At 40.5% G+C, this 72,089-nt stretch overlaps 2 protein-coding genes across 2 annotated transcripts; one reads left to right on the top strand and one right to left on the bottom strand.

Moving 5' to 3' along the window:
- Positions 1-832: 832 nt before the first annotated feature.
- Positions 833-17,061, top strand: LOC143000221 (steroidogenic factor 1-like). Its single transcript, XM_076149473.1, has 7 exons — positions 833-854; positions 2,549-2,667; positions 3,433-3,574; positions 4,736-5,391; positions 13,356-13,475; positions 14,394-14,541; positions 16,808-17,061. The coding sequence occupies exons 1-7, from the start codon at positions 833-835 to the stop codon at positions 17,059-17,061; spliced, it is 1,461 nt and encodes a 486-aa protein (XP_076005588.1).
- A 6,667-nt stretch (positions 17,062-23,728) lies between these two features.
- adgrd2 (adhesion G protein-coupled receptor D2) lies at positions 23,729-47,027 on the bottom strand. The gene is made up of 24 exons (XM_076149357.1): positions 46,983-47,027; positions 46,747-46,804; positions 46,374-46,613; positions 44,319-44,948; positions 41,633-41,758; positions 41,195-41,289; positions 40,318-40,608; positions 39,318-39,429; positions 37,488-37,622; positions 37,027-37,135; positions 36,349-36,454; positions 36,210-36,265; positions 35,885-36,011; positions 35,300-35,403; positions 34,972-35,074; positions 33,712-33,865; positions 30,764-30,897; positions 30,136-30,251; positions 28,264-28,384; positions 25,366-25,407; positions 25,179-25,232; positions 24,887-25,034; positions 23,898-23,956; positions 23,729-23,812 (listed from the first exon to the last, which is right to left on the bottom strand). The coding sequence occupies exons 1-24, from the start codon at positions 47,025-47,027 to the stop codon at positions 23,729-23,731; spliced, it is 3,249 nt and encodes a 1,082-aa protein (XP_076005472.1).
- Positions 47,028-72,089: the final 25,062 nt, after the last annotated feature.

The raw sequence follows: 72,089 nt of genomic DNA, 5'->3' as shown, positions 1-72,089 counted from the left end.
CAAATTGTCTATAAGAGCAACAAATCTAAACTACATTCCAGTTATTATTATAATTATTATTATTGTTATAGTTTTATTGTATTATCACCTTAAAATAATATGTTTATACGTTGTTATTGATGTTTAGAACATATCTCTTAAACATTTAAAAATAAATGTGTCTCCTTAAAGGAAAATAACAAATCTATTCTATTGTATTCTCTTTTATCTTCGTTATTTCCGTATCCCAAACCAGCCATGTGGAGTGAAAGATGAGTGCTCATGCGTATCTGTGAGTGTATCTGTGTGTTTGTGTATTTGTGAGCTTGTGTTTGTGTATGTGTGAGTGTATCTGTGTATTTGTGAGTGTGTGTTGGTGTATGTCTGAGTGTATCTGTGTATTTGTGTATCTGTAAGTGTGTGTGGGTGTATGTGTGAGTGTGTGTGAGTGCATATGTGACTGTATCTGTGAGTGTGTGTGGGTGTATGTGTGTGTGTATCTGTGAGTGCATGTGTGTGAGTGTGTACTCTGGGTTGTGGGACTCTTGCTTGCTCTGCTGTCCACTCATTAACATGCTGGAGCTGGAGGAGGCAGCGAGCATCCGTCACGTGACTCAGCGCCATCCAATAGCAGCGCCGTATCCTAACTTGAGCGATAAGGAAGGCGCAGTAAAGAGCGAGCGTACTGCAGGAGTTTCACTGTGGACTCCTCGCAGCCCACGCACAGCCTCCACCCGGACTTGTCTTTTTCTTTGCAAACCTTCTCCCAGAGAGCACATGCGAGGCTGCGACAACACCTGCACTCAGCGTTTATCAGACAATCACCACTGACAGGCTGCGACCTGGGGTTCCGATGTTGGGAGACAAGGCTCACGGTAAGTGTGTCCACTTTTATATCTGCCCACTCACCTCCAGTGTGGAAAGGGGAAAAAACACTTTAAACACAAAAAAATCCAGATGAAAACTGTCCAAAGGTTGTGTGACCTCACATGTGTACAATAACTAAAGAACACAAACAGATTTATTACATATTCTTTCAGAATAATCAGTGACTGATGAAGGGATTGTAGATTTTCATATGGCAAAACTCATTTTAGTCCGTTAAGAAATACAAACTTTTTTGATCCAGGACCATTGTATATATTTTTACTATACCAAAAACCATTCGAGATCATTTATTATGTTTTCCACAATACACAGGCGGAAGGGGAACCAAAGACCAAAGTAATTAGTCCAGAAACAGAACAATCAAGGTGACAGCTAATTACGTTAATTCAGAAAATATAAGTAATGCATTATTATTATTTTAGAATATTAAATAAAACGTATATCGAATCGGTATGATAAAATATTAATAGTTGCTGTTGAATTGAATAGAGTAAAATAATGTATGTTTGTAATTTTACTCTATATGAAACAATTCTTATTACACAAATGGAGATATGCAAATATAGCAACGACAATGTATAGCTACTTTAAAATAACCAGTCAATAATAATAATAATAATAATAATAATAATAATAATAATAATAATAATGAGTGTACTCAGCAGGCGAAGGCGCGCGGCGAGCTCACCTACATTGCACGGGGCCGCGCTGCACGTGCCGCTGTTCGTCACGTTTTGGTCGTTCGCTGATTCGGTTCGGGTGTTTCCGGTTGAGCGCAGTGATCCGTGGCGCGCGCTCAGTCAAACATCGCGTTTATTTGTGTTCATCTTTTCATCGAGTGTTTTAATATTTGCGTTCTTGGAGACTGGAGCCATATTTAATGCCGAGAAAAAAAATAAGGAGCCGCTGAGGGGAAAGAGGATGATGACTGAATATTTTGTAAAGAAGGAAATGGCAGAATATGTCGAACGAACATTTTCCCAATTTAAATTTGTGGCTTGAATCAATTGTGTGGCGTCAAACTGGACGAAGGCTTTGATTTACGGGCCTATTTATGGCGTAGACAAGTGTGTTCCAAGTAAAATTGACAAACTGTGGCGGCCGTAATTTACTTTCCCCTCCTTTTTTACAAATGACACTCTCATCTCTCTTTTTCTTTAATATCTCCTCATATAACAACAAAACACTTCTGCATGAACGTGACGCTCTAACGTTTTATAATACAAACTGGTCTGTTTTTAAATATTACATAAATAAATATGATTTGTACAAATAAATTATATTGAACGCAAAACTCCTTTTCCATTTTTTTCTCTTTACTTTCATTCATTTTTATTACTGGCAAAATTCCACACACGTTAATATCACTTGATAAGGCGTTATTAAGTTCCGTAAATTAAATTAACAGACAGTTTTGACATTTCATCCCGTTAAAACTGAGTTTAGTGGCCAAAAGCATTAAAGTAAATGGACGCTATCGAGTTATAACTCACATTGAAGCTCATTATGCAGTAGTTTATTATCGGATTTCCCTCGTAAGTCACGCGCGTGCCTTAGTGCACGTTTTCGCGCTTTATTTGCCTCGTCACGTCATTTCTTTGGTGTTGCGTTTATGTGCGTACGTGCATCTACATGTACATATTTATTTGTGTGTGTGTGTGTATGCGTGTGTGTCATTCAGGTGTGACGCTGAAGGTTATGGAATACACATATGATGATGACCTGGAAGAGCTGTGTCCTGTGTGTGGAGACAAAGTGTCGGGATACCACTACGGTCTGCTTACCTGCGAGAGCTGCAAGGTAACGGCAGCCGTCACGTCACTGTTTCACAAACACACGCACGCACACACACACGCGCGTGTGTTCTTATAGAGTTCACACTGGAGGAGGCCGCAGCGCTCTGGCCTTTATTAACCCTTACATATCCACGCGGATATTGAATCATAATAGATTTGCTTCCATAAATTTCCCGTCAGTCATAATTAAATGGGTGATTCATTCTTAATCGGTGTTTCAGAGAGCAATGTGGTCTTTACACCCGTTTAAAAAAAATCACTTCATGTCATTGTTTAAGCGAAAACAACTCAATGAAGTCTATTGAATGTCGGAGTGTTTGCTTGATTCTATTTATTATATTAATCAGTCGTCACTCGGCTCAATTTGGAGCAGAACACTTTGTACTGGTTAAAAATCTGATTACTTGACGATGATGATGATGATGATGATGATATCCATTTCATGAATATTAACACCACGCAGTCAGAAATAGTCAATCATATTTTAATGTTTTTTTTTCTTATCAGTGTTTTCGCCTACTCTGCCCCTCCAAAAACAAAACAAAACCAATAAACATAATTCTGATTGTGCAACATTTAATTTATTTCAGATTGAAAACAAATCAAAAAGTTCTGTACTTTAAAACACGGATAACCCGACCCTCCCTCATTTTTTATTTTATATTTATGACTTAACGCGCTAATGTCTGCGTCCTCACAAGCAACATCTCTGTAATTGATGTATTTCTCCGTCGTGTTGTTGTCTGTGGTGTGTGTGATGTGTGCGCAGGGCTTCTTCAAGAGGACAGTGCAGAATAACAAGCGGTACACATGCGCCGAGAGCCAGGAGTGTAAAATAGACAAGACCCAGAGAAAGAGGTGTCCTTTCTGTCGCTTCCAGAAATGCCTCAACGTCGGGATGCGCCTGGAAGGTACACACACACGCACACACGCGCAAGCACGCGCACGCACACACACGACATCTTCCTCTTTTCGCTGATCAGGAAAAGGAACCAAGATTAACGGAAATTGTTGCACATTATTGAATCTACTTAAATAACAATGAATAATTATATATACAGTAAATATTACATTAATTTGAACTGCGTCACACTAATGGTGTTGTGTTTACTTGTACTATTACCTGAGAAAAGATCATGATGGCAGGATGCAGAGCTTATGGGCTGAGTTATGTATTGCATGTAATCAGCTGCTGTGTACTGAACAGTGATCAGCTGGACATGATCTCATGTGATGATCACGTGATGACTTTTGCACGTTATGAGTTATAATGCATTACGTAATGTATTAATGTCTTTTTACATCAAGAGTAAAAATAATGATCAGATGTATGTAACCTTGCTATTTGGCTTTTACAGTTTATGAGTTATTATAATTTATGTAATGGCAAAAACATTAAGGTTTAACTGATAATGAATGGATGAATTACAATTAGTTCATAAATTCAAATACTGCAATAGGAGTGAAGCTGCTCAGTGTGACAGCTGATTGAACTCACACACACACACACACACACACACACACACCCCTTCACTTGCTTCTGTGTTTATTATTCACCTTAATTTAGGAAGTTGTTGCAATTTTGTTTATTTATTTATTTGACGTTTTGCAGATCTGAAATGAACCGTCTCAACCAAAGCTCAACGCGTCTCGGTTTGTTGGCGTATGGTAGCTCTCAGCGTTGCTTCTTACACACATGGGATGGAATTAATTCCCAGACAGCCATGCAGAAAAGCACCTGCTTCCGTAGCAGAAAAAGGACACATTCTTGTCTTACTGATAAAACCCTCGAGACTCCCCTGTTTTAAATCAAAAGCTCTATTTAGGCTACAAGGAGGAGGAGAACTGCACAGGCACAGGGATTTTTTTTTTCAGCTCCGGAAGCTTTAAACAATTTACTATTCATGATGTGTTCAGCAGTTGTAAAGTGTGAGTAATGCTTTTAGGGGTGATATTGCTTTTGTGACTGTCAAGGAGTTTGGGGAAAGTGTTTGTTTCAGTACAGGACACTCCAGTGGATCTATATATTTCATCTATAAAATAGTTTCCACCTCTTATCTTTTGTGTAACAGCGGTGCGTGCAGATCGCATGCGTGGGGGCAGGAATAAGTTTGGGCCCATGTACAAGAGAGACAGGGCCTTGAAGCAGCAGAAGAAGGCTTTGATACGATCCAATGGATTCAAGTTGGAGGGCACGGCTCCTCCACCGGCCTCTCCTCTGCAGACTGACTACAGCTTCACCAGCTCTCTGCACAGCCTACCCAATATCTCCAAAAGCCTCCTGGCCTCAACCCCGAGCTCCATCACCCCCACAGACTACGAGGCCAACCTTTACGGACCCCCCTCCCTGGGCATGGCCATGCAGTCCCACGTGCCCCTCACCACCCAGTACCAGTACACGGCCTTCCCCGGCAGGGCAATTAAGGCCGAGTGCCCAGACTACAACAGCTCCCCCGAGTCTCTGACAGGATACCCGTACCCAGACATGTACCCCTCCGCCTCGCCACAACCGCCCAGTCTGCCCCCGCTGGTGCTCGAGCTGCTCCGCTGCGATCCCGACGAGCTGGTGGTGCAGAATAAAATCATTGCTCATTTGCAGCAGGACCAGAGCGGTCGAGGCCGCTTGGACAAGACCAGCACCTTCAGCCTCATGTGTCGTATGGCAGACCAGACACTCTTCTCCATCGTGGAGTGGGCTCGCAGCTGCATCTTCTTTAAGGAGTTGAGAGTGAGTACCTCTGTTACCTTATAGACGTTTTAAAGCTCGACTCTGCAAGAAACATATCAGCCATGTTAACATCTTCAACAGACATTTATTTTTGACAGATAATTCCCTTGACCTTTAGTTTTGGGTTTCTTCATGTCCAACAAAAAAAGTCATATCCCACTGTGAGTTTAAAGTTAGTTAGGGCTTTAGTGTCTCCAATTAGGATTTACGAATGAAAGCTTGATGACCAATGATCTAAACATTTCTCATTTCATGGACTTTGATCTTTTACTTTGTAGGCATTTTATGTATTTTCTATTCACTGCGTCAAACTACATAAACATGTCCTATTTATCAGCTCTAATAATGTGATTTGTAAAAAAATGTGTGCCAAATCTTCAAAGTAGCTACTTATGAACACATCTGATGTATAGATTGTCATCATGGATTTATTTCTCAGATAAATGATTCTAGCAGTGACTCATCAGCATACAAACTCTACATGTTTCTGTTGTTGTGGTAATGTAGTGGTTAGTGCAAAATGCTCATTATTGTTTATTTTAGTAGTGGTTTGTTAGTAGACTTTTTTGACCCAGTGAACATCTTGTCTACTGCTGTTGTCGCACGTTAATGCAGTTATAATTTTGGATTTATTGAAGGAATTGGTGAATTTTTTTTTGTCGGTAAAGTAGCTTGACCTTCAATTGTGCCAGCGGTTTGTAGAAGTGATAAATATTGTGCAACCTAGCCTCGGTTTATGCATCTGTTTGCAATGACTGGCACACATCCAAGCATGGAAGGAGGAACCTATGAACCAGAGGATACTTAACCAGTTGTTAGAGCATATTCACTCATCTAACAGAAGCATTTTCCGTGATCCCCTGTCTCTCTAACCCTTGTAGATATGGTTTATTTCACACAGCAGCTTTCCTCCATATCTGTCTCACAATGACGTACGATTGGGAAAATCCCCACATGATTGATGTGTTTTCTAGCCTATTACAGCTTGGCTTTACCAGAAAAAAATAGTCATCTGGGCTGGAAGTGTGGTTCTAGTTGTGGTTCCAGTTCTACACAGACATTGTGACTGTACAGGCCTGTTCCCACAAAAGTGGCTATACGACCTTAAGGCAATCTAAAATCTGCATCTGCACAAATACGTGACCGTCCCTGCTTCTAACATAAACTCAATACTAAACATAATGTCCTCTGTGATGGATTATGCAACAAATACAAGTTTCAAGTTTCAGCCAATTGATGCAAACAGCTGTGAGACCAGTGAGGAATGGGCAATTAGAAATCAATGGTTGATGAATTCTGTTTGCATTGTACAGAAAGACATATGTACTTATATTTTATTTCTAAATGCCACAGCACTCAGAACCTGCTACTGCTGTTGCTTAAAATACATTACAAACTGAGACGCATTACAGCACATTTAATGTAGTGATGATGCCGTGCTGAAGAGACGATACTAAGTGTAAAAGCTTTTAGCCTTGTACGGTTAATTATTACCAATGCTGTGGTGCTTCCTCTGTGGTTCCTCGTGCTGATGAGAAGATTAAATGGGCCACACACACACACACACACACACACACACACACACACACCACACACACACACACACACACACACACACACACACACACACACGAACGCACACACACACACACACACACACGCACACACACACAGGATAATGAAATACATCATCGATCATCTCCAACATAATTGTCCAGAGGGTGTAACTGAGCCCCGACATAGACGAGCTGTAGTAAAGAATGATTTAGTAGCACAGTCAAATTGTCCCATGCTGGAAGATCAAAACAGTTATTATGATTAGCTGAGGTACTAGGAGGGTGGCATCCCCGCTATCTCTGAATACACCCACTGCTCCATTCAACCAATTAAACGGTTTAAGTATCACCAGAAGGCTGATTTTAGCTGTGGGTAAAATTCTTGTTCATCCCTCTTATCAACTTGAAAGAGCTGGTTGGCTTCCCTTGCTGCGTTGCATTGGTTGTGTCACCTGGTCTCTGGATGTGGTCACTACTACGTTCACAACAAGGATTCAGTGTTCCAAATCTGATGAGGTTATCTACCTACCTATCACCTTTATTACCTTTATCTCAGATTAAGGCTTGGAGATCTGAATCATCTGAGTCATACCTTGTTTTTTCTCATTTCTCAAATAACAATGTTGTCGTCATTCAGTGTGCACACCTCTGCCTGGTGAAAATCGGCATTTTGGACCATTTTCAAAGAAAGTGCCCGAGAAATGGTCCAGCTGGGTTCCATTTTCACTTTTTGCCTAATCTCTTCACACAGTCATCATCTCAGTCGTGGTTGTTAAGTTACTGTTTTTCGAAATTATTACATTTCACAACCAAATGTAAAACATAATTACACAGCAAATCGCATTATTTGCCACCTTTCACATAGAAATCCAACACTGAAATACATGACATAACAAAAACAAATTGACAGCCGCTTTCCCATTTTAACAGGAAGCGTTCGCAGGTGTTTTGTTTTCAATTCCACACAAAAGGGGACACGTTGAGTGATGTTTTTGTAACTCACAGCATGAGGAGAGAATTATTTGTCAGGGATGGATGGATGGAAACCTTTTGGCAGTTTTAGTGCATTTTGGATGTTGGATTATCCGCAGACCTTCTTGGTATGGAGGCTGTGTGTAAAAGGATACACAGAGATGCATGTTTGACTGATGGAGCTTGACTAACTTAAAATGTAGAGAGATTAACCCCTTAAGGTTTCAATGTCTTCAATTGCCATAATGTATTTACTGTCAGTGTGTTTTTTTCCCCTGCGAAAGTAAAAAAGCACTCAATTTAGTTGTGTTAGTCAGATTTTTTGTCTGGGTGGTTCACATTCCTGTCTCATTACTTTTGTACCTTCCTTGTCTCAGAAACAATAAATGTGTTGTGATGATGATGAGATTTGTCGCACTCCCTCAGAATGATAACAACAAGGTGTCTTTATACTGCTTCATTTAGGATTCGTAGCCAAGATGCTCATCTGTCGTCCTGTACTTCAGAGTTGTCGAGCTATGAAATGAGAATCAAAAGGCAGTTGTAGTCATTTCTACAGTTCCCACTAAAAGTGCTGCTAGGGACAGAATCACAGAAACCATTAACTGATGCACCAAATGCTTTAACAAAGTCGGCAGAATTACGAGCGCATTCTCACTTTGCACCCAAAGCTAAATTTGTTTTGTTTCATTTTGAAAACACTACCTTTCAAAAAGCTTTGCTCCATTACCAATTAGCTAAACTCAGTCTTCAAGTATAAAAACACTTACATCAGGGCAATCGCTCCAAACACAGTCCTCCATCAAGATGCCACTGTAGGACGATACTGTCCACACACTGTCCCCTAGTAGACCAGGTTTCCTCTGATCTGGAACAACGGAAGTTCCCACTGCATCATCAACCATCCACATGTTTTTGTCCTCCATTTGCCACCATATTCTGCATATACGAACCCCTACGGGACGATAGATGAGGTGGCATGCCAGGGCTGCATAAGCAACTCAACTGAATATTCCCATCTCTGTCTTGCCTGAGAGAACATTACTTGCGGAGAAGACAGGATATTTTCCCTTTCTAGTTCTGTTTGTTTTTCATAGTTATTTTCACACGTTTTCTGCATCTTTGGCTCATATCCTCAAAACCACAAACACAAAACTCTACAAATCTCGAGGAAACACAAACATTGAGAAACTGTTGTATCTCTTTCCATCATATGAATCGATCTTCTACCAAACAATAACACACTGAGATGCTCAACACAAAACACTACGATGAATATCACAGCAGTGGGCATTTTGCATTGTCAGTGTTGTACTGTGTGTTGTAGGGATCAAGGGTGGATGCAGGATGTCTAGCTGACTAATGGCTGCACACACGGTGCTGTTGAGGGATAGAATAGAACAGAATAAAAACTTTCTTCGGTCAAATCACATGCAAAAACGTCATCTGAAATTTGTCTTGAGCCCCTCCTCTTACATATCACAACGCACACACACATGCATTACAGAGGGGTCATCGCAGTAGCGGTCAATCAAGTTCCGTCCCTGTCCGTCTTTTGGCGAGGTTTTAAGCAAAAGTTCCTATCTTATCTTATCAATGTTCTTTTACCTTCTGAGTTTCACTCAAATGGCAGCCCGGACACCAGTTTGATCCGGATTTGGTTGCGCTGTAAAACACAACTGCAATTATGTGGTTCTTGATTCTCACAGTCTAACAGCATGTTTGCCACCATTTTCACTGAGTAACAGGCTTACTGACATGTGGGACTGCAGTATACTACAGTATGCACACATAAAGAGCAGCAGCATAGTGCAGGTTACTTACCTGTTCGCATTTTTGAATGTATGCATGATGGATGCAACCATGCAGTGGCTCAGGTTGGGCTGAACTCTTTGCCCCCTCCCTCATACTCAATCAATGGTCAACCACTGTGGCCCTGATCTCATCTGAGACAACTGTCCTCGTCCTCGTCCTCGTCCTTGTCCTCTCACTCCTCTAACTGTTGCTTCCCCATTGACCTCCATTTTCCTCCAAAACAGAGAGAGCTCACTTGTGGCCTTTTTATTGTACTAAAGCTCTCATTTGTTAGGGGAAATTAATCTACTGGTGTTTACACCTGTAAGGAGTGGGTGTGGCCATTGAAGCTTGATATTTTGATTGAAAGATTTAGATTTTAATGTTGAGAACTTTGTGTAGTGTTTTGCAAAATGTAATTGGAATTGGAATTGTTCAATTCTGCAGTTAGTTTAGTGTGTAAACAATTGAAACAATATGCAGTATATTTTATACACGGGCTGAACTGAAGATCATAGTGTTTTGCATTTATCACATCAGTGTGTAGTTGGAACTCTTGATAGTCTGTGTGTGGAATTTTGATGAATGAATTTTGAGAAGGATTTAAATAGTTTGGTTTGTTTTTGCAAGAAGAGTGTAATATTTTGCATGTTTTGTGAGTATATTTGGGTTTGAGTCTTGTGTTTTTGTAAAATTAGCCATAGTTTTCCAAATTGTGCTCGAGGAATGTTAAAAACCTCATTTAAAGCTGTGATAACACAAGAATAACATAAAGCACAAAGGAGCTCCTTAGCTTTCAGCTCACTGGTTTATACAGACTAACTAAGGCGTAACTGCTTTTTTTATTTTTTCAGGGCCCTTTAATAATTATTAACATTCCACCAAGTATCATTTGTATTAATTATATTGTTTTGAAAAGGCTTTCACATTTTTAGATAGGAGCCTTTTTTTTTCCTTTGAAAAAATCTGAAGCTGTCAGTTTGTCCTGCTGCAGCCCGGTTATAACTGGAATGGATTGCTTCAATTTAGGATGACAAATGAATAATGAGCAGTGACAGTTACGTTTATTGACAGATCCAGTGATTCTTCATTCTATACACACAGGATGAATGGAGTGCATGCTTGGTGTACATTTCAATAATAGCCGATGTGTGTTTTAATTTGTTTTGACTCTTTCATTTTCTATTCCTCCACGGTGACGACAAACTTCAGTCTTTGTGAAATTGTTATGTTTGAATTTGCCAATCCTTCTCCTGATGGAAACACTGGTGTGGAACAGCAGCACTCACACTGTGAAGAAAGGTCACAGTTTCAGTTTCTGATAGAATGTTCTGGTAAGAAGAGCTCCACTGATGCATTTCAGGCTGATTCCTGGTGCAGTCTTCAGAGCCTCATGCTAGCTGGACCATGTTAGGATGTATTTGTGGTGACACGCAAGCCTGTTGTTGCTTTAGTTGCCAACATGGACAGTATGAGAACAAAGCTGTGCATATTTGCCTCTGGCAGAGAGAGCTTTTTCCCTGGGCTGGATAATTGCATTCCATACAGACGATAACGAGGGAATGTCAGCTCCATGCTGCAGCTTCGCACTCAGCTTGTCTACATTGTTATTAAATTCTGAGCAGAATGGAAGCCATTGATTGCTGTAGTTCCCCAGAGGTGGCCTTTGTCATGTCTTGTATTTGACCTTCCATGCACCTGTTGAATGTGAAAGATGTCGCTGAGGAAGAACACACAACGGACATCATAAATATTCAGCTACCAGAGCAAATACGCAGTAAATAAGCAATATAAAGATAATCCGTGCAAAAATACACACACTGAGTTTGAAAGCGGCCAAATCAACGTTATTGGTGCACGGGATAGGAATAGTTCCCTTCTGTGATAGATGGCGGCTTGTGAATACTGGGTTTGACAGGATTCGTGAGTGTAGAGAGGTATGGATGGATGAATTTCTTATTGTTAGTTCATTGATCAGCATAAATCTAAGGAGTGTAAACTGAATGCAAAGGTTGTGCTTCTGATTGATCTTCTTCATGGTTTGTGCGGTCTTGTTCCGTGTATTTCAGTGATTCCACTACACAGGTTGAGGTTTGCTGCACAGGTTTTTCTTTGTTACTCCACCAAGGAGGTTCTGTTTGACCCGTGTCTGTTTCTTAGCAGCGTTACTCTTAACAGTCCTGAAATGATTTGGACTAAACTCAGTGGAAGGATGGTGCATTGTTAATTTTGTCAAAAGTATCACCAATGAAAATAAGGCTTACTTTTTTCCACGCGATCAATAGGTGCAACACCACTCATGTCATGACAAATAAAGCAACTCTGGAGCCAATGGTTCCTTCAAAAGGGCGATGACGCACTACACACTCACATTACAAGCACTCCTCTCACAAACAACCATGCAATTGTAAATGCATCAGTCAGAAAAGAGGGGACTCAGCTATTGGCATTGCTGTACAACACATCGATACAACACATCTATACAATACACTCTATAAAAGCCCTTCAATTTAGCCAACAAATGGTAAAATTCCTCTACCTTCGAGCAACTGCTTTGAACAATTCACCTCCACATTATTAGACCTAACCCACAGTTTTCTTTAGATAGATAGATAGATAGATAGATAGATAAGAGGGTTTGTACTGCATTGAACTGTAATGTCTTTACTAGAATTAAGCTTAACCAAGGTCCCTGCAGAGACAAAAAAAAGAGAGAGCCCAGTTATGCAAGAAAGAATGAAAGATTTGTACTCCTGCTTGGCACATTTGCCATGTTTTTCTGAGAGTTTCTGTGGCTGCAGCTGAGTGTCTGATTCCTCTTGGAGAGGAAGCGCAGTAGGTCAGCAAGACCTCTTGCTTCCTTAACCCCTTCCTTTATCACTGAATGCTCTGACCCCCACCACTATGATGAATCCAGATGAGTGTGTGGCCAATGAGATTGGACGTCTCCTCTTGGACTGATATATAGTTTGGTTCAGAGGGACAGTAATTCTGTCAGGTCTGTGTCAGATGAATGTGTGTCTGGGTCTATTAGCAACAGAATTACTGACTGCTGTGTCCTTCGGCTTTTAAGGACGATATTGCAGCTCAATCTGAAAACACCCACACACACACACCCACATGCCCATCCCCCATAGCAGAGCAGATGTACTGTATGGGGAGGGGGGGGGGGCAAGGGAGAGGTGAACCGGTTGACGAGTTCTTCAGCGATGCTCGCAAAGAGCTACAGCATGTCAGCATGAGAGATGCACACAACATATCACACACAATCACACACACAGACATAATTTGCATTCTCTCCTTATTTTTATGGTTATCTAATTTTTCAGTCCCAGTGTTTTTATCAGATGATTTCTTTTGAGGCTGAATGAAAGTGACAATATGACAGATTGACAAGTAGACTGTTTTGTCAGATTTTGTAATGAATCAGATTTTGTGGTTGATTGAGACGCAGAATTTAGCTGTGTTTGATACAACCATAGAACACAGGACAATATTATACAAAATATAGTTTTATTTGCTCGAATAGGGCAAGTGAAATATCAATTTGGTTGTTATTTGCTTGAAGTAGTTAAGCTCATCTTGCCTCTTTGTCTCTTTCTTTCTTTCTTCTCTCTGTCTTTCTGTCCCTGTTTCCTGGAGGTGGGAGATCAAATGAAGCTGCTCCACAACTGCTGGTCGGAACTTCTGGTCCTGGATCACATTTTTAGACAAGTGCAGCATGGGAAGGAAGACAGCATCCTGCTGGTGACTGGCCAGGAGGTAAATACTCCCTCACACAGCTTCCATGAGCACAATACAAAGCCTGCATCATTCATTTCCACATTGGGAATCATATGTTACATGTTGAATATAAAACTGGGAAACCTCTCTATTTGGTTGTTCTATGAAATGAGCCACAAAGGATGAACAGCATTTTTGAAATCAAGGCTCTTAGTTGGTTGTAGGTTAGTCTGAAGTCCCTGCATATTTCACTTTAAACTCAAAGGGGTTAATTTAGAAATCAGTCTGACAATTGGTCTGTGTGTGTTTGGGTGCATTGCAGTGAGGTGAGCATCAGTTCAGCTGCTCTGTTAGTGTGGCGCTCTGTAGTTAATGTTTATATTTACAATTTAATCTTGAATTTGTACAAAAACCACACAATGTTTGCCCCTGAATAGTGGGCTTGTCTTTGACGTATAGAGTCGAACTTGCCACTCAAATAGGATAGTGAATTTATTTTCAGATAGGTACCCTAACCCAAACAAATCCTAATGCATTCTGGGGAATCTGGAGGATGCATCACATTACCTTTACATTAGTTAGAGATTTAAATTTCATGTGAATGTGAAGAAATCTTTTTCACTTTGCCAATTTTCTGTTTAAAACCTATGAGGAGGTTAATGTCTCACACAATTAGGACATTAATGTGATGTGATGAATTGTTTTCTGTCTGAAATATTGAGCAATGAACATTATGTCATATTTTCCAATAAAAAAAATCACAAGGATTTTTCTTCTCATATACTCTCTGTATATATATATATATTTTTTAATATATTATATATTATATCCGGGCCACACACACAGACACACACACACACACACAGACACACACACACATTTGTGTTTGTGCCCCAGTGCAACTCATCAATACGACTTTTGGGCCAATTACAGAATAATCAGGAGCCTTCTTTTCAGGTGGAGCTGTCGTCTATCCTGTCCCAAGCTGAAGCGACTCTGTCCAGCCTGGTCCAGAGAGGCCAGGAGCTGGCGGCAAGGCTGCGGGTGTTGCAGGTCGACCGCAGAGAAATCGCGTGTCTTAAATTCCTCCTCCTGTTCAACCCAAGTGAGTGAACAAACAACCTTCATTTGGTTTGCGTGTGTTTACAGCAGAACATCATTGGCCAAAAAATTCAAACCAATAAGAAAGCCATTAGCAAGCAAGGTCATGAGTAAGGATTAAAAGGAAGTTTTGTCGGGTTAAAATAGTGAGTAAACTCAAATGAGTGGTTTTCCTTCTGTCTTTGGTGGAATGTCATCCAATAATACATACAGTATAGGTAAAGTCTAAAGTATTAAGCTCAAACCAAAAGCTGTCATGAGAGTTTTACACAGAGGCCTTTCTTTGATCTTTTGTATATTATCTGCGCAAAAGCTTACATTAATGTCCTGCATGTTAGATATATTCCAAATCCATTCCAAATCCATTTCATGAGGCTGCAGGGTAATCGTGATGCTGTCTTCTGACAGAATATGAGTAGCAATGCTAACATTTTAATGGAAAAATGTCACAATCCCAGATTATCTGCAGTACCTATTTATAAGGTTACAAGTGTTTTCCAAACTGGCCTTTTTTCCTCCAATAAATTCACTTAATTGAATTTCTAGGGTTGACAAAAGCCACTATTAACAAAGACATGCTCTCTCATTGTCCACTAATGGCATTCAAAAGAAGCGTAATGGATGGGTCTATCATTCGATGGCAGGACCGACATTCATGTAGCGGCTTGTGCAGATGGAGAGAGCATAGACGTGGTTTGCCCAGATTCCCAGAAGTGTTTGCTGTTAGCGCTGGCAAAGCAGGAACAAAGGGCCTTTGAATGGGGAGAGCACTTGTCACAGGCAGAAAATATTTGCCGACTTTGGCGTAGGCTTCTTTGCTCTCGCTCTCGCTCACTCGTCTTCAGAGTCAGGTTTGTCGGGGGTAATTTAATTGCCCTTAAGCAGTTTGAAAAGATGATTCAGAACATTGATTCAAAACATTTAATTACTGCATGAATGGATTCTCCAAGATGGGCTCAGCTGATCTTGAATGCTAGTCCAACTGAAGGGCTTTGCTATTGTCTCACACACAAACACACACACACGTACACACGCGCATGTGCACACGCGCATGTGCACGCACACACACACAGCAGACACACAGACACAGACACACACACACACACGCACACACACAGACACACACATTTCACAGATTTAGATTCTATAACCTAGTCCATGTATTTGTAGTATTGATATCTCAAATGAATAAACCGTGTCTGGCCAATAAAACATTCCCTTTTCTGATTTAATGAAACTGTAATTTTAATTTTGGAGTATTTTGTCTGTATACAGTACAAGGTTTTGAAGACCTATAGTCCTCAAAGTCTCATTCGCTCATAATTCATCACATATAGTATGATACTATAGACCAGTGTTTCCCAACGTGTGGGTCGCGTCCCCCCGGTGGGCTGCGAAGGTACTGCAGGTGGGCTGGAGAGGTCATTTACCATAAATAAATAAATAAATAAGTAAATAAAACGTGTTTAATTCTAAATTTTGAAGTTTGAAATAATAAATATTTACTTGTCAATGTCATCAGAAATCAAACAAAGCAATGGGATTTAAATTAGTTGTTATTTATGATCAGGAAGGTATCTTTTACCTCATCATTGGCAAGGAAAGAGTTAAAATGGAGCTGTGGCTATCAGGTGGCCAAAGGAAAGCTAAGTTAATGGAGAATCCATATCAACAAGCTTCATCTTAGTCTGGTGTGTTGAAAGGTTTGGGTGGGCCGCAGCATTCTGAAGTTTGGGAATGGCTGCAATAGACTTAGTAATGTTTCAATTATTTATTTCATGCTGTGATTTTTGTTGGTTTGTGCATCTGTATGTCTGATTATTTGTGAGATTACTCACAAGGTTAAGAACCAAATCCAATTTTTATTTAATCTAAATGTTGGTATTGGTCAAATTAGCTGCTGTACCAGGCTGCATGGCTCTATTCTATAACCAAGCTTAGTCAACATGTGTACTATGCAAAAATAAACGTCAGTGGACCTGATGGTGGAGCTATGACAACAACAGTCACATTTTGGACGTAGGACAGCTTTGGAAGCGGATGTGGCACAATGGAAAAGTGTTGGTTTGGTTCATGACATGAGCTCGAACAAGTGCCACTCTCATGAGCAATACTTTGGAATTTCTGGTCTTTTCCATTGAGGTGTTTTTGAGGCAGAAAATTTGAAGCATGCATTAAAATGTGAATAATGACTCATACTGTTGACCTTTATCAGTGGACTGTTTTCCCACACTAAGTTATGACAAATGTGTTTGTGTTTGTGTGTGTAGATGTGAAGTTGCTGGAAAACCAGGCATTTGTGGAGGGCGTGCAGGAGCAGGTGAACGGGGCTCTGCTGGAGTATGCGCTCTCCACCTACCCCCAGTTCCAAGAGAAGTTCAGCCAACTGGTGGTGCGTCTGCCGGAGCTGCGCTCCCTCAGCACGCAGGCCGAGGACTACCTGTGCTACATGCATCTGAGCGGAGAGGTGCCCTGCAACAACCTGCTGATCGAGATGTTGCACGCCAAGCGAGCGTGTGTGTGAGTGACACAAACAGGACTCTTTGCCATCATGTGTTTTTTTGCTGTTATGTTTGTGCGTATGTGGGGAAGTAAGCAGAGAAAGTGTATGTATGTAATGAAAAAAATTGAAGGCGTGACGATTGTAGGCTTGCCCGCAATCCTGAGTCATATTTGTGAAAGGTTTAATTGGAGTCCGATTAGAAAAAAAACATTTGGAATGATGAATCTCAATCTGTTCAGGGTAGTTCTGAGATTTAGAATGTTTGTGTTTTCATATCCTGCAGAGCTCATGGGACCTTTTTAAACTGCATTTTATACCCTGTTTTCAAAAGCCACATTTAAAACTTCAAGTAGTATAACATGATGTTCTTTTAAACTGAATAACAAATGATTCTATCACCAACTTTTATCTCTGGACTTTCTGGATGCAGACCTCACACAGAGCTACCCAGCAAACATTCACACACAGAGGGTGAGACTTCCTCTGCCAGTGTTGAAACCCCCCCAAAACATAGATTTTCACCATAATAAAAGACAGACACTGCGTAATGTTCTTAAATAAATACTGAACTATTAGGCTCGGTGTATATATACTCTAACCAGCATTCACAGAGGTCAACTGCTGAGTGGATTTTATCTCAAGAAATTGTCCCAGCTGCACAGATTGCATTTCCACCTGGGCTGGATGGTGACTGAGATCCAGTCCCAATGTGGCCTGGTGGCTTTAAAAGCATTTGAAAGATCGCTTTGCGTGCATTGACATCCTTTTTCTTTCTTATCTGGATCCAGATTTTAATGCCAGATGTAAATGAGGCCTATCGCTGATATTACTGCTATGGTGTTTCCATCACCACTATTATAGGAATTTTATTAGTGAGCTGTAGTGCTGCTGTTTGAGGTGACTTTGACCTTTCCCATCGTGGGCTCATAGGTAGCTGTGTTCTGTCACATGCTTGCTGGGTGAGCTAATGTGGCCTTTTTCAAAAATAGATTTTGTACCACCCATCCAGAATCCAAACCATCAGTACGTCTTCTATGATTTCCCAGCACAACACAACACACTGTTCCTACATTTGTTTTCAGACGGCACCTTGCCCCTTGTTAAACTCGGCTATACTGCTCATATCGCTGCACTTGTGTTCGTCATCGACCTTTTATCTATTGTTAATATATTGTTAATATATCGATATATCAAAGCTACAATTATAATTATAGCGATATATCAAAGCTACAATTCTCATTCAGTTTATCACCCAAAAAATGAAAGTAGAGTGAGAAAAAGAGAGAAACATGAAAAGAGAGGTGAAAGAGTGAAACGTTGCACAAAGCAGTGATGTATGGGAGAACGAATCAAAGGAAGCTATATTCCTGATACGAGCAGGAGGAAGAGGACAGTGCAAGAAAATAAAAAAAGACACATCAATGCGTAAGGCGAAAAAGGAGAGATGAATAATAAACATTGCATTTTCCTTTAATAAGCAAACGCATGAAAAGCAAAAGGAGTGACTGGTAAGTGTTTGTCCTTCAGCCTTTCCAGATGGAGAGACACACTGTGGAGTCCACAGAGGGAAAACAGGCATCTGCTAACATTTGGTCGTGCTCTTTGTCCAAACCCTCTTCATTAGAAAACAATGGACCCTTAGAAGGCTGTCATGTTCACACTCGCCCAGCGTGTCACTTTTCAGCACAGCGTCGTGCACACTGAGGTCTCCACTGAGGTCTGACCAAACATATATACACAAATAAACAAATAAAAGAATTAGAATTACATTGTTGTGACAAACAGACTTAAAGTCGTGAGAAGTTCAGGTGTCAGAGAATTAATATATTGATATATTGATCACTCATCAATGGTACTTTCTGTGTTGAAAAGAAACACCTGTGTATTAAAGAAATGACACAGCTTTCTTAAAAGCATATCAACCTCAGCGATTATGACAATGTAAACAATGCTCACCGTCCCTGTCGAGGAGGATCAGCTGGACAAACCACACACAGCACACGTTAAGTGCGATGACACGCAGACACAGTCTGTCACGCGTGTGCAGCCACTGATATCACTGTGGACATGTGGAATCATTCCTACTTTGTACGTAAATGTGGCAGTGTATCATAGACAATCAATCAGTCCGCCTGCCTTAACTTAACGTTTGTCTTAACACACACACTCACACACTCACTCTCACACACACATACACACACAAGTTGGATTTCCAGCTGAGATGGCTGTGTGTGATCACTCTGTACAGAATATTTATGTTGTGAAGTGAAAATCTTCGAGATAAAGATCAATTTCAACACCAGAGAGTTCTCTGCTTTTATGTTGAGCTTCAAACGCTTCTATTGTGGATTCTCTTGATATTGGCCTTGGTTTTGCTCTTGGTTCTGTTCTTTTTTTGTGTGAGTTGACAGTCTGTCCTGTCTTTACCTGAAGTGCTTTTTCTCACAACAGATGAAGTGGCCAAAACATTTTGTTTTCTTTAAATATATTTTATTGTAATAGCATCAAACCAATAAAATCCAGTGAAGTAAAACTCCACGTGTTAGCTGTTATTGCATAATGTTGCATACCTCATATATACAAAGTGAATACAGTTACCAGTGTACGGGTGGCATCGTCTTGTCTAATCTATCTTTCTTTAGAACCATGATTCATGTGGGTTTTACTCCAAATCATTCAACTTGGTCTAAAATACGTTTTAAACTCTTAATTCCTCACTGATGTATCTAAAGTAGAGAACATCATTACCACTGAATTGCCAATAACACATATTACTAAATGTTTTTACACATTATTCTACATGAATAAATTGGCAGTTTTGTTCATCGCCACCGGTCTATGAACAATTCACACACACACGTCTTTGACTGACATTTTAAACAATCATGTTGCACAAGCATGGTGACTTGCACCAATATGAAAGAATATATGTTTTAAAAACCACAGTGAGCAGAACAGAACACCCACATAACCTGCCAAGTCCCGATGTCTACAAAACCAGCAGAGACACATCAACCAGCAGGCGAACTACACATATGCAACATGCAACACATTATTGTTATAGCTTATTGCACCATGCTGCTGTGGAAGGATAAAGGAAAGGGTTAAAATGGCTGCAGCTTTTTATGATGTGAGGCAGGAAACACACTTGGCAGCACTGCACTGTCTAAAGCAGACAGCAGTTTGTCTCTACACACTGTAGAATAGACACAATACAAACAAGCAACAGGACGTTTGCCTCATTTTCTCAGTTATAGGCTTCACAGAAAATCACAATAACATGTTTAGTTTTACACACACAGCTTAATGTTGCTGGCTGGTCATATGTTTATTCAACTAACTAATAATGACAATTAGAAGCTGTAAACTAGAGGAATGTACAGTATCTAGACAAACACTACACATGTAGAGTGTCAGATGAGGGTTTTCTGGGTCACTTCACTTCATTTAGCGACCAGGTTGAACTTTGGCTGCAGCGCCATGTGACAACACTTGGGCTCATCCATTAAAGATGATGATTATATGATGATGCTCCTGCTTTGTTAGGAGATCATCAGACTAAATGACATAATCACATACGTTTCTCAGGAGCTTTAGAACAAAGTGCTGCTTTGGGATGAGAGCCCTTGCGTATAAAGGCATCTCTAATAGGTAGCTGCAGTCATTGTGTGTGTGGACGCTGAGTTCTACATGATCGTCATTATTAACCATTTCCATTACTGAGCTTTGTGTAATGAACACATGTTTTTCACATACATACATACATACATACATACATACTGAATACAAAATGAATTCAGATCGTTTCCCATTATTTCCACTATTAAACATGATTTCCCCATCATTTGTCATTGTGCCTCCGTTGTGTTACAAGTCACGACAATAGACCATAGGTGTTATATTATAGTTGCCCAATAAGTTCAGGTGAAATGTTTATGTTTATGTTACAGAATTTATTTAAGGATCATCATGCTCATACAGCAATGATTTATAACAGGACAATGTTTCTATATATTTTACTATTTACAGGTGATGCATGCAGAGAGGTGGGAGAAAGTGGAGGGTCGGAAGAAAAAGACTACTGTTTGCCGTATGGATGTCCAACTCTCTTCTCTTCTTCTTATAAATATTCCTAAAGCAAATCATTGTGTTACATGTCTGCTATTTAACCCATTCCTTTGCCCATTATTTTGGTTAGCATATCACCCCTCCTCCCTCCAAACACCCTTCTGCGTGCTCTACCGGTGTGCTCAGCACACACACTGCCCTGTGTGGAGGGACCTCAGCAGGGACTGTGAGCCAAAGAGTGACTTACTGCCCCTCTCCCACTTCCCACTCACTGATAATGGCGCACACTTTCACTTTCATTTCTCTCTTTGGAATGTAGATTTAAGAGCAGGCAGAAAGAAGCTCTTGAGAGAGAAATAAAAATGAGAAACTCCTCCACCTCAACACAACTGGACAGTCGCTGAATGAGCAGGGTGCGCCGGGCAGATTCAGAAAGTTCCTACTGCTACGACTACGACTACTACTTTTGTTGGCTGTAGTTAAAGCCGAATTTGATAAATACATTTGGCAGAGATCAATCAATTTAACATGACATTTGGCTGCTTTGTGCACTGATCTGTTTGTGTTGCAAGTGTTGAGAAAGTCCCACAACTCTGATGCAAACTGCTGGCAGACACCTTTCCACTGAAGCTCATGGAAAAGAATGCCAGACCATCATGTCCATACTGTGACTGTGTGCCAACACTGAGGCTCTCATTCAATGAAAACCCGCAAATGGTAGAGTCTGATAATTGATACTGGTGGTTGAGGACAAAAGTTATGGCAGCAGACTTGCATCAATTAATGGCTGTATTCTTATTTTGGGAATAAAAAGCCCCACACACTTGCACTAAATGACAGTTTGTATGTTTCCATGCACACACATGACAAGCCACACATATCCACATGAATTGATGCATTTTAATGTTGTTCGATCCTCCGCATTCTCTCCAAACCACAGGATGTTGGTCAGCCTGGTCAGACGGAATTTTTGTAAGCGTTTAATTGTTACAGTTCATCATTGTCATGGATGCAAAAGGATTTCAAAATTCAGATCCAATGATTAATATGACCGCAGAATCTGATAAAATGATCTTTCACACCTTCAAAAGATCTGTTTTCTAATATCAATCATTGAAAAAGGGACTGACATCATCGTGGTCTGCTACTCAGAGCTTATGCTGATTGTAATCTTATCGTGGTATTCACTCGATGTTGGAAAACAACGGTTGCCTTAATCAGAGTGTACAGGAAGTATCAAGGTGCATGCAAACATACTGAGTGTGTATCTGCATGTGTGTGGAGCATGAGGGTGGGGCTTGATGTCTTTATTGATCTGATCTGATTAGAAAATAGAGGTGTGACGACAGGAGTTGAGTTGGAGCTCAGTTCTCTGTCCTCCAACCCTCCACCCCTCCATCCATCCATCCATCCATCCATTCTTTGATATTTGACAGAGTCTGAGTGTATTTGCAGAGAGTTGCCCCGTGTCCACGTCCGTCTGCTTTCAGTGAGCTGCATATTTACAGGTATTACTACGATCCATTTGCAGTTCAGCAACCTGCTGTGACATAAAGAGAAAGGCATTAGCTAGCGCTCATGGTGAAGTCTAAAATGTTATGTTGTTGCATTACACAAGTGTGAATGTGTGTGCATACAAAAGAGAAAGGAAGAAAGAAAGAAAATGAAAAGGGGGTGTGAGAGAGAGCAGGTGTTTGAGTGGTTAATGGCTGATGGCTGAATAGCTCCCTCTGTCCATTCCTGATTAGGGGGTTGAACTTCTCCTTTGTCTTTTAGGTCAACAATGAACACCCAGTAGTACACATACACTATCCCTCAGGCGTTCACAGAGGAAAATCATTTTGTGAATCTAATACAAATTTATGGTTGGCTACTGATCACAAATGCAGAGCCATTGACATTGACTTAACCCTGTGGAAACATGGGGACCATCTGTTTGATCTACCTGAAGGTTAACATCAACAATAGAAAGTGGGGCATTTTCACACAGGGCCACTGTTGCATCCTGGGCCAGTAAATGGAGACTGAGACATTTTAAAATGCTTTTTTGCTCTTTCTCTTTCCCTCCCTCTCATTTCATTGTATCACTTGTAAAAAAATTGAGAGGAATATTTATTACAACCATGAACTGGGGTTTAATAAAGGTAAGTATGATTTAAGTCAAAAGCCAAAGCCAAAAGATAAAAAATTGAATACCAATTGAAAACCAATATTGGATGAGAAGCTGAAAATAAGGATTGTTCTCCAGTGTTCATTTATACATTCATTTTTTTTTTCTGTCCAAAGTGTGTGACCCCTGGATAATAGAATTTTTCTTGTATTTTTCTCACTTCCCTAAGCCTCATTTGTTGTTTACAAGGCAGAAATGTTCACTTTATAATGTTAATAACAAGCAAGCAAGCGAATAAATACATATATTTGGCTAATAAAATATGAACTTATTGTCCAATAAATCTACAAATACCATTTTCAACTTTACAGGGTAGTTTGTTTTTGGCATTCCAATCAAAGCAGAACACCTAAAGAGAAGTATTATTTTTCATTTACATAATACTTTATTTCCTTCGTATATTTCTGAATAGCAGTATTTTATTGAGGTAATTAATACTTATTCAGCAGTTTACTCCTTGTCAAGTGGGACATCAATGTGCAGTGATGTTGGTGCACCAGTACCTGATGCCTTGAACCCTGTCAGCTGAACAACCTGTCAGAATGACAAAAAGACATACGCAGTTAGTGTCAGTTAGAGACAGTATGCACTCTAGAACTTTAAGAGATGTTGGCCTTACTTGGTTTCCCGATGCTGGCTTTAAGGAGAAACTCACAAAGCTCTCCTTTCTGAAACTCTCTTAAAGACAAAACACACTTATTTGTTCTTATAGCTCTCACTTCTCCTTTGGAACAAGAGCAAGGACAACATATGAATGACAACGATGATTTAACAATAGAAAGAAAATGAAAGTTACAATATGATCACACAGAAACAGAACTACAAACAATGTGAATGACTAAGGAATGGCACAAAATGAAAGATATTTTATTCTCATTCAGTCTTTTGGTCCCTACAACGGGACATGCAGACTGCAATGGCTCGACCAAAGCGTGTGTGTGTATGTGTGAGAGAGAGAGAGTTGATAGGACTTATTTTGGGCAAGCATAGTTTATGTCTGGGTGAGTGTGTAGTAGGTTCAAAGTCCATGTTGGGTTTCTTTTAAATACTCTGTATGTGAAGTGCCTTGAGATAACTTTTGTTGTGATTTGGCGCTATATAAATAAAGTTGAATTGAATTGAAATATAAGCAATAAATTGGAATTGAGTACTTGGCTTGCAGTCTGAAAGTAGCCAGAGTGTCTGCAGATTGTGTGTAAATTCTTGTTCATCTTGTGATATGGTACATCATCCATTTACATTTAGTTGTGTTATTCATTTTTGTCATCCTTAACATTCCAAATGATTTATTTAGGTTTTGGATTACTAAAGCAAAAATGTAAAAAATGCAAATTGAGATAAGAAATACAGAAATTCAAGCCATGTTTCTACTATTTACTGTGCCTTTTTGTGGGCAATAAAATGATATCAAAATTTCTTTCAGGATTGGCAATCCTATTGAATTTGCAAAGACTGATATGCAAGTTAAAATTGGGTTCTACTACTTCTAATATATCAGAAACGATGTCATCACAACCCTTTCCCCTTGCAGGTACACTGTGAAATTCCATACCAGTACACTGATGCAAATCTCCCCATCATCACAACTCATTAACCCCATCAGCTTACCATTCTTGATGACCAAGGATGTGGAGGCGGAGCTGAGGGGTCCAGAAGTCTCGCTGGTCTCAGGGCTGGAAGGAGTTGGTGGACTGCATCCCCAAGAGGTAACGGGTGTCCTCTGAGAAGGTAGGAAGCTGATTGGTTGGGAACAGTTCTGGATATATATCACAATTTAGTTAGATGTGCGGCAGAGGTGAGGTACGGTCAGTTTTGACGATGTGACAGTATGAATCGATTTTGTTTTTGTTTGTTTTATTTTTCTGCTTATGCACAAACTCATTACTGCTTTTTTACTCACTGTGAAGGATAAGGCTTTTCTCTTTTCTTGGATCCTCTTTATGGCATTCCTCACCTGAAAGACAAGCAGATTTATACTCAATGATTTGACAAAAATGCTGTCAATTCCACATTACCTTACAAAGACACATTGATATGCATTGGCAGGCACAACAGGAGCATAGACAATGGATTCAATGCCTTCTTACCTCACTGTTGTAAACAGCATACACCAAGAAAATATACAGGCCCTGTAGAGAGGCAGAGAGACCAATTAGGGAGCATAATCTATGTAAAAGATTGAAAAAGGTGAAATCCTTCATATTCCTCTTACTGACAGCGATGGTTTGTCAGCTCAAAACCCTTTTATTTCTCACCTCAGTCAAACTATGCTTTTCACTTAATCAACAAAGAGAAAACTGTGTATTGCAAAATAGCCCTTTGTGCTCTGAATTTGTGTAGTTTTCTACTCCCCTTTGGCACAGGCTTCAATTGGATTCAGCAAAGTCTGGCAGACTTAAATCTTCTGGCTTTCATCACAATAAAATCCCTGCCAGAAATGTAATTTGGAAACCAAGAGTTTCTTTTTAAATTGATAGTTATTGCCAATATCCACTGGTGTAGTAGAAACTGGAGATGAAAGGGTTTAGAAACAATATACAGTATATATATGAAGTTGTGTATACATTCATATACACACAAAGGCATTTTTTATGTTAGAACCACTGATATCAGTTTTTAAGTTCCTTGGTAGTTATTAACCTGTATTTAGGTCCATTTGACCTCGTGAGAATAATGATAGCATGAAGCAAAGGTCCTGTTGCTGCACCGCTTTAGAATTGTGGTTAAATGCTGACTCTATGGCCCCCCATTAACACCCTGCATCAAAATGCTGATACTTAAATGCATTGGGTTGATACAGTACAAAACAACACATTCAAAATTCATCCACTTCGTCATATGTTGTTTTCCTTGTGTTTCCCTGGCCTGAAAGCATGATTTCTAACGTTTCCATGACTGTATGTAGCCTGGATATGTTATCTGAGACTCTGTTGACGTTTGTGGAACAGAGAAAGAGATAGAAAGCAGCGCTGGAGGCCCAGGACTAAGAACCATTGAACAATCCATTAAATATTTCACACAGGCACCACTGCTTACTATGTTTGTAGATTTTGTGATTGATTTGTGATTGATACTACTGTCAGATCTCTTTTAACTGCCCTCGCTATATTCTTTCTTAACTCTCAGCCTCTGTAGCTTGCCAGTGATGTTTTTTTTGTAACTGGAATATGGGCCAGCTCAACTTCATCCTCCTACCTACATGAGGAAGAACTCCTACTGTATCGTTATCTGCCCTCAGCTGGACACTGGCAGTAAATCTAAATTAACTAGCAGCTCCACGGGGGTCAGCTAGGGGCTAACTCATTTTGATTAATTAAACTTCCAGGCAGAGAACCAAAGGATGGTCGAAAGAAAGAGGGAGAGGCACACATATGTAGATAAAATGTGTAGAATTCAAAGGGAAACATGAAATAGACAGAAAAGCATAACTGAGACAGGAAGTAGTCGATGTGTTATCTGTGAGGTGTAGGCTGAGGTAGATTGGGTATGACCTGTCTTTCAAAGGCCTTGGTTGCTCTCTCCCACTCACACACACACACACACACGCACATGCACGCTCGCACACACACCACACTACTACTTCTACTACCGGTTCTATTTATGATAATCATGTATTCTACTTCTTGTACTGCTTGCCTACCTGCTAACCTCTGCTGAAATGTTTCAATGGCAAGGAGAGCTTTTTGATTTGACACCTTTCATTAAACATAACATAAAGTGCATGTAGAAAGTTAACCTAATACAAAGAGCGACGATTCCATGCTCGAGCCACAGCACCTGAAGGTAACTCTGCTGCTTCTGGGAATGTTCTGCCCGACTTAGAACTGGCTTATGAGCGTTTCCCTCTCAGAATGTTGTGGTGGGTGCTGAGGGAATATGGGGTGGCAGGGCCATTAAATGCCATCCAGTCCTTATGACCAAATTGAGAGCTGCATCCATATTCTCGACAGTAAATCTAGCATGATCCCTGTGATTTTCAAGGACACAATCTTTAGGTGGCATCGAGTTTGCGATAGTGTCCAGTTTGATGGCTTTTGGGCTGCACAGTGACTAGGTCACTAAAAATATTGCCCCAGAGCAAGAAGATCCTGGGTCTAATTCCCAGCACCATCTTTGCTGAGGTTTCCTCCAGGTACTCTAGTTCTCTTCCCACCATCAAAAACACCTATATCAGGGTTCTCCTCGCCCTTGACTAAAGCACTGGCTTAGAATTGAAGTTGGTCCCCAGGCGGTGCACAATGGCTGGTCACTGCTGATGGCTTAAATGCAGAGGATACATTTCACTTTGTGCTGTGTATGAAGAATCTTAATTTTAAAATTGCATCTCTGTTTTTTTCAGTTGACATAGAACTTTCTGTTGGCTCCATCCAGCTGTGCCCTCCGGCATGCACTGAATTGGTTTGCAGCGAATGTGAAGCGGCTGCGATGATTATCAGCAGAACCTTATCTGAGGCCATGAGTCTCTGCCAGACAATAGTGGATTGGCCTCTCCAGGTTTGGTGTGAATAGATACCTCAAGTGAATGTGCTCAAGTATCTCCTGGACTTGTTTATGTGTTAGGATAGGCTGGAGGGTGAGAGCAACAGGCAGATTCTGCAGTTATGTGGACGCTGTTTCTAACATCTTTTTACTAGTTATTTGGTTGTTTTCACTACCCAGACTCTTCATTGATCACTGTTATGGAGCAGACCTGTGCTGGGAGCCCTCCTTAGTGCACACACTGACTCCAGGGACAAGAACTCTGCTTGCATATGTGCTTGGAAATGAATGAGATGTTACAAATGTTAATGGTGGTTTTGTGTGCCTTTTATGGCTTTAGTCTTGCTGATTTCCTAGGAATAAACATGACAAAGCCATTACACAGGGTACGTTTTCATACATTTAAAATGAATGATTCCACAGTTATGAAGTTTATCATTATGCCCCTTGCTCGAATTTTCCAGAATGTAAAGCAAAAGAGATATGCATATGAAAACTCTGTTTACCTGGAAGGCATTGAGAGCGATGAAGACATAAGCAATAACTATGGACAGATGAACCAGCACTCCACACAGCCAGGTGAGACCCAGCACTGGCAGCAGGATGAGCACTGGGCGAGTCACAGCCCTGCAAATACACACAAGAGCAAACGTACAAGTCTGTCAGGAAATTTCACCATTGACAGACAGACTGCAAAACCATTCCTGCAATTACTACTGAGTTGGAAATTCACTTGTGAAGGCAGCTATCGTGTTTGAACACTGAAGAACTGAAGAAGCCCTTCAGATGAGAGGCGAAACGTCTTCAAGCTTTTAGAACCAAGTCCAGTTTCCTGAGAATGAACCTTCCTTGGATACCATGACCTGCTGGATGACTGAGAACCTTCACAGACAACCTGAACTGACTCCACAGTGCTCCATTCCCACTCTGCACTGCTCACATCCTGTTTGGGAGCCACTGGATGAGATTGACTTGACTTCATATTAAAATAAAAAAATGTCTCAGATCTAAATCCATCTTGTGTTTACACCCCTCTCACAGACACACAAACACAATCTGTTACAGACACATGAAAATGGAATCGGACAGACTAAATGCTTTACACTTCTGATTACCCCACACACACGTACGTACACCCTCAATTATTTTAGAAACTTAGGAGGACAAACGTAATAAAGGCCTGAGAGAAATGAGGTTTTCAGGCTTTTGTGATGACATTTTCTCTCCAATATTTCCTCCTTCATTCCTCATCAAACTTTCCATAGCTATAGATTTTACCACCTACCACAGTCAAGCGCTCATTCCTTTGCAATCATCCTTTCAATGATCCATGCTGCCTATACATTGGGCCAAGCAGAAAAGGTTGCCTTTGTTCAAACCACTATTGTTGTCATACTGCTGCACCTGGGTAGAGAGTTTTCAGACTGCACCGTGTCTGCAAGGACAAAGCCCACTCACTTCCCTCTCTTCCCTTTTATTTTTGAAAGTTTTCTTCCCTCTAATCTCTTGAAATCAGGCAGCACTCAGAGCTGGCACATGCAACAACTTTCAGTCTGTTTGTAAGGGAATGAGAGCACACAGAAACAATGAAGAATGTTATAATGGCGTCTTCATCAGGCTAAATGTGTGGAAATGGAAAAAATCCAATATTTGGTAGAAGTGCTAACAAGTAATTTTTTAAATATTTGACAATAATAAAAACAAAACATAATGGCATCCTTTGAGAAAGTTAGTTTTTGTACTTAAAAAAAAATGTTTTGATGATGATAAAAACCTAAAGCAATGGTATCCTTTAAGAAATTCTTGAATTTGCAACATTGAGTCACGGCTGAGTTCTGCCCCTAAATTTTCAACAAATTTTATGCCCCGGGAATTAACACCAGGGATCTAAATATAACAAAGGCAGATCGTCTAGCCAACCACAAATCTTGTGAACAGGAAACAACATCAATGGGCCTAAATGTTTCACAGGATTTGTTGGTGAGAAAATAAATTAAAAATAACTTATAATTCTATAGAATTTACTGTGAAATGAAGACAAATTGTGTGTTCGTGTTCTGTTGCTCACAGTGAAGTACTTGCACACCAAAACACACACACACACACACACACAAAGTTGTAGTGGGACCAGGTGTTAATATAACTGATAAGCACATACAACTCCCACAGCAGACTCCCGTACAAAAATGCCCAAATCTCTCACACTGTCTCTATTGACCAGAACGGAAACGGAGAGCGAGGGGGGACTGGGTTACTGAACAGACAGAAATTGTGTGTGCCCCCAACAAAGGGCTTCATGAAAGAAAGCATACATAAGACAGGAGGAGAGAGACAGAGGGAGAGAGAGAGAGAGAGAGAGAGAGACATTAAAATCTCACCAGGTGAGGTCAAAGGTCTGCATCTTTGATGCTGAGCTTGGACTGAGCATCTTAGCACGGCGACGAGCACTGGAGACAGTCACCATAACCACCCGACATAATACCACTGCATTGACCTAGAGGCAGAAGACAACAGCTTAGCTTCACGTCACAGTAAACAGAAAACCTGGACTGATATACATCTTTTCAGCTTTTACACCTAAATGCATAAACAGTAAACATACAGCACATTCTTCCTTTACAGCTCTATATCATTCCTTGCTCCTAACTCCTAATTATCACTTCCTGACTCTGTATTCACATTTCAACTCTTTGCATAGACTGGGTAGCAGCAGATTGCAACCCGATACCCAAACTGCGTACAATTCATTGACTGCTTTCACAGAAAATCATATAAACTAAACTTCTGGCACACATGCAAACCCTGATCGCTACAGTTCTATACATCTCTATAAAACCACATAGAAACGAAAGGATATATGACGTATATAAAGAAAACATAAAAATAAAAGCACACACACACACACACACACACACACACACACAGACAGACAGACAGACAGACAGACAGACAGACAGACACACACACACACACACACACACACACACACACAGTAAGTTTACATACCGCCAACACAAATATAACAGGTCCAACAAATGCCCAGATCGTATCTGTCTTCACGTTGAGCCAGCAGTGATCATCTGCTTTGTATTCGTGCAGCGAGACTGACAATGTTACACCAACTATAAGAACGGGAAGTCCTGAAAAACAACACAAATAAAGTAAAAGTGAACAGTGGTAATGTTGTGTTGACAGATAAAGGAAGGTTTTTATATATTTGGAACAGTGACTGCTGTGCTGCTCTGCTGGCTCTATTTAGTCTGAAGGGGAACATTCTGGACTTCTGTGCTGAAAGCTGGTGTGGCTGCACATGCTGTTCTCAACTTATCCATCTGAAAATTCATGCTATGCGACATAACATGAACTTACTTAGATGGCTTTGGGAACACAAGGAGCAACCCACTGCAGGATGTTGTTTTTAGAGCTGGCAGGGGTAAAACAATGACTCATAACATGGTGTTAAACAGAACAGAGGCACCAATGAAAACTACCCGTAACACCAAACACTTTCTGCATGTCATGATGTGATGATATATGAACATACATATATCTGTATAAATGTATTCATGTAAGGCATTCCTATGACGGGCCAGAGAAAGATGCAGTAGAGAATGGGGATATTGAAATGGAGCGTAGAGCTGATTTATCCTTAAAATTATCATTGCTGTTTAAATAACTCTGACTCCTTTTATCGTCATAGAGTGAAACGATAAGTACAATTCAATTGTTGAAAGTGATCCTCTGTTATGTGGAGGCGTAATGTAATAAACTTACAAATAGTTTTCGTTAATCTTCCACAGCTGTGATCTTGTTAGATTCTGAGTTTAAAAACATTGTCACAATGACCCTAAGTCTTTCAGAGTGATCCTTCATACAGAAATTCGAGGAAGTCTTAAATTCCTTTTGGAAATTATAGTCAGTGGTGCACATTAAATCAAATTGAATGAAATATAACACAAGCAAAAGTGCTTCACATGACAGAACATTGACATGAAAATATTGAATTCAAACAAGCATTGCAGAAAAGAAGAAAAATGGGTTAAAGAAAGACAATTGAACCAGAATGACAACATTTATTTAGATAAAAGCTTGCTTATAAAATGTTATTTTTGCTGGCATAGCTGAGTTTGCCTGTTTATTTCTTTTTTTGTCTTCTGCAATTTGGTGGCATATATAGCAAAGGCTGCATCCCCAATAGTATAATCACTACAACTCTCATACAGGCACGTCTGGTGTAAAACCTCTGCAATATAAGCCGGCCTCAAAGACATTTAAGGATCTGTAGACCCACATGAGCCAGGAATATCAATCATTCATCATTCCATACATTCATCATTTGGTCATCATTTCTGAAATACACTGAACAGAATTTCACGTTGGAATAAGCTCAGCTGTAGTTTTGCAGTTATGACTCATGAATGAAGTTGCATTTAATAAATCTGTGTTGAGCAGCAGGTTTGTCTTCATCCTTGAAATAAGTTGTTATAACAGAGAGTTGCTTCTGATTGACAAGTTAGTGGAGGACATCAATAAAGCTGATTATTATGAAACAGACATTAATGTAAGAACTTTGAGTTTTCTTCAGCACTGTCACAGAATTTTAAAACTTTTGCTGTGTGAACAAATGCAACATCTCTCCTGCATCGTGGAAATCAGTGACTGTTGAACTGCACAAACATTTGAGACATTTCATTTGAAAAGTTTGATAAGTTTGGGCCGTATTAGATGATTCTCATGGAGATACATTGCTGAAAACATAGAGTCTTCTGCCAGCTGGCCACTTCAGCTTGATGAAGTGAACTACTGCACAGAGAATAGTGGGTCATAGCATTATCCAAATCCAAAACATCTCTTCAATAGGCTGTTTCCATGTCACCTCACAGGTCAAGTGATATCATGTTCCTACACCACATTTCCTGGCTTATGCTTGTTTATCTCCCGGGCTTTACTGCGAGTTGCAGCACTCAAAATCACAGTAATCGTTCAGAAGTGTGAGAGAAAACCTGAAAGTAAATAATCAAATAATGTTTGTGAGGCTCATTACAGTGACAAATTGAAGTAAATGAATTAATTGGAGCCATATTGTCATCTTACGTTTTCTTTGGACCTCTGTGAGATGTTTGCTTCTTAAAACCATTAATTCCAGAGGGGAGTTTTGCTCTTTTCTCACAAATTTGGATAGTCGAAGTCTCTAAAACACTCTTGTCACATGAAGGAGTCAGGCTTTACTTGAGAGGACGTGTGGGAGGCTCACTATCATCCGGCCTGTAGCCATGCAGCCCCCTTAACTGACCATAAGCAGTTGCTGATGGAGTGACAAGGACTACATCACTCTTGCCGGTAGGAACACACCACAACGCCAAAAGAACCACGAGCAACTTGGATCCTGTTGTAATGTTTTCATCATATCTCTGCTGGCACGGTACAAGCAATAATTGACTGTGTCCTTCATGCATTTGTTCATTTTTACGACTAATTTCAAGGTAATCACATTAGTACTTTGGGCAGGTAGCTAATCATGGAGCTCAGTTTAAAAAAAACCACAAAATATAAAAAATCATATGATAGGATGTGCCATCATGCATGATGACGCAACAAGGAAATCAACAACAACAAATTCTGCTGTCGTAACTCCATAACTCCATAACTGACTTAGCTGAGACCAGTATTTAACACTTATGTCTCTCAATCCTAACAATAACAGCAAAATTATCCAATTCGTAAAATGTTGATGAATTTAAGACACGTTTTACTCAGGGTGGCTTACTCACTCTCCCTCAGCTCTGGTGCCATAGCAACTAGGTGACAAATGCTGAATAATAAAAATGTGGGGGTATAACCAGAGCCGTAAAATAAATATTCAATCTGAGGATATTTGAAACATCACGCCAAAATGATTCCACAGAAAAAAAAGTCCTGACTTGAAAATGCACTGGGAAGAGCTGAGAGCTTACCCCAGCCAATGACGTAATACAGTTTCATCCGGCGGTCCTCACTGATGTTAACAGATACAACTTTGCTCCATAGCAGCAGACCCTCCACCAGCATCCAGGAGAAAGACGCCATGAAGAACAGATGGAGAAGTGCAGTCACAACGAAGCAAACCTCCTTGCAGGATGTAGAAAAATTGGATGTAAAGACATGGTGATGTCATCAGCACTAAGGGTATTCACAGACCTGTTACAATGGCACATTTACCTCTCAGTAAGTTTGCTTTCACACAGCAAAGAATCAAAGCAAACCAAATAACAGGACATTCCAAATAATCAGTTGACGGCAATTATATGTCTCTAAGTTAAAACTCCAGGGACTAGTTTGAAAAAAATCCAAGCTAAAACACTTTTGTGATGGTCTTAGTATTGACATGTGCTTTCTGAATGATATTGTTGTTCCTTTTGTCATCAAACTGGGATACAGAGGCATGTACTGTATAGTGTGAATGCTGTTTACTCCTGTGGGTAAATCTGTGGACATTCTTTGCTCTGCTCACAATGAACTATACGGATGCCGATGGCAGTTCATTGTGTCCACCCACTGGGTTGTCCAGCACTCTGCTCATGGTGTGTTATATCCAAGAGAACATTCAGAATGGAAAGGATGAACCATTTCAAGAGTATTGTCATAAAAAGTAGAAAAATAAAAAAGAGCCTAGAGAGCAGACCAACAACAGTAAAGTCCTGAACATGTCTTTAAAAACAAATAAAAAAATCTGATTCCGGTTGTGATTGGTCAATCGATATCACATGGCACCAGAAAGATGTGTTTTTGTCCAAATATGACCATGAAGTCGTATGTTCAGGCTACACAAAGATGCACTTCTTATACAGTTTGCTGGGGACTTTTAGAAAAGCAAAAATCCTCAACAAATTCTGTTAAATCCAACACTTTTGTATGTTGGATTCTAATTGTATTGGTAGCTTCTTGGACCTTCTTGTTTAGCATATACTCATATTCAAGAATAAAGATTCAGGTATTTAGCGTGTCTGCAGTTTGAAGTCTATATCATTATAAATACATGGAGGTTCACAACATTAATAAAGGCACACATTTAATAAAGGTGGCATGCAATACACTCTTTAGAGGTTATGACCACAATCTCAAGTGCTATGACCACTTTGCTCTCTGGTAAAAATAGAAGAATTGCATTTTTCTCATAAGAATCTGATGAGCTGAGTTTGTAATATACTGTGCATCATTTTATAAATGTGTCTCACCTCGTAAGTCGATGCCCAGTAACTGCACATCAACAGCAGCTCAGCAATCCCCAGAGCTACGATCAGGTTTTTGTGGACAGTTGTACGGTCAGATTTAGGGACACTGCATATAATCACAAACACACAAACAAACATACAACATTCATGTTATATAATATATGCATCTGACAGTACAACAACATCAGGTTTTTGTTTTCTCTGTGCTGCTATTCACGTAGCTTAATGTTCCATTTTTCTCATTGATCGAGTGTGAATCTGCCAGGGTTTTATGAAATGCTTTTCACCCTTGATGCTTTACAGAGTGCACTCTCTGACGTTTGTGACTCACCCCACCGCGATGAAGAGGATGAAGGTGAAGAGGAGGCCACACAGAGACACTCCACAGCCAATGAACGTCAGCACCTGCAGAGCTTTTTCATTCTCTGGGCTCCTCTGACACAAAATGAGATAGCTGTAAATAGCTGCACATAGTGTAGGAGAAAGTACACACAAACTAGAAATAAGCCAGTCAGAAGGAGCCTAACTAATGCGGAACAATCTACATTTGTCATTTTAACTAGAAAATGTTAAAATCTGCATCTGCATCTAGAAACACACAAGAAAGACCCTCATGCTGGTTGGCTGATGGAGAATACTTCAGTCTGGTCTGGGAATATAAGGATTTTTTTTAAGGATGAATCATGGCTACTGCAATCGATCATGTTACTGTAGCACTATTACCTATGGGTTAAGTACTGTCAAGCCAGCATATACAAGTATCAGTTATATTTGGGTTGTCTTTAAAAGGTATTGTGGTTTATGTCAAGTAAGAATTTGGCTATTACAAGAAAACAGTATGGCTCTCATTAATAGTTCAATATGTGGATGGACTAAAAAGAGATCATGTTGAAATCTGTGAGACCGAAATCTGTACCTGGCTTTCATAAACCTGCATCAGCAATGCAAAATTGGTGGTATGATTGCAGGAGCAGACAGTATATCCAGAGTGCTTGGACACAGCCTCACAGCCTTTGGTATCCCACCACCCGCCAGCCTGGGGACTGGAGAGACAAAGTCATTTCATATTTACATACCCGCAAACACACAGATGGCTGAGAATGTCAACAATCGCAATGTTCTCCACTCTCAAAAGTTTTGCAACATTTTTCAGATTGTTTGATGAAAGCACTGAGGCAGCCATGGGAGGAATGTCAATCATCCAAATTGTCTACGGTCTCAAAATTCTAATTACAACGTACGTGAGATCAAAATCCCAGAAGGCGCACACTGGATCGTACACAGTACCAGCAGGATTCTGTAGGAGATATAAAGACAGTCAATATGAAATGTCATCGAGAAAGGCATGGTTAAACTATACAAAGTGGAAGTGTTGCTAACCTGGACTCTGTGTTGGAGCTTGAAACGGACTGCCATGCTGATTGGCTGATCATCTCCCAGCACTGTAGAGGATATGACTGAGGAACCCAGGACAGTGCCCAGATACCTGGACGCAGACAAAAAATGAATTAAGCTGATGTTGCTGATGCACAGCTTCTACTACAAAACAATTCACACACAACACTTTCAATTCAAGCCTGATTGAGACAATATCATTTTTCAGATAACATAATCTGCTTTCCACTTGCATAAATCATTGTTGGGGAGTAACAGGCCTGTCTTACATTACATTAGATTACATACAACTGTTATTATGGTATTATTTCACCAATCTGGCCCTTGTGTTTGCTCTTGGCACAGCTCCAGTTGTGTTTCAGTTGAAAGTAAACTTCCTGGGACAGGGCTGTCCTCAGATGTTCAGATGATTTATAAATACAAACATACATCTTGAAATATAAACAAATAAAAGTTCAAATATTTCTGTCTGTTCACTTCTACTTCTAATTTGTTTGGCATATTTGTATACAATATATTGTTTATCAAATGCATGCAGTATTCATTTTGAGTACAGGCTGCACCATACTGTGTCAGATAACAGTGGGTAAATGAGCCATACTGTGATGGTGGTGTTGTTATAAGAGAAAATACAGCCTCCATCTCTAGCTGGGTGTGTGTTACCTCTGGCTGCCGTCGGTGACAGTAGGAACCATGGTGATGTTCTCCTCGGGATTGAAAAGAGGCTGCAGTGATCCATACCACGTGTTGACCAATGTGAGCTTACGGAAACCTGCATTCAACACAACAGTAGGATAGAACTGTGTGCAACAAGTACCAGACAGCCAAATAAAACAGCACACTGTGACAAATAGTTCAATTTTATCATCAGTTATTATTGAACATGAATAGTTGTTGCGAAAACCCAACAATGCGCCTCCATCTGCACTTCAGTTTGAGACCTTGGGAGCACAAGAAGGTAAACGTATGCCACATATTCACGCATCTCCCGTTACTGCATTGTCCACTGTATTCACCTGGAGACTGAGGTTAATAAAATGCATCTTCTATCGCTGCCAGCACTCAGCAGTATGACAGAGATGTCTGAATAAGAGGAGGTGGAGGCGCTTGAAGCATTCTCCTACCGTTGTTATGGAGATCTTGTATTTTCTGAGTTGGGACTGAAATACAGTCTAGGCTATTGTGTGTGTCTGTCTCAGGCCCACAGAACCTCGATCCCGTGGATTCTTTCTCCAGTCTCTGCTGTTGCACCTGCAGTCCTGCAAGGTTAACCATAAAAGAGATTTCAGAAATTTGAGACAATGTTTTGTTCAGTGCAGTTTGATGCCCAATTAACTTTGTGTTGCAGAGAAAAAGAGAGAAAACTGTGAAAATAAATCATATAAATTGATACTTCAACACTTTGCAGTACGCTTTACTTTCTTCTAGCATTTACATCTCACATCATCCCCCGGCTCTTCTCCTCCTCCTCAGGCCAGTATTTAATTTTCACATTCTTAATAAGCACATTATGACAACTCCAAAGACAATAATGTTTTGGGTTGCAATCAAGAGCTGATTAACCTGAGCAGGCATGGTATTTCCATGGCAACGTATAACCTTATCTTTGGAATCTGTTGGAAAGGTTTCTTTCTTTCAACACCCCTAAGTGAAACGCTTTGGAAAATATCTTGAAACAAAAACAAATAAAATACTTCATATTTTAACACAACTCCGCACAGGAACAACAGTTTAATGTTTTTCTGAGTAAAAGATATCATATCATGACACTCAGTAATATAATCTAATTTAGCTTCAGTTGTTTTTCCGGGTGTTTGTCGGCTGAATTGAGTGGAACTAATACCTAAAGTATTGTCTAAATTCTGTCTTAAATGCTGTCTATGATCGCCCATAACTACTTATTGCACCATTGTTTTGATTGATAAGCTGATAAACTATTTTGAATGGAATCTATGTGTATACTAACAGTTGTATTCTAACACTGTATTCTAATTAATGTGTCTAATTCCATCGGTATTGAGTGGAAGAGCATAAGTCCTGTAGCTATTACGCCACAATCTGCTTTCTTACTGGTTCTGTGATGGCAGCAGTGTTATGCTGGTGAATCAGCCGCCAGCCAAATCACAGCTGAAGCGACTTGGTATTTTGACTTGCTTGGTAATTGTTATTGCAATAGACTATTTCACCTGCGTTACAATGCCATTTGACACTACTTCCATGATAGACACACTTCTGTGTTCAGTCTATAGTTGTTGGCATTTGTAGCCTGTTTTAGTTTTGTCTCACATTCTCAGTGATTAACCAGCATACTATCAGTTTTCTGCAAAGTACATTAAACCACAGCAAACATTTATTTACATCTGAACTTCAGGTCACTGGATCTTTATGGATCCCTGTGCTAAACATGTTGAAAAGCCTACTAAAAGTTACTCTACGTGAGGTTATTATTTTGATTTGACAACTTTAGTATTAATTATTAATTAATTTAAGTAAAGTATTTTTCTACATTTTTGCCTCCAAAAGTCTTTCCCTATATGACAATTCACCCTGAAACAACTGAAGCAGCTGAAAGACTATTCATTGCTTAATGCTGAGAATGTTGGGGAGATATACATGCAGTTGTATTGTATGCTGTTGTATTGTAGGGGAAAGTCGTACCCAAAGAACATTCATTTTACGTGGTGTTAGCGTTATTACATCACAACACATTTCTGTTTAGCAGCCCACAGGGTCCATTTAGCTTTTGTTGTCTGTACATTTAAAGGAGATATTTGGCATTAACATGATTAAAGCCAATTATCTCCAGAATGCTGGAAAAAATAATTGTTAGTTACCTACTTCAGAAGTAAATGAGCTGAAAATTACTGTCTGTGACTTCACATTAATTGTGGCCATAGTCATGCACTGTCCACATATAGAAAATAAACTGCTGCATGAGAGAGAGAGAGACTCACTGATGTTATGCCTCTTAATGGTCAGGTGATTAGTTTCATCCATCAAGCGGGGGCTCAGGCTGTTCACCATACGATCGATACTCTGGACAACATCCATGGGGCCACTCACAACCTGAAACACAGGACGCACTGGCATTTTCTGCTGCAACACTCAGCTGGCCTGCCCTTCACAGTCTAAGGCAGAAGAGGTACATTTCAAAATGACCATTGAACACACAATCACAAAGGCTTTTAGCGCAGAGGTCTGTAAATGCAGGGTGCAATTGTGGAATTTGCCATTGTCTGTTTTCAAACCCCTGATTCTGAATACAATATGCTCATCTAAGTACTGAGCCTTGGAGATGGAGCTCAACGGAGGAGGTTTGTGGATGACTATAGATGCAGTTTTTCAGAGTGCTGCTCATCCATTGAGTCTGGGCTGAGGTGGCCTTGGAGCACTGAGAGGCCTGGGGAAGGGAGGCAAGCGCTGATAGAAACACAAACCTCATCATAAGGCAACTATATATATGCATCCATATGTGCCTTACGCATCGATAACAGACAAAAAGATTCACTGATAGTTTCGAGAGAGTGCAAATTAAAAAAAGGTGAAGGAGCTCAATAATGCTTGTTTTTAGCTTGTCAAGACCTGAGTGTAAACATTGATTTAAATTGGTTTAAATTAAGGATTAGCTATGTTTTATTCAAGATGTACAAAACTTAATCAAGCTTTTATATGTTATGTACTTCTATTCTTGTCATAACTCTACCTTTCCAGTGCCGTTTCTCATTATATATTATCTACAGAAGACTACTGCCCTCTAGTGAATTGAGGCTGATATAACAGTTGCATAGCCATCAGTTTTGTATGTTGAGGCAAATGATTCATATCATGAAATAATGAAGAATGTGAATGAAAGATAAGCACACACTTATACAAATCTGCGTCTACTACAACATCTCAAAAGCTCCAAAATCAGGCTTGGAGATAAATGAAGAGTGGACGTTTGAGTGTGTCTACCTCTTTGATGGCTTGCCACTTGTTTGTGTTGTCCTGGCTGATGACCCTGTCTGCCACACTGATGAACTGTTCGCTGAGCTCTTGGGCGCTGGCAAAGCTGTGGTTGGTGGCGTCAGCGGGAGGCTGCACCAGGACATCAGCCGCCATGGACAACAGCTGGATGAGGGAGACCATGTCTGTCGGCTGCAAGTCCTCCTGCTTGGTGTCTTCTAGGGCCTCGACAGACATGTCCAGGAGGGCAGAGGCCTCATCAAAGCTTGCTGGGCCTGACTGCTGCTGGCCCAGGACTGCCTGAGAGGGAAAAGGGATTGATTAGACAAACTTGAAAATAAGAGTGACGCATGAATAGAGCACATATAAAAAGATAGATGGAAGGATGCAACAGCCAGTTTATACACAATTAGCAATGTGCAAAAGAAAAAATACACCAATCAGTAAACTAGTAACACAAAATGTGAAATACGTCTTGGGATGATTTCATACATATGGGCAGATGTGCATCAAATATTACTGTTGTTGTTTACAGATGTGTCACATTCTGAACTGGATTTTATTTGATTATACACAGAAAAGTTGGATATTATGTATATTTTTTTTATTCTTTGGCATGACAACCTTCAACAATCCATATGAAAATCACAAAAAATACACTTTGGTTTAAATTCCTGTGTTTCTAATACTCAAATATAATTATTTAAAAAATGGAAATTTAATCTCACAACCATGTGAAGTGAGATATTAACTCAGTGTCATGTGTGGGTTAAGAAGGTGTTTTGTGTTGATTATTCAGTGGATAGATTGAAAAGTTTAAAGAAAGAAAAGGATAGAAAGGAAAAGGGAAATGAAAAGAAGAAGTGAAGATGTGTGGGTTCTCTACCTGGGTTTTGTTGGAGAGCTTCCTCAGATGGTTCATAAAGACTGTGGGCTGAGAGCTCTGAGAATCACTCAGCTGCTTCATCTTCAAGTACCTCTCTGTGCCAAAAACAACACACCATCAGTGTTGAACTGAATGCCAAAAAAACAACATGCTGCACTTCACCAGCAGGGGTCCTGCTCTGGGGCTGAGTGACCTTTAACATCCCCGTGGGTGTTGAACATACAAAACACTACTTCCCTATGACAACACACAAAACCTACTGTATGGTATGTGTTTCAGTGAGATATGGAGCTGACATGTTGTGCATACATGAGGCCGTGGTGGGTCAGTGCAGTCCCAGCTGGTGTGTGTGTGTGTGTGTGTGTGTGTGTGTGTGTGTGTGTGTGCGCGCGCGCGCGCGTGCGTGCGTGCGTGTGTGTGTGTGCTGTCGAGGCTCACCTGCACTTCTCCGGCAGATGAACGACAGTTGATGGGTGCAATCTGCCTGGCCATAGACCGGGAGTAGCTCCTCTGACCAACCCTGCAAAGTCCTGCAGCCCTGCAGCGCCCTCTGTTGGTGAACTTCTGCTTCGTCATCCCCATAATCACACACGTGAGAAAAATCAGCAAAGGCACATTAACAACATTTATTCGACCGTTGTATTTCTGTTATATTTAGGAAAACTTTCTTTTGTTAACATATTTGAGAGGGGATTTTTTTTGCATTCCTTTGCAAAAACAATAAAAGTCAGATTATGTAAATGCTAAATATTGACATTCTCAATGATAAAAATAAAAACGAATTGGTGTGAAAATAAAAAATAACAACGATTAGAGACTCTTCTTTCAATAAACTATAGATTACTAGTTATTGGTTTTTGCAAAATTTTCAAAAAGAAAACAAACATGCCCATCTATCCTTTATCTATCATATTAATCCATACATGCATCCATTATCCATAAATCTTGATCTCTCTCTTGATCTCTATCAATATATTTATTAATCTGACAACTATACATTTTTGTTAAAAATTCAAATTTCATGCAAAGTGCAATGAACTCATAAACCATTACTAATAACACATTTCCCCTTAATTCCATCTCTTTCCCTCCCTTCGTCTATCATTTCTTCTCTCCTCCCTCCAAACCTCCCTCAAATAATCTAAAAGCATATCAATCTCCTAAACTGGAACAAAACAGAAAGAAGATCTAGTTTGTTGTGATGTCACTGTGAGCTGAATGTGGGTCAATAACTACTGTGACAGTACTTTGTTGTTGTGGTTGAATATTAAGGTAGTCTCGATGCTTGAAGTAAGGAGAAAATGTTACCAATAGTGCTTGTTCCTATGGCAACTTCTTTTGTTTTATGTTTTAATGTTATTTGCCAGGCATTGATGAGTTACAGGACAACATCTCATTGTGACCACCGTGTCTCTTGACTCTGATGAGCTGGTTTCAAAAGATATGACAACGGATAAATAGTTTTCCCTTTTCAAGATATAGCTTATCAAAATTCCGATGACTGCTAAATCTTTTCCCAAAAGTCTTTCCAGGACTTTGAATACTTATTTACACTGGCAATTTCACGAGTGTTACCATTTCTTGACACAGAAACAATAACAGCAGCCAAAGACTCTTTACAGACAAACCCTGGCCATGTGGGAATCCCCTCTGTCCTGCCTGGCTCTCTCCTCCTCTCTCTGGCCGGCCCTCTCCATTCTCTCCGGTCAACCATGCTAATGTGTTTCTTTAAGCGTCTGTATTTCAGACTGTGTCTCACTCAGGCACACTGAATCTGTCTTAGAAGGAGGAATAGGTCCAGAATGACACTGGCAACAATCACTTGATTACTGATAACTGCTGTGACTCATCCAGAACCAGACACAAGAGAGAAAACGCCAATAATGGGAAACTAACAAAACAAGAACACCCACCAGGGAATTGACTAAATTCTCAAACAAATCCAAAGGTCCAATATATCATGAGAGTAAAGGAGCATGAGGAAACAAACGTCAAAAGTATTAACCCACTATCTGGCTGCTGTAGTTATAACTTACTTTGCAGATTATGATTTTATATTCAACGTGAGATAGAAAATATTACTAATATCAATACATGACTCTTTTCTTTCTTCTTATCTAACTTCAGAATTTCATTCTTTCTGCTCCCCTTTGTTTCCTCCAGTAATTCCTTTATGTTCTCTTTCTCTCCGCTCCTGGCCTGCTTCAATTTAAAAAAAAACCTTTCAATTTCTACTCTTTTTGTTCTCCTTTCATGTCATTCGAAGTCATGCTCTCTTCTCTCTGCCCTTTATCCATTTCTTTCTTCGCTTAATTTCCTTGTTTGTCTGATCTGGGCGAGCAAAGACTAATGTTTGCAAAATTGTTCAAGAACTTGGAATCACAAGACAAAGTTTCATAGCAAACATCACTACCAGATGAAAAGATAATAATTGCAAAGGTTGCTTTCATTATTTAAGATTTCATTGAATAAACCATAGAATCATAAAGGAAAGTCATTGGTTTGTCTCTCGTAGCAGTCAGCCTGTTTGACTTCATTCCTTCATTGAACGACAAAACTGCGCTGTATCTTATTTTGTGATGAAGGATTTGGATACTTAATTTTACTGAATTGCAGGGGTTTTATATCCTATAATAAATAAACATATGTAAGTATCAACATATTGATTTGAAGAGATGGGAATCAAGTATGCTTAATTTTAAATGAATTAGGGTTAATAGGTTATTAGAATGTAGAAGGTCAATACACTACTTGTCTTGTTCTCTTACATTTATCTGGCAGATGGTGATGGCCTCTCCAAAATGTTCCATGTGATACTGAATCAGTAATTTAACACTCTTGCACTCTTTTACTGTCATGAACACATTCAATTTTAATGCTAATAACTTGTTATTACTCATGTTGAAGTAGATATTTGAACGCCTGGCTTTGATAGAAATTTAACAAGTGGAGTTTTGATACTTTTACTTGAGTTCATATACACGGTCGCCCCTTAAATTGGAATGGGTTTTTATCCCAACTGGCATTCAGTGGTGTGGCCTTTGGAACACTCCAGACAACTATCATTGCAAGTTTTAAATAAATATGTAGAATAAAATCATCTGTGACCTCTTGCCCTCCTTACCTGAGCAGAAAAGGACGTCCTGTACCACCGTGACCACTGGATGGGTGCTGAGGTCGTCCAGATTCCAAGAGAAAAGCACCTCCTGGGTTATGGGTGAACATGAATTAAGGACAAGGACCTGCCTCATTTCCAAAGCCATGCTCCAAACATTCAGATCAGTTAGGTTGCCGACAAAGGGCTCTGTGAAATTCCCTCCGAAGGAATCTTGGTCCTGCCCTACGATGAATATCCCATCACCGTGTATATCCCTGGGAGAGTCCATTCCTAAACCCATATCTTTCATCACCCCATCCACATAGATTGCCCAGTAACCACTGCTCTGGTTCCACGTGACACAGAGGTGATGCCACGCCCCGTCATTGGGGAAGGAGGCCTTGTATGCCATGTGTTGCCCATGGATGATGAGTGCCAAGAGAATGCGTCCCTTCACGTCCACATGGCCTCGGAGCTGGAACTCGTTGGTGAGAACAGGTGCAGCGTAGGAAAAGATGGTGGACACTTCATTCCTGTGTGGGTCCCACTGGACACGAACACACACACTTATGGAAGACAGGGTGGGGAAGGAGATGTTGACACGAGCAAAACCCTCTTTAGATGTCTTTGGGAAGTTCAGAGCTGAGAAGTGTGAATCTAAACAACAGTAGAGAAGGAGAACAATGAAAGAGTTATACAGTATTATTGAAAAAGTAATGTTGGGGGATTATGTTATGTTATGAAATGTAAAATGAAATAAAATAGACTTAACAGGTGCAGCTTGTAATTGAGGTACATCTATGATGCGCTATGTGTTTTGGTTGTCCAACACTTTTTTAAAAACTCTGCATCACTCAGGTATTGTTCATTCTTGCCCTGCTGCTGGAAGCCTCATGCCTGCCTCACATTTCACGTGTGACTTATGCATGAAGTCTATTAAACATTAGTATTTGCATGCATTTGCATTACAAGGATATTATAAAAAAAAGAGGCTTCCTGGAGTGAATAGCCATCATGATACAATACATTATTTATTTTAAGATAAAAAAAACTATGGAAATGGATAGCTAACCTGAATAAATGAATTGGTGTGGACAGAGGATTGTAAGACAAGTATTAGTGTGACCGGACGTCCTTATTATCCTAACACAGTCTCCATGTCCGGTGGCCTGTCCCCAGCTGTGTTTGTGACACATTGCACAGAGCGATGTGATGCCAGAGATGATTGATTAACAACTATTGTGGTCTAAACTAACCTTGTAATGCAATTGTGAGCGTGTCAATGGACAAATTCAAATGAATCACTGACTTAAAGTGACACACGTAAGGTCTGTAATAGTTCTTTGTTGTTTGACACTTGCACTAAGTGAGTTGAAACAATTACTGATTTCATTAACATTTCCATAACACCCTTTTCATTGTAAATGTGATTTTTCTCCTTTGCACGTCTGATTGCTGCAGTATGCTTCATCTGACACAACAGTCAAGCGGCAGAAACCAATATTTGGGGGTGCAGGGGTCTGCACCTTCATCATTTGTGACCCCTCAAATCCCCAACTCTGCCAGGCTCACCGGTGTGGTGGTGTGTGGTGAGGTGTGAAAGTGTGGTAGGATTTATCTCAAGCTCTCTTTCTTTCCACCACTCTGTATGTTCTCCGCAGAGAGAAGAGAAACTGAACCTGTGAACTGTTATACCCATTTATAATTGTGTGGAGGAGTAGGAAAACACAGAGACACACAAATTACTTAACAAACCATCTCCATTTCCGAAGAGAGAGGCATTTCCCCTGTTAATAAGATTAATTGCGCTGAGATTACAAAAAACAGCCCCAGAAAGCATCCAGCCCCTCCCCTTTCTGTGATGTCATGATGATTGCTTGTTCTGGTGTGGGCATTGTAAACACATTTGTCTCCCTGGATCTCCCACTAAGTCGGACAGGCTGTGTGGGATGAAGCATACTGGGGCCTCAAACAGGGATGCTTACTCCTACCCTGTCCTGTGTTTACATTGAAACTTCCAGAGGAGAGGCATTGTAAACATTACAACATTTTTGGCTAAACTACTGCTACTACTTTACTCACACTGCTTGGGAAGGGCCAGGGGCTTGGAGGCTACTTTGTTGGCATCCCTGACCCAGATAGGTGGGCGATGTCCAGTCTGTTGGAGCAGCTCCAGAAGTGCCTTCTGGTCCTCCGATTCGTCTGGGGCTGCAAGAGAGCTGAACTGGCCACGGCAAAAGCTATTGGCCCTTGAGAAAGCCAGTGACTCATTGACCAGCTGGAAGGCCCAGTCTGAAGTGAGGAGGATGAGTCTGTCCTGTCCTACAAAGTCAGATATAGAAAACATGGAAAGCAGGATAACACGCAAATATGTTATATGTTGACCGGACGGACAAGAGAATGCAGTATTGACAGTTTAAACAGCCATTGGTCAAAGTGATTCACAGCCTCTCACCATGTAATTCCCCCTCCCTGTCTGGCCCAGCATGTGTTGGCTCACTCTCACATACCACCTACAGGACAGAAATTCATTTTGATTTGGTCGTTTTAGTGATTTCTACATGTATTGATGTAAGCAACATGCAAAATTGATCATTTTTCCAATATTGTGAATCATTGCAACTAAAGCACATTACTGTACAGTACATGTTTAGCCTATTAGTAGTACAAAAGGAGCAGAATATCTATTACCAAACAAGAGAAGAGTATCAGTCCAGCATGTAAGGCTCCAGTCATCTCTGAGTCACTGTGTTCTTCAGCTCACTTTACTCCTCGTGTAGAAAAACTAAGATTCCTGCCGGATCCAAACATAAATCAATCCACAAACCGGATCTGGAAAAAACAAAAAACGCTGGCAAATGCCAATTAAATTTAAATTGGAACTTTGATTATTGCTTGAGAAGGTAGAAGGGTGAACTCTTTAGAGTGGCACTGTCCAAAGATAGTAGAGAATAAGTCCAGTGTCCAGTCCAGTCGGCTGTAGAATCCCTGTTTTGTTCACAAAACAGTAGAAAGTCTCTTTTGTGTAATCTTGGAAAAACTGCACATGCATGTGGAGATCAAATCCAGTTGATACTCCTCATCCTATGCCTCAGCCACAACAACCAGCATGTCCAGTAGAGTGTCCGTTCTTCCGATTGGGAGAGGTCCCAGTGCGAATATCCAAAGAGTCCGTCTCCGTCCATCTCCTGCCTCCTTGCAGTCCCCCTCCCTCACTCTTTAGCACCCAGAAGCCATCTGCCTTTGTCATGCAAATGTGGCCATTTTTTAAAAGAACTCTACTTACGCAAGCAGTGTCAAGCATTTGGCACAGAGAGTTCATCAAGAGCAGCAGGCTGGCAGACATTTTTACCACATACCCCTTATTTATGCGTTCTATAGGGCACTTTAAAGTTAATTGGAACATCTGTTTTATTGGTGAACTTCATAGTCAATAAAAGATTAGTACTGATCATGTAATCAGTGTGCTGTAGAGCATCTGGTTGAGTACTTCGTGTTTGTATGCCTCTTGAAAAAAAGAAATAAAATATTTGCCATGTCAGACATGCTGCTAGTGCCACGACTGACACAAAAACACTCGAATAGGTCAGCGATAAAAGCTTGAAATGTCAAAGAACAATATCTTTGTTCAAGTAAAAGCTGTGGTAGATGGCTTTGGCAATGGTTACTCGAAGAAATAAGCCATTCACATAAGCCGCAGAAGAACAAAGACACATGCACAGAATGTCCTTGATGTTTCACTAAGGGTTCTGAAGAGATGGTTAAAATGGTGAAATTAGAGAAGGTGGGAGGCTAGACACAAACAATGCTCTTTAACTAACTTATACATTGAAATATTTGGGATCATGCCTTCAGCAGTGCCTTCATCTTTGAAATGCTGGGTTTTGATTCACAATGATGTTGTTGGAATAAAGAAGATAGATATGGAAAGAATGTGGTCTTGGTAATGAGCTTACACAGACTGTGGCACCAACAAAAAACAACTCAGTCAGCGTTGCTTTTTGATTTGGTAGAAGAGAATTTACAGAACATTGTAATCAGCAGTAATGGGACCCTGAGGCGGGCGGGCAAGATTGCAGCCGACCCCTACCACTCTGGACACAAACTGTTTGTAAACCCTCTCCTCTGGCAGGAGGCTGAGGTCCATTGGGACCAAAATCTCACGCCACAAATATAGTTTCTTCTCCTCTGCAGTGGGCCTCATCAACCACGCCCTGGTCACCCACTGACTGAATGATCTTGCACATGCTCCACAAGGTGTACAGTTATTTTATTTAAATACATATAGTCATATTGTACATACTCCACTCTCCATATTAATTTGATAAGCTCTTTATTTTTATTCTATATAGTACTGTAGAATATTGATTTATTCTTATTATATTTTATTTTATTCTTTTTTTTTTATGTGACACCAAAAACAACAATGAGTTTGAATGTGAGAGTTCAGCACCCATATTAACAGGTTACAGTGTTCACATTACACTCTTTTCTCTCTTCTCACTACAATTTTTTCCGCATTCTCCATTCCACATTTGGGCATTCTGTGAACACACTGCTGATGTAATGTTGATGTTTTGAAGTAAACAAATGACTGAATGAGCAACAATAATGATTGAATATTCAAGACTAAGAAGAATAGCTGCTCTTGGTTACAAAACGCACTCCACTCCATTAGCCAACCAAACAAGTAAAACTTCACGTGCAAGGTGATCAAAGACAAAGTGGGAAGGGAAAATATGAACTGGCTGGCATGGGTAAGGAGTCTGCCAAGGCTTTATAAAGGGAAAGTGTCTGAGTAAACACAGGAGTTACTGAGTGAGGGAGCAAGTGTGTTGTCAGGTGAGACTGAGGTGAGAGATTCAGAAGAGACACCTGGTGGCCAGATGGGGAACGGCAGATCATCAATTGAAACAGAGGTTAGTAATGGCAAACAACTACTGAAAGTGGACACAGGAGCTGGACTTGATGTCACTATGACGATTTTAAACACAGCACATTAACTGTTTCTGGTTCTATATGTCAATACAAACAGTTTGACACAGTATCTCGATAGTGTTGTCTTATTTTGGGCGACTGGAGTAAAACCGTCATTGATGAATACACTGACAGAGAAAACGATTAATCGAGACAAAGCCAGCTATTAGTATTCCACTGAGATATGCACTGTGTAAAAAAAGCTGGAGCGTACGCTGAACACCCTCCCTCAGGGTCGAGGCTCCTGGGAGTCGCTCTCCCTCATGCCTTCTTCTCCTCTCGCCTATTCATCTCACTGAACAACAATTTTCTCCTTCACTCACACCACTATTGCCACGTTGTTTGTCTACGTTTGCTGTGTTGGGAACACACAATCCTTAAAGGCTTCTCCAGATTGAAACGAGGAATTTATGATCTAAAAGAGCGTCGAGTGGAGAATAGAGGATAAGAGTAGTTTAGTCTAAGTTTAGTGTTTCAACACATATAGAGAATTAATCTTTAGCTGCCAAATTCTACCTGGCTTTTAACAGAAATCTCATCACGAGACCATATAAATTAATAAATTATGATAATATATCTGTTATGATCTTGTGTTTTGGTGTCTTTTGTTCATTTCCTGTTTTATTTTGTAGCATTATTCCCCTTGTCTTTACGGTCTTGTGTTACCTGATTGTTTCCACCTGTGTAGTTGTCCTCACCTGTTCTCCATTGTCTTCAGCCTTGTGTGTGTTTAGTCTGCATCTTTCCTTCAACTCGTGTCGGTCCATCTTGCTTCTCGTCCTGGTTTGGGTCCCTGGTCTCCACGTCTCTTGTTCCTGTGTTCCTCTGATTTCTCTTATTGCCTTCTGTGTCGCTCCTTAGTGTGTTAGTTTTGTTTGGTGTATTTTTATTTATCTTTTGTTCTTCAATTTCTGTTAAGCTAGTTCTAGTCATTTGTTGTAGTTCTTTGGGTTTTCCAGTGTTTCCTTCCATCCGTTATCTCCTGTTAGTTTCTTTAGTGTTGCTCTGCCTTAGTAGTTCAGGTTGGCATTAGTTTGGAGCTGGACCCTCACAATAGCAATGTGGAATGCATTTAGAATCAGACAAAGGGATTTGTCACATGCTTGCTTCTGTCAACATCGATACTCTATCAAAACTGACAATGTAGTCTTTACTAAATGTATAAATGAATAATTAAAGCAACAGCACGATACGACAGCAATTCAAGTCTGTCCCTGCTTTCACTGCATTGTTGCCTCAGTGTTCTAGATTTGAATCCCATGTTAGCCTTTGGTCCTTTCTGTGTAGTTTACCTGTGTTCCCTGCATCTGCATGGTGTTCCCCCACTATGACCCTTGACCAAGGCACTATGAGACCTGGAGTTGATGCCCTCAGTCCATGTCTCCCAGTAGTTAGGAATGGTTAAATGTAAATGCATTTCTCCACATGGTTCAATGAAATTATCTTTTTTTAAATCCTTAAGTATCTTGCACAGCTGCATTTGCAGTTATATCTCTGTACCTTAACTTTCACCTTGACTATGAGCAGAGCACAGAACCAGGTGCCCTGCTGTTCTCTCACCACAGGAAGACCTATTAGAGGTTAATAAAATGTTTGGGGTCAGGTTTAACACTGCTTTAAACTCTGACTTTTACTTTGAAAAACCTGTATGAGAGAATGTAGACCTTTGAAACATGTATGTGAACCTCAAATGTAAATCGAACGAATATATTTTGATCATAGGAGGCATTTAAAAAAGTTAAGTCACCAGAATTCATCACTTCATCAGATTGGCTTTAATGGAATTATTGACAGAATTAAAACCAACCAATATAATCAATCACGGGGACGGGAGGATGGTCATCTTGTTCTGATTGTCTATTCCTGTAACATAAGTCTGAACGCAGGACCTGCTTGATTTATCAAAGTGTTTATTAATTTACTAGATTTGTGTGTGACATCATACTCTTGTTTATGAGCAACACTTTGAACCACAATTCTTGTTAGATCACTTATATTTAGTGTTGATTGCGCAGGTGGATCACAGGATAGTGACATGATTTGGTTTAACTTGATAATGTATCTGGAATTATCAAACGTTTTACTACAAGGAGACAGACAATCAGTATTCATTACAAGTAATGTGACAAACAGCTGTGGGTCCCTCTATAAACCATCCAGTGGGTCAAAATGGTTGGCTGCAGAAGTAATTCAACGATAAGCCAAGGAACTGGGTCATAAAAACAGTGACAGGGAGATACTGAGGAATTTTGGGTTCAATCCAGAACATCTTGAAACAAAACAGTGAAAACACACCAAAAAAATCCTTGACCCATTTACTTAAATTCAACATTTGGGATATTTTTCTTTTGGCAACAATGTTGTCTGTCTTGCTTACATGCACACAAGTGTCTAAATGTCTTGCTTATCATATTAACAGACATAATAGAACATATTTGTGAAGGTAAAGCTGCTATATCAGCCTTGGGCCATGTCTGCAGCTGTTCAGGCGTCTTTTGCTGGCTTTGTTTGATTCCAAGTCAATGTGCCTCACACTTCACTTCAGGAGACGAACAACAGACTGGGCAGCTAGGAGAAGACGGCTGGCAGTAAAGTTTGAGTCAGTAAAGCCACAAGGGTTGCCGCTCAAGAATAAGACTCCCATGTAATAAATGGCCCTCTGCTTATTTGAGTAATCTTTCCTGCTTTTGCCTTGAGTCAACAAATGCCACTGGTCAAAGCATCACTTAATCAACAGACTTGGCCGCAATGAGCAGAGGCTTACAAAAGAGGCTGGGCTAATTGACCCCCTCCTTTTGCTCACTTTTCCCTCCACTGTAACTTTGCTGCTGTTGCCACCCAGTGTATTTCCATGACAACCTGGGGATTGTAAGAATGGTATGGAAACGTCAAACACTGAGTGGGCTTGGATCGTCGCACACAAAAGGCCAGTGACCTACATGTGGTAGGAGGACGAACGCTTTTCCCAGAAGAACAGACCCAGCAGAGATTTAGAGGAAGGGAAGGAAACAAAGTGAGATCCACCCCACAACCCCCCAAAAGCTGTTCTGGTCTCACCTAGCTGCTCAGTTTGAAGGAGAGCCATGAAATGAAGTTGACTCTGCCAGCATGCCGATCTGGTCCATGGAAGGGTAATGTAAAGGAAATAAATAGCTTACTGTTAAACTAACTAACTGTTCATGCTTCACAAATCCTACATTACATACACAGATTTATTAAAGGCTTCAGGCGAACATGTCTGTAAACCTGTAGGCAGAAAATTCTGGAATGCTGCCTTGTAAACAAACATTCCTAGCTGGCCTGCAATTGGAGGCCATGTTTGTCTGGCCTAATCTGGCAACAGCAGATAGGCTTTATGACCGCCTCTTTGACCATCAATCACAGTTGGTACTGAGGATCTGGTCGGCCACAGTAGGGGTCACGCCGTCGCCACGGAGACCGCCTTTAAAAGCAGCCATATAAACAATATAGGCTTTTGGCATGAAACAAAGAGAAAGAGCAAGACAGAGAGAGAGCGGGATGAGCCTTGCCAACATTAGTTGCATCTTTGGACAGAATTGTGTTCCAGCTTGAGTTATTGATCTGAGTCAACCCGTCTGCAGGAAGAAATGGCCCAATACAATACAATACAGATCAGATATATGCATTGTTGGCTCATATCAGTCAGCCTTGTTGCTGCACTTTCTTTGATTTCATATTTATAAACACTCTTTGGCCTCACATAAATGAATGAAGACTTTATTGTGATTGTATTTTCACACAACAAAACCATCCTAACCACAAGGTGCAGTGTGCAGCCATGGTCCAGTGCAACATTCGAATACCTCGGTCAAGGACACTAGCAGAAGGAATCAACACACTTGATCTTGATGTGTGGATGACAACACAAAATGCAGTCTTTCTTCATGCCCAATCCGAAATGTGAGGTTAAATATAGGTTTTCAAAAATCTCTGTTGGTTAAATCTCAATCTGTTTCTATGGACCCTTGGTTTTCCCCTCCACTTCTTTACTTCACACACAAGTTTTTCATCATTAGTTAGTGCAAAAGGGAAATCCTCTTGTGTTCAGATGAATCTCATCGCCTGATACCTCTTTCATTTCATTGTTTTTTCCAGGGAACATGCATTGGCGGCAGGTGTAGGTTTGCTTTTGAACGCAGCTCGCTAGTTTGCCGGGTTTGGAGAGTCCAAGGTTTGTCTACCACCCTAACACCTATCGTAATCTGTAACTTATTCCAATATTATTTTGATAATTGAGGTATTGATAATCCAAAAGCATTGAATAAGGAGTAGATGTATTTTGATTTAAAACATCAAAAGCAGATATTTTCAAGCCCAGGCTATTTATACAGTTATATAGCTGAGTTTTATTTTTCACCTTGAAATAATTACCAACTCGATGACCTCATAACTGTCATGTAACATGTAACTTGTTGAAATCCCTTGATAGGAATCCATAAGTTGAGCGCTCACTGATTTGGAAGCCCCAAAAATACCATCATCATTTTCCACAAGAGAAATCACTTCATCACCAGTCAGCAGTTATGCAGACAGGACTGGGGCACAGCGGGTAGGAAGGGGGGAGGCTTTGAAAATTATGTTTGGTACTCGAGAGACTGTCTACCTCTTAACTTCTAAGTTGGTTGCTGTGTGTGCGTTTCTGTGTGCAGACTGGAGGCTATTGCACACTGGTGGCTGGCCACAGGGGCACCAATGCCATTGTCCCATTAGTTTGGCCGAAGTAACGCATCAGTAGAATGTTTATGGTTCATGAAGTGTCTGATGACCTTTATGCCATGTGCAAAGTTTACATAGCAATCCCAAGGCAGAACAATAGGTTGTGTGTGGTTTCAAAGACTTCCCATTATGCACTGGGGCTATTGACAGGTAAGTTTGTAATGCAGTCTTTACTTAAATGTAAGGAGCAAACTGACAAAATGCAAAGGAAATAGGCAAACAGCCTTTTGCAGGGCCAAACAAAGGGAAAATCTAAGTTCAAGCTGAGAGCCAAAATACCAAAAAGTACACTGAGGCGATCAGAGAGAGCATTGATGCTGGATGGCATGCCAAAGAAATGCTGACGATCTGACAAGGAATGACTGAGGATTGTAAGGTATGAAGATGAGTTGATGAGGAGATGACAGGAGAACACAGAAAGAGAGATGAGAGGTCAGATGGAATCAGAGATGACTGTACCAGGGTCTCCAGCAGAAAACGAGGGTGCAGGAGTTGGTGAACTACAACAACAGTGTATACACAGTGAAGATGGGGGTTCAACAAATGGAGTCAATTTGTACTTACTTTGGTTTGGAACATTATTGGCTGTGTATAAATGTTATAACCAGAAGTCAAATACAAAACAAACACACATGGAGGAGGACATTTGGGAGAATCTAAAGGATTCATGTATTGATGTTTGAGAAACAGTAGACTTAACATGATCAATTGCATTCCCCTTTGTTATTAAATCTCATTTACAGATGGCCTTACATTGTCCATATTGAATCCTTCCTTTTTTCTTTTGGCAATCTATATTACAGAGGAAACAAATGATAACAAATGAAGTTTGTTTCTGAACCAGACATGGAAGTCCTATGTCTCAATGTGCTCTGTGCCAAATGTACTGGTTGTTAACTTATGTAGTCCAACACATGACTATAACCACAATACAGTTGCATTAACATGTCATAGCACAATTGGGACAGGCTAAGGTGGATGTGGAGGGTAACCCGTCACTGACCCCATGTGGTGTAAAACTGTACAACAACTCCAATAACGATCCCACAGTCCACACTTTGTACATATGTTATTCTTTTTTTATTCTCTATACACACATGCACACAAAGGGCCAATATAAATGAATATATTTTAAAGTAGCAAAAATTTACATTTCAGTGTCATTGTCATCTCCTTTTGGATGAAACAACTCTTTAATTGAATTAATTACTGTTTGCAATTTCATTTTGTGTATAACTTAACTTATATTTGCTATATTCCTATTATATTCCTACATTAGGTGTCAGGGCCACTGCTCGAAGTTTTTTAAAGAGTTCATTTTGAGAATAAAGAAATATAAACAGCAAAGCCCAATCCCAATGGGTTTATTGTCCGAGTCTGGTGCTAAATATTTCCTTATTTGAAAGGCCGATACTGAGTCAAACTTCAGCAGAGACTCCAGATCCTTCATTTTGACACACAGACTCCTCTCTCCCGTTAGCTCATATAACCACAATTCTGTTTTAAATGTTTTAAATCCAAATAATCCAACTTAATTACTTAAATTTTCTGAAATTTCTCTAAATGCATATCTTGACTTGATCTCACCAGAATACTTATTAAAGGGAGCTGAAGATGCCAAAATAATTCTGCAGACCGTTGACTCTTGTGTCAGCATTTCATCGTGTGATTTGGACTTCATATGGTCAGCATCAACTCAACGCTCTGAAACATTGCTCGAAGTCTGTTTGCACATCTACATTCAACCACTGGGGGGTGCTCTGATGTAAGGTTTGACAGTATACTCGATATATGCACAGGTTGTGTGTGTGTGTGTGTGTGTGTGTGTGTGTGTGTGTGTGTGTGTGTGTGTGTGTGTGTGTGTGTGTGTGTGTGTGTGTGTGTGTGTGCGCGCGTGCACCCAGGAGATGCTGTCATATGATCTGTCCCAGTTGTCCCTGCATGTCTCTGCCGATCAGAGAGCAGACAGGTTTCCTCATCCTGTTTTACGGGCCGTCACCTGCAGCCAGTCTCCACAGATATAACTTAGGGAAGAGGCAATTACACCCGCATGCAACGGCAAACAGATGTGCAATTATGAGAACAGAGGTTTGCACTTAGCCCGTTCATCGCCCCAGCATCATTGCTGCATTATGCAATCCACACCAGCCAAATCCACAAACAGCTAATTAAGCCTTCACCACACCTAGAGCTACAAGCACAGATCATCACAAACACAAGGCACAGTTGAATTCCGCGCTCATCATGCACACATCACCTTTCATTACACCAATGAATTGTGAAGGCTCCATAATTTCAATCAAAAGATACTCTCATCTTGCTGTGGTGTGGTTTCAGCCAACACTGCAGGTGGTACTTTCCAGATTTGTACTGATAGTGGTGATTTGCTTATAGAACTTGAATGTGAAAATAGCATTTAGAACATGATACAAGGAAAATCTTCACTGACTTCACCATGTCAGTCACACGCACAGTGCTGGCCCAGCTGGCCCGCTACCTACACACACACACACAGACACACACACACACACACACACACACACACACACACACACACACACACACACACAGAGGAATGTCATCGCCTGCAATGTTGCTCAAGCTGTATGGTCGTAATTATTCTAACTATGTAATAACTAACTTTTTAAAGCAGCAATTGTAGTGCAATCAATACACGGCAGGACTATGTATAAAAGTTAACATTCAGTAGAATAAATCAGGAGTAAACATCAATTTGCCACTCTGTCATCGATCTGCTGCACCATCTTGTCTTTTGGGGAAGGGGGAATCAGATTCTCACTACCCCTGGATTTTGTTCTGGACCTCAGCTCTTACTGTATCTGATAATACAGTATATGATGCTTACTTAAATTTTAGCTGGAGCACAATGATGCTCTTTGATGATATTGATGATGATATCTTAAACAAAATAACTATTTGCAATGCCACACATGACATAGAAACAGTTATTGTGAACTATGAAACTGAATTTCCCATCACTAGCAGTGGCAGGAGAAAGCTGGTGTGGCGGTTGGATTGTCACTGCAGCTGGAGCCAACTAAGAAATGTATGTCCTACAGAAACACAGCCAAAGCACATTACTTAACCTTAAAAGAACCATAAGCACATACAACTGTGTGTATCCCCTGTCTATTTCTGAACTAGAATTAAAATCATAAATGTAATACAATCAAGGAGTAATTACAGTAGACTTAACCATCATAAAACGACAACTAAATTTAGAACGTGATTCGGATTATGATCCGGATTCGGATTATGATACACCCTAAAATGACTCTTGTTTTAAAATATCTATACCAATGGTAGAGAGTAAGTATAGTCAATGAACGAGTGAGTACAATTTTGAGTCTAGGTATTAGCATTCTCAGATAATGTCATCAATTGAACTTGAACTTGCAAAATTGAACTTGTAAAGCAGGATTCTTCCCGCTGCAGCATGACTCCTTTTACCTAAGAATAAGAATCAATTCCACCACTGCTTACCACAATACAAATGTCATGTTGTGCTCATGTTTTATACGTAGCAGAACATTCCATAAACTTTCGTCAGCATTTTAAGGCTTCATAATAGTGGCACTACCATCGGATGTGTTAGCTACTCCTAAGCTGACACATCTGCACTTTCCCCTTTCCTTTTGACTTATGCATGCCCCGCTGACTGGTAAAACACGGAGGCCATGCAGAATGAGGTGTGCTTTTGCTGATGAGGGAGGGACGAGGGAATTTGAAGGACCCACATGCATTTCCTGTGTCTCTCCGGGCTTCTGAGGAGATCTGCTGCTTACTCAGGAGTGAAAGCCTCAAATTAAAGTGTTTGTGCTGACAAAGGACAAATGGGATTTTTCTTTCGCGCAAACGGTGCAGGATTGTGTTGGCTCCCTCAAAGTGTCAGGGAAAAAATGTCTCCTGGTCGACACCTCTAATGAAATGTGCGCATGAAATTAAGGTCTGCATATTGCTGCTGATGTTTAAGTTGTACATGTTCAAAGAGGCAGAAAGAAGAGAAGGAGGGAGAGATAAGATACAAGAAGAGAGCGAACAGAGAGAGAGAGAGAGGGTGAGAGAGATTCCGCTCCCTCTCTCTCTCTTGTGTATAGATATGTCTTTTGTACCCTTGAAGAAGCAGTAAATTGAATATTCATGAGTGAACGTGAATAAGTGCTCTGTCAGCCTGTAGTGTCACTGATAGATGAGAGGTAGGCCTGCATGGAGCACCAATGGCCGGCTATGGTCTTCAATAGAAAAGCATGGAGGTGGGGGGCATCAGCTAGAGAAAAGGCTTGCCCTGGAAACAGACAGGATCGAGGGGTTAAAGTGTCCCTCCACCCAACACACTGTTGTGTCCTCATTAGTGGATTACAGCCGCTTTGGCCATTTTACAGTTAAGGTGGAATTCCAATGCTGACCAGTTTCCACCTCAGACAGAAGCTATCAAAACATAGGAAGCTCACTCCTCCTCCAAATTACCCATTTTGCAACTGTCCATTTGCTCAGTATATAAATCTGCTACTTCTGGCAGCGGTTCAGTGCTTCGATGAGGGCGATAGAATAGAAAAGATTGTTTTCATATTAATTAAGAATACATTACTTGGTTCAGTGTCTGTTCAGGTTATTCTCCTAAGTGACTTGTTTTGCGATATCATTTTTGAATTTGGCAGGAGAAAATTGATTGCTTTATGACATTAACAGTCCAGGTCCAACGTCTTTGCTAGTTTGGTCCCTTTAAGTTATTTTTAATGGTGTTGAATTCAACTTTATTTATATAAAAGCTATCTCGGGGCACTTTACATGCAGAGCCTTTAAAGAAGCACGACATTCCCCCATGAGCAAGGCAACAGCGGCAAGGAACAAAAAGTAAATAAAAGGTTGTGGTGTACAGACATCAAGGTGATATCTCAACGTATAATATCAAATACAAGATACTACTGTACACCAAAAATAATGGACATAAAATGGTACATTTCTAAACATTTCATAGACAATCGAACCTCAAACTAACAGTGAACTCGGGCCAAGCAGTACTGTTGTACCGGGCGACTGGTTAGTTTCCGGGCTCTATCAAAGAACAATTTAGCTACGCCTCCCATCCAAATCCTATAAAATACATTTATGAACAACTTACTATTTACTACATGAGCAATGGACAGATTGTACAGCGATAACTGCTGACAACAGTGAGTTTGGGGGCTTGTGGTCCTTGGGGGACCCCGTAGCAGATTTTTGCCCCAGAGCCCCCTAGCACATGAATACAGGCCTGTGTACTGAGCATGCAGATGGACAGCACACTGCTGCTGCATGAGTGGTGTGAGAAGTCTATTTTTGTGGATGTACGTAGACGTAGACTTGGCACTTTTAATGACTGTTCAAACAAGTCTGGCTGCGAAACAACAAGAAGGCCGATCAGCGCATTAGAGGAAGAGAAAAATATAATCTTTTCCTTTTCACATGGCTGGACTGAAGTTCGGGGATCTCTCCTCTGATTCCTGTTTTCCAGCCAGTGAGTCCATGGTTCAGATTCTCCCTCTAATTTCTTCTGACAAGTTCTCACAGTTGCTTCTCAATCCCCTGTGCGCCCCCACCCACCCCCACCCACCCTTCTTGAGAGAGAGTTGAAGGCCTACACACACACACTTAGACAGAAATAGATCTTTTCACAGCTGATATTTCGATATGATAATTGCATTTATCTTGCCACTCCTCACCTGCTGTGTTGCTGATCCGTACAAGCGTAAATGCGGCGTTTTCCAAATATAAAAAATGTTTAGATGAGGAAGATCAGTGTAGATCACCGGCCAAAACAAGGCAATATACACAGTGAGTTGCGTTCCAGTGCACAGACTGGCCTGGCCCGCATCTACTCCAGTCAGCATGCCTGGCTCCACCAACACAGACCAGATGGCTGCATCCTCAGGCAGAGAGAGGAAAAGTGAGAGACAAACGCAAAGAGTGAGAATGAGAGAAAGAGAGAGAAAGAGCTGGTGCTTAACATGTCCCAGAGGTGCTGGGCTCAGTAGAAGTTATATCCAGCAATGGGTGTGGATGTTACTGGAGCTCGTCTAATATGAAGCAAGGCCCAAATCCTCCAAATATGAAACATTTGAAAACAAACAGTAAATCTAACCCCCTTACTTTTCAGAGTCTTTGTACTATTACTGACATCTGTGAAATGCAGCAAATAAAACCTGGCTACATCGACTAAAAGACTCATCTTCACTTGTGTTTAGTTACAGGAAGGGCCAGTGGGACTGTCCCACTTACCGGCCACATCATGTACACAGCATGGATGATTCAGATTTCATAGTTTGTTTATTTGTCCTTAATCAATTATTGTTCCGTATCATATTGAAGAAGATAAGCCAGCATGCTTCATGTGTATGATTGTGGGTCTTTATGGATCCTTGTTTGTGTAAATGGTCTGATTAGCCAGAGTGTCTACCCCTATTGTGTCATGTTTGAGGTCAGTGCTCACATGGTTTAATTGGCCCTTTTTTGGGTTAAAAAAACTTTTGCCTGCCACTCAATCCCTCACATGCAACAAAAACATACAATGGATCAGTTGTGATTATATTTGTACATATATTACATTTATTTAAAACATTTTGGAAGCTTCCCTGCAATCTAAGGAGTGTTCTTTGGTTTCAAAAGAGACAAGACTCATTTAAAAGAGACAGTTTGCCATACAGTGCTCATGTTATATCTGTGACATGGTGAGTCTGGTGCAGCAGTCTTGTGTGCATTTAGAGAATGATGCATATATTCTTTAAAGTGTAAAAACATATATAATAGTTCTTGAACATGTGGAAACAGAGCGTCCATTTCCGTCTCAGAATGGCCATAATACAGATGGCCGAGTCGCCCCTCCTCATCTCCCACTGCTCTTTGTTTTCATTCCTCTCTTTTGGTGATAATGCATTGTCTACAGGGTGTGTAATGATCCTCGAGAGCAGCCGTATTCCACTAACAGGCACTTCTGTCAAACACATCACCATCACTGTGCTCATTGATTTGTGTTGCCTTTAAAATGGGCTGTTTCCTCTGCGCCTGGTGCAGCCGTAATTGCATCTTGCTTAAATGATTCAAATAAGGTGGTCTGTTGCTCTTACCTCCCTTTTCCCTCCCTGTGCCGTCACTGTCACCCTCACTTATTTCATTACGGATTCAGCAGACTTGATGAAACAGCAGGGGTGCCCCATTCCACAGCGCTTAGCCAGCCCAACCGAGACAAAGAAGTGGTCAAGCGGGGCAACAAATCACACCAAATGGAGCGTTTGCTCTTTGTGCAGCCTAGTTATGGAAAACTGATAGCGGAGTCCAGAATACTGAATAGGTGTAATAAATGCTGAAGAAGGGGGATTCTTCTCCTAATTGGGCTGGGGTAGGGTGTGTGTGGGGTGTGTGTGTCTGTGTGTGTGTGTGTGTGTGTGTGTGTGTGTGTGTGTGTGTGTGTGTGTGGGGGGGGGGGGGGGGGGGGCTGGCATTCCCTTTTTTTTGTTTCTGAAAATGAGTCCTGTGAAATAGTCTAATAGCCTGTACACATTTAGAAGGGACACCCCACACACTCCCCCCCCCCCCCCTCATTCACAATGCCATCCTGCTCTGTCGCTGGCTGACAGATAAACATGTTCTCTGCTGGATAATTGCACTACCTGTTTCTGCCCAGTCTCCAGTGACAGGCTGGCCAAGCCTCTGTGAAGCCTCAGATCTCGTGGACCCCATGGATGCGGTAGTGTGACGCTCCGATATATAACAGCTGAAGTGAGGTTGACGAACTTCAGAGGGGGCAGCAGAGGGGGATTATATACCTTAAAGCATACTGTGCAACTTTCCAAACGAATGGAGAAGTTTGCAGCTACAAGAGACAGCTGTCGGACAGGCGTTGATGGATTAAATTACATGACAACTGTGCTGAAAAATATGACAGCATCTGTCCAATGACATCAACGTCAAACTGTACCTGAACAAGAGAAAAAACGACAGATAATTTAAAAGGTAACCCACACTATCTAAATCTCAGAATAGTGTGCTCTCCCCGCTCTCACAATGAAATAAAGATGTTCAAAATCAATATGCAGCCATGTGCATCAATATACATGTGCTGTGGGGTCCCGAAAGTATTCCATGGAAGTACCTTTGTCTGAATGGACTGCAAGTGGTCATAAAAGATGCAAACCCTCAGCTGGACACTGACTCCCTCCAGTCAGATGAATAATAGTACAAAGGGCTGCTAAATCATTGAGACAGCTGCTCTGCTCTGTCCAGACTGTGCTGGTCCAGAACAACATCAGCTAACAGATCAATGCAGAGGACATAAGAGGCATCTAAGCTCACGATCCTACAGATGAAACCTCAGCCTGCTTTACAAGGGAGCAGTCAGGGGAAAAAAAGAAAACGGCTGATTAGTCAGGGGCATCAAACCAATCCAGGAGCACAACTGCAGATGGAAAAAAAAACTATTGGCCAACTCTGGTGCAAAGCATCTCTTCTTTGCTGAGATCCCTGTTTCTGTACAGTCGGTCCCTGACTCAATCAACCAAATATGCTGAAATGAATAAAATCTGATGCCATCTTTTAGATCTGCTCTCTCCTTCTTGTCCTAACTGGGTGTAACAGTGGACAAACAATGTTCATTTCGGGGAGGAGGGGTGTGTGTGACCTAAATATGGGGCAAGGTCATTGCAAACTGATTTCATTTGGATATGAGCAAGATAGACACTGTAGCTGCAAGAAAGAAAGAGAGAAAGCATGTTGTTTAAGTAAAACCCTCAAGAAGATTATGATTTATTTAAGTGAGGGGAAAATATGAATAATGTATTGGCTATACGGAGTATGAATCTCTTTTGTACTAATTGTCAGGAAGGCTTGCATCCAGTGTATGAGGGGTGGAGGGGCTTGAGGACCCAGAGATCACAGGGGCGCTGCAGCTCAAAGCTGCCGGTCCTACAGCCACAGCCATTGACTTGCAAATGAGCGCAAGGAGGCTAATTAATAAGAGGCTAATGAAAGCAGCGGTTGGTCTTGAGTGGAGATATAATTTGGGACCCCCATTTCACTTTTCCCCTCTTTTTCTGACTTTCTGTCTCTCCCCCATCCCCTGACTCCATCGTCCTTTCTCTTCCCCCAACATGGCTCGTGCCATTGAAGTTGATTGCAGAACGCATCAATATGTGAACAAAGTTGTTGTTGGTGGTGTGCAGTGTGGCGGGGTGTTAGTAGAATTAGCATTCATTTGAAGAGCAACCCCCTCCCCAGTTCTGTTATTTATTCTGTAGCTTTTGGCACATTTTCTGGTCCTCCGCTCCCAGGAGAAGACATGGAGGGAGCTGGAGCAGCATGTTTAAGATGTGTGACGGGTTGTAGTGGTAACTTCTTCCCCTCTTCTCTCGTGTTAGTGCTGGAGAGACTTTGGCGGATGGAGTCACTCCTCTCTCCTTGTTGTCGTGTTTCTTAGATCAGATGCTTTGCCCTGCAGTTTGCCTGTGCTGTCTTTGAAGCATTGTGGTGACTCTTCTCAGTCAGCGTGTTTACATGCACTTGAAAACTTCAATCAAGCCCCATTCACACATGCGGTATATGCCAGAAAATTGCTGGGATGGTTTCAGCATGGGGTCATGCTTGAATGCGTGCATTGAAAGACCCTCCTCCATGTAAAGCCCTTTTCACACATAGATCATAGCATAATGCTGGGATGACCTTTCAGGCTCTGCTGGGGATTTTCAGTATTCACACATACAACTACACTACGTGCTAAAATAATCCCACCATGTTCCTTTTGCCACAGCCATGCCAGGTTAGACAGGGCAAGAGACAGCCCAGCAGATGGCAGTGATGCAACAGTACGAATGCCAACCGCCCAAATATCATATATAACAGACGAAGAAGAAACGTGACAGGAGAGGAGTTGCTTTTGTCCGGTGCCATTGTTCTTATAAGGTTTTTACTATTCAATGTGAGACAAAGGTTTTTTGTGATCTAATTGAATCAGAATGCCTTATTTGAAACATGAAGTACATAACATTAACAGTTTTTGAGCTCATATAAAATAGTTTCTCCAGTTTGCACAATTTGCAGCCATTCTTCATTCTTTACTCAACAACAAATACTAACAACAACAACAACACCACATTTTCTGCCAAAGCAAGGAACATACGTCATCAGCAGAATCTTGTGATTGGTTTGCTCGCTCTGCATGAAAGCATCTTCTTCGTCTGAGGGGTGTAACCATTTACAAAACCATGTCGGCACCGTTCCTTTGCTCATTCATAAAAGACCCACGCCGGCATTCCCGTACCAGAGGGAATAGCTATATCTGACATAAGTAGACAAGGAAAAACAATGAGTAGTGTCAAGCAGCAACATGACATAACTGTAAAATAAATAGAAAAAAATGGAATTTGTGACGCCGCTGCCTGTGGGGATTCATTAATGATGTGATTTTGTCACTAGCAGAATGTGTGGAGCCCATGTCAGGTGCAGACAAGTATGCAGAGATCTGGTCTACTAGATACTTGCATTTGTGTAATCCAACTATAAGGCCACTCCTACTACCAGTATAAATATTGCTTACTATTACTGTTACTACTTCTACTACTTCCTACAATACTACTAATGCTACAACTCTATGAATGATTTCATTATTTTGAAGCCTGTGGCATATTTTCCAATTCCTTGGATGAGATATGGAGATGTGGAGATGTGTTAGCAGCCTGATGGGGTTGTTCTATCTTGTTTGCACCAGAATGAGCGCAGTAGCGGTGAACAGAGGAGCCACTCTCTCCACACTTCTTGTTATGATGTTTGGGGGTGGAGGCACGTGCTGGAGAGCAGACTGGATCAGATGCTTTGCCCCGCAGTTGTCTCCCCTCTCTTTGAAGCACTGTGACTCCTCTCAGCCACCCCAGCAGCCCCCGGCACTGCCACCCTCTACAGGGTCCTGCAGCACCCAACCATCCTGCTGTTTGAAGATATACAGCGCCTTCTCTGCTCAACCTCTGCTATTGCCACAGGCACACACACATACACAGATACATGTGGTCTCTCTCTCGCTCTCTCTCTCTCTGTCTCTCTCTCACACACACAATTAGAATGTGTCTCAGCCTCCTCCCGTTACCCTTTGATATGTACTCATGGTCTGACTCCCATCCTCTCAGACCTTTGTAACATCCAGCATCAGTGGCTGAACTACTGAAAACTCAAATCAAGAGTTGCAAACTAGCTTCAATAGAAAGAATTAGTGCCTAAAAAATTTGTAACACGGAAGAAAAAGAGAAATTTGAGAAGCAACTTTGTAGTATATTCCTAATTCCCATTTAAAGGATCATATCAATGTATTTGCTTATCATAGCTAACATTACATTACATTACGATCATTTAGCAGATGCTTTTATCCAAAGCGACTTACATTACATTACCACCCATTACAGAGGTGGGAGCAATCGAGGGTTCGGTGCCTTGCTCAGGGGCACCTCGGCAGGGACTCAAATCCTTCTATTATATCTGACTGGTATAATATATTGATCCAGTATTGGCATTTCTCACTTAAGGCAGTTCAAGAAAAAAATGACTGCATAACATTAACCTCTTGAGACAGGAAGGGAACATTTTTCTTATACACATTTTTCTTGTTCAGAGGAGCTCACGGCAGTTGGCATCTCATGTAATACCTCCATTTTTCAGTGGGAAAATCTGGGACATCCACAGTGAAGATTGTTCAGTATGTTAGCAGCATTTAGCATTTAGCAGCTTTTGTGTCTGTGGGAACACCTGTGTTCTTCCTCTTACAAATGCCCTGCGCTACACTGCCACTCAGTGGGCAACCTGGATCATGGTTTTTATTTCAGAGAACCTGGAAGTCCCCTTTATCATCCATTTATTTAATAGAATTTTTATTTTTACGCTATAAAATCGCTATTTCATCCGCAGTCAAGTTGCAAGCATTACCCACCTCGTCTTCCCATGCAGTTCCACTCACTCGCTCATAAAATCAGCTGTAAATCAATTCCTGCACCTGAAACATGTACTGGAGCAGCACATGCAAAAAAAGTTATTTGTTATTTTAAAAAAGGTGAATCCTCCACAGAGCAAAGGAGAAGGATGGACCTAAATTCAGTAACAGCTCATCTACCAAGGTGTGATCACAATGTAGTCAGCATCATAATGGCAAAGCGTTCTGATTCAAGGTGTAGTTGGAAATCCCCTCATCAAATTTATTTTTCCATGAGATTGCTTTTTAATACAAATGGCTCTCACTTTACAAATCACCAAATTGTTATGTGTTTGTAGGTCCAATACTAAAATAAATCAATCAATAACCCTCTTATTTTTCCTCTTTTCCAGACGGCTTTCAGTTTATTTTCATACATAAAGAAAACAAACTTGTAGAAATGTGCAGCTTATCTGCTGATCTTCATCTCTGAAATGAATGGAAACAAAAGGCTGCTTAGGAAGTAGAAACATTATGATTTGGAAAATGTTTGTCATTGTGATAATAAGTGATAGTAAAGGGGCTACAAAATGCAAAGACATTGCTATATCCCTGTAAAAGGTGCAGATTTAGTTTGTGTTCTGTTAGTCCTATTTCAGTCTGGTTATAGAGTTTCCCCTAACTCTTGGTACGTCTCTTTGGTGGTTCCTCTCCTCACAGCTTCTCCTGGCCTGTGGGTTACTGGATCATTGAGTCGGTAGAGACCCCTGCCCTGCCCCCTGCAGCTCCTCCTCCTTCTCCCCAAGTATCAGAACCCCCACCCCTCTTACCCCGTCTTCTCCATCAGGGACCAAGGGCTGAGATGGATGGTGAGGTAGAGTATAGCCCCCCAGACGGGCTGATTTATGACGCCTCCTTTCTTTCCAGGCAGTGCGGAGGCCCCTGGGGGCCCTGCCTCGAGAGCGCTGGGGACAGCCGCCGTCTCAGACCTGACGGCCCTGGGCTCCCAGTTCGCCATGATGCCAAGTACCAAACGGCCATTCCAGAATGGTCGCCATCCGTCATATGGGCAGCCAGGGATCTGCCTTAAAGAGTGGAAACAGAAAGCGCAGGAACAATGAGACTCGCTCCCTTCCTCCCTCGCCTCTTCCCATAGACATTGATCCCTACTGCAACAATTTATTATATCACCTCTGCTATGGCTACTGTCAGGGGGGATGGGGACACCTCCCTGCTTTTGTTTAACAGTCAGTGCAATCACGATAAATATAGCAACATCACAGCAACCCAACCATTACTATGCTGGATTGACAACATAAAGATGCTTTGGAGTTTATTTAAACATACTATCATGGCCATGCAGTGTGTTGTAGTGTGGTACTCTGGATGTATACTCACTGCAAATATAAGATTAGAAAATAAGACCAAATACACTTTATTGATCCCTAAAGGGGAACAACGGTTATCTTGGAAGCAGGAAAATCCAGTAAGAGAAAACTGTGAAATAATCCAAGTTGGAAAAATAAAATAAAAGGTGTATGTTAAGCAATTTCCCAGTATCTATCTATCTATCTATCTATCTATCTATCTATCTATCTATCTATCTATCTATCTATCTATCTATCTATCTATCTATCTATCTATCTATCTATCTAAAGATATATGTTATGCATACACAGAAGTGTATTAGAAATATGCAAAAATTAAGTTGAACCTTTTCTGTTGAAGGATGCACAATTTATAACAAAGAAAGAATGGATGGCATTAGGGGAGTGGAAAAATAAAGATCATCAAAGATTGTGAGATAAAAAGAAGAAGAATAAGAAAACTATTGACCTTGAATAAGAATTGATTAAACTAGAGACTGTAGAGACGGTGCAGATTGAATATGCATGTATGGTAAATAAACACGGCCAAACCATAGCATCTTACCAAACACAGATAAACAAAAAAAAATGTTTTCAGGAAACATTTTTTTAAGCATTTATTAATCACTGTCTCTGCAGTTACAAATAGCATCTAACTATTATTCAGTATTAACATCAAGCGAGCCTGTCTTAGAATAATAATTGTATAACTGACATAGGCCTGTAAGTCTCTTAATGTATGGGACATTTCTGCCAGAATCCAAATTATTGCAGCTGTTGAGATCATTGACATCATTACAAATTCCATTAATTTATTTTTCCAAACAAAAAGGATCATTTGTCTGTTTGTTTTAGAGATTCATTCCTCTCATTTTAATTAAAGAAGGGCCTCAGACCCATTATGCTGAATAAAATTAATAAACTTAATATAAATTGAGATGACATATACTTGAATATAAGTTGAAACGATGATAATGGATCGCACTCATCCCTTTAAAATTTACTGTTGTGCAATATTTACTATCTTACATAGGAGGAATACAATGAGAAATAGCCAAAAGCCCACTAGAGATGAAAATTACAAGACAAAAATCACAGAGACACATGACTCAAATTACCTTCAAAGATAATGTTTTGTCTACACAGTAAAGATTTTCCCTCTTTGTCAGCTCCTCCTCATTCCTGCTCCCACTGTTATTCTCCCTGAATCTCAGTGGGCCATTGGTGAGCACATAGATGAAAATTGACAGTCAGAATACAGGAGGGATCAGTGGTGTCGTTCTCTGTGTTTTTTGAAAGTGTTATTACAATTAAAAAGTGGATAAACTGCTGATTAATTCAGAGCACTTCTCAATTACAGATCAAAAGGGCCTACTGGGGTCTGCAAAGCTCCAAAGATGGCAGATGCTTACACACATTCTGGCATATTTCATACTGCCATAAAATATTGAGGTGTGTGGTGTTATGGTACCGCTGGGTGTGTGTGTTGTTGGGGATGTATGTAAATCCGGCTGTGACACCCCTGTCTGCAGCAGGAGACGGATATCTGGGACATGTTGGGAGATACTACAGGGGAAATGATGCAATCTGATGCTAAGACGTTCCAGACAAGTTGCCTCTCAGATTTAGCTTATCACAGCAGAGCAATGCTTGTGCAACCTGGGAAGAAAAAAATGAGTGTGAATGCAAGCATTTTGATGAGCTTGTGCAGATATGTATTGATGTGAGTTAAAGTTCAGGTAATTGCACCGGTAAAACAAAACTGTCGTTTTTGCAAGAATAAGAAATGAGAGAAGAAAAGCAAATTCAGCTCTTCTTAGAGTGTTCAGCCTTCAGCTGGGTTATATAACAAATGGACAGGGGACCTAAAATAGGCTATCTTTCCAAAATGGTCATTCCTGTCAAAACATGTGGATGTAGACCATAAATGTTTTGTCTTTAGTCTTATCGCAAAGATGAGCTGCTGAATGCCACAGTGTGTTTGATTGTAGCCTCATTATGCAGCACAATGGTGGCAAAACAGAAAAAAACAAACCTGGTAAGCATTTCAAATGTTTCATTGTGTTTTTGCCACATTTTGGTGTTGCAAATTAAGGATGAATGAGTGAAATAAAACATGTGGATATAGAACATAAATGCTTTAGTTTTAACACTAAAAGCAAAATGACGTCAGTCTCTAGTTGCTGTCTCTCCGTTTGTCATTCCTTTGCTTTAATCCGCATGTACATTACAGAGTGTGGTTCTCTTTATTGTTTTAGTTGTCTTCTTTTTCTTTTTCTTTGTCTTTTCTCCCCCTCTGTATGTGTACAATAATCTGCAAAAAGGAATGAGTTACACACATGGACCCATGAAACAGAACCCTGACAATTTGGTCACACAATGATCACTTTGGTACAGAACAGTTATTCATCAGCAATCACCATATTATATATTATCTACACAACTGAACTGTACACTGGCTGTGCTATGTCAGAACATTTCTGTCTCCTTCTGTACCTAATTCACATGTGTATCTCATATCCTTGTCCTCATTAATGTTTTTTTCTCTTCCTCTTCTTTTCGCCCCCTCTCTGTGTATTAAAAAAATCTCATGTCATGTCGTATTTTTTTTACAATAAAAATATTCAGAAAAATAAATAAATACTTTATCTCAAGTCCTATTTGCAAAGATGAGCTGGTGACTGGAATGCCAGAGTATGAGTTTGATTCATTTAGTTCATTAATATAGGACCCAAAGCTACCCAGTTATCTCGCCATGTTCAGTTTGCAACAGACAAGCAGAACATGGAAAACTTCTGGGACACCAAGACATAGCATCCAGTATGAGTGTAGACCTGTTAACATGGGCGTATAACAGAACAGCAAGTCAGTTCTGCCTGTTTGAAAAGGGCATTAGGTAAGCCTGATATAACCCCGTTTTACCCTTCAACGTGCTGTGGCTCATCAAGGATGAAGCTTATCATACACACCTAACCTATGTAAACCTATATGTTTACAGGGCAACGCTTGCATGCAGGATTAAAAACTGTGAATTCAGCAGCATTTTTCCATATTTAGTGTCAATTTCTTAATAGACCAAATCAAATATTACTACTAATGATAATAATAACAAAAGGTACAATTTAGTCCAGATCCAGATCCGTTTAAAATCTACTGCCTCTTAATACGAATGAACAGTATTATTATTATTATTAGTATTATTATCATCCTTATTATTTTCATTTCTTGCTATAGTCATTTTCATCTCCATAGGGCAGCACAGTGGCACAGTAATTGTACGGTTTCCTCTCAGCATGAAGGGATCAAACCGTGAGTCAACCCATATCCTCTGTTTTTGTAATTAGTTTTTGTAAGTAGTTGTCCCATAGCCTATAGAATGAACATGCATAGAAGAAAGTGGAAAAGCCTCTAAAAGCTACTTTTAATGAAGTTATGTTTATTTTGAAATATATATAAACTCACTATTTTATATTTATATATTGAATTTATTCACTGTTGCCTGGTGGAAAGTGCTTTCTTATTCTATTTGACCGTGCTATTCTACAATAACTTCTTGGTGCTTTCTCACATCAGTTCGCTGAGAGTAGTTGAATGTGTTGGGCGGCGTTGTAAGGAAAGATAGTACTCAAAGAGAAGTGATTTTACAAGGTGTTACAGTCATTATATCATAAGACATTTCTATCTGGGAAGATACCCATAATTATTATAGTGTGCATAACTGCCATCTTTGTGCTGTTGAGTAAATACACAGGGTCCAATCAAACGCATGCAGACCGGGTAAGTGAATAAAATAAAAATGCTCCAACTTATCACTTAGAATAATGAGTAACTGCAACTGTCAACCAAATGTGGAGCCATTATTTCCCTCTGAAGTGGTGACAGGAGAATCAGACCTGAAGTAAAGGTTCTTAGCAACTCTTCATTGATTATCAATTAATATCCAATATAAATGACTGAACCTAAGTGTAATCTATCATTGCTTCCTAATGACCCTATTCATGCTGCATCCAGGTGTTTATCAGAAGGTGGAGGAAAACAAGCACAACAATAACACTGTATTATACTTTTGTATTGTTATACTATGAGAGAGATTCAATAGTATTGCAAACAAAGTAACCATTAATTAGCAAGCACAATTCTAAACGAAGCGCATGGAGAGGCATCACCTCCCCCGAATGACAGGGGGGGTTGTAAGGCTTCCAGGATGATTTGGGCCCAGGTGCTCCTAGTTGCCTCATTGACAGCCCCGCCTACCTGAAACACATGAACATACAGGCACAATACAGGCCACAAGACAATCACAACGGTAATACTGCCTTTGTTCTTTTATGGAAGGGAAATACATTAAATTGCTTCAGGCATTGTTTATTCAGTCAAAACAAGAACAGAAATGCATCAGGTTGTTTTTTTTATTCATTTATTTAGCTTACTTTAAATCCGTGCACTTGACTTTAATCGTCACAATAATGCAGAATATCTTTCTACCTGTCACGGTACCAATAAATTAAAAAAGGGTGAAAAGGTTATATGTCATAACTGGTAAACTCTTAAAGAATACAGAGTTTAATACTTAAACAACTTATAGCTTTGTTGACTGTTTGATTGCAATTTCTAAATCGTAACATCGGACTTTACCAGTTTCCACTCGAAGGCAGCAATTCCTTAGAGTTAAACGTGGATCCAGACACAATGCATGGACATTTCAGATTTTTTCTCTTCCCATTAAACTGAACATTAGTGCATGTTTTAACTTTCAGTAGTGTCAACCTTATCACA

This window comes from Genypterus blacodes, unplaced genomic scaffold (genome assembly GCF_046128005.1).
Source record: "Genypterus blacodes isolate CSIRO-AG114 ecotype Tasmania unplaced genomic scaffold, CSIRO-AGI_Gbla_v1 ptg000045l_1, whole genome shotgun sequence".
Lineage (NCBI taxonomy): Eukaryota > Metazoa > Chordata > Actinopteri > Ophidiiformes > Ophidiidae > Genypterus > Genypterus blacodes.
This window is presented reverse-complemented; position numbering and strand designations above follow the sequence as displayed.

Excerpts from the sequence above, each read along its gene's own strand:
- LOC143000221 (XM_076149473.1), top strand. The coding sequence starts at position 833 with ATGTTGGGAGACAAGGCTCACG. Across the intron at positions 2,668-3,432 it reads TTACCTGCGAGAGCTGCAAG|GGCTTCTTCAAGAGGACAGT; the intron begins GTAACGGCAGCC and ends ATGTGTGCGCAG. Across the intron at positions 13,476-14,393 it reads TGCTGGTGACTGGCCAGGAG|GTGGAGCTGTCGTCTATCCT; the intron begins GTAAATACTCCC and ends CCTTCTTTTCAG.
- adgrd2 (XM_076149357.1), bottom strand. The coding sequence starts at position 47,027 with ATGACTGGAGCCTTACATGCTGGACTGATACTCTTCTCTTGTTTG. Across the intron at positions 40,609-41,194 it reads AGCTCTCCAACAAAACCCAG|GCAGTCCTGGGCCAGCAGCA; the intron begins GTAGAGAACCCA and ends TTTCCCTCTCAG. Across the intron at positions 25,233-25,365 it reads ATGCTGTTTACAACAGTGAG|GTGAGGAATGCCATAAAGAG; the intron begins GTAAGAAGGCAT and ends CTTGTCTTTCAG.